Genomic DNA, 57,254 nt, shown 5'->3' with positions numbered 1-57,254 from the left:
AGGCCTATTATTATTTGAGGCTTCCAATTTGGTTAAATGATTTATTTTATTAGTTTAGATTAAGTGGACTTGAAGATCCTTGGCTCACATGTCTTATTTTTTATGAACTATGTTTTTGGGAAGGCCTTGTATTTTGGTCAAGGGCTAATTTGGAAAGTTACTTTTTAGGAACTAGGGTTTCATCAATTTATTGTAGGGGTTACTGTAGCCACGCGTACTGTAATCGGTACTATTCATCAAGGGTAATTTTGGATAAAAGGGACTTTATTTTGGCTAGGATTTTGATTAGGTTTGGGTTTAAAAACTCTTTGTAGCCTCATTTGAGGGGTAGACAATATTGAATTTTATTTGTGAGTTGAGTTTTCTCCTCTTGTTCTTAATTGAACTCTTGAACTTATCAAAGGTAAATCACAACCTTTATGGCGTTCCTCTTTTGTAATCTGGGTTCTTGAGACGAGTTTTTCAACGGGTCTAGATTTTAATATAATCTAGGTTCTTGAAACAAGTTCTCATCGGGTCTAGGTTCTCCATCCGTTAACTTGATTTTGGCTTTCTTAGGGAGTTTTCAAATTGATTGTGGGTTCAAAGGAATTCATTCCCGCGGGTTCATATCATTTGGTATCCAGAGCAATGTTTCCAATCAGGTCTTATTCTATATTTTATTTCTTGCATATTTAATTTTAGGACTTCATTGTTCTAGGATTGATTACAAAAAAAAAAAAAATAATAATGGTGGTGGCTAGCAGATTTCTTCACTATTGTTAGGGTTGCTGAAATTCATTGTTCTAGGATTTGTGTTGGCTGAAATCTCTTGTTCTGGGGGCTGCCGTATATCACTTGTCCAAGGGTTTTTGAGTTATTGTTAGGGTTTTCTCAACTGCTTATTCTTGATTGTGATCAAATCAGTTGGTGAAAAGAAAAGAAAAGAAAAGAAAAGAAAGAAAAATAAAAAAATAAAAATCCGAAATTTTTTTTTTTAAGCCTTATCATCAAAAGGGATGCATACATTATTCTAGTTGGTATCTTGTCTTATAGTTACTGTTTCATTCGTATAATTTCCTTGATTCACGTGCCATTTTTTTTCTTTCATTCATTCTGTGTTTCTTTTGTTCTTGTTTCTTGGACCTAATTACTAGTTGGGATAAAATAAGGTTGCTTTGTCTTGATTGAGTCAATTAGTTCTTAAAGAACTTGAGTGGGAAAACTCTTGAGGTAAAAGGCAAGAGAGTGTGAGACTATTATCGGGAAGAAAAAAAAAAGTCAATTAAGAGTGAAACACTAGTGGAGTGTCATTATTCGAGTGTAAACACGTAAGAGAGTGTGTGAGGTTTACTTTTTTTTGCCACTAACATTCTTTTGTGTAGCACTTGATAATGTCTCATTGGAGTAGCGCATCACCAAGGGGGAGAGCAGATAACTCATCTTTTGTGTTGCAAGCCATGCAACAACAGTTTGAGCGGTTGAACTTGGTGTTGGGTGAAGTGAGGGATATGATGGATCATCAAGAAGCAGCGATTAGAAATCTACAAGGTTGGAGGGACAGGAGGCGACGTGAGCATAAAGTTGAAAATCAGTATGAGAATGAAGGAGATGGTGAGGATGAGGAAGACTTAGCATCTGACGTTGGGTCGGGCAGAAATAGAAGAGTTAGGCATAAAAAAGGACTTGAGGGGAATCTAAGGGTTTGGGATGGTGTAGATAGAGACCTTGGTAGCATCAAAATGAAAATACCATATTTCCAAGGTAGAACTGACCCTGAGATTTATTTAGAGTGAGAGAAAAAAATAGAGTTGGTATTTGATTGCCATAATTACTCTGAGGAGAAGAAAGTGAAGTTGGCGATAATTGAGTTCACTGATTATGTTATTATTTGGTGGGATCAATTAGTGACCAATAGGATGAGGAATTATGAGAGGCCTATAGAGACATAGGGAGAGTTGAAAGCTCTCATGAGGCGGAGATTTGTTCCTAGCCATTACTATAGAGACTTTTACCAGAAATTACAAAATCTTACACAGGGGTCTAGGAGTGTGGAGGATTACCATAAGGAGATGGAGATGGCGATGATTCGGGCTAATGTAGAGGAGGACCGAGAGGCCACCATGGCTAGATTTTTGAGCGGTTTGAATGGGGACATAGCCAATGTAATTGAATTGCAGCATTATATGGAGATAGAGGACATGGTGCATATGAGTATGAAGGTGAAGAGGCAATTAAAGAGAAAAGGGACAGCAAGGTACGCTTCGGTTTCTAGCACTACTTGGAAATCAAAATGGGATATGAATGATCCAGCTGAAGCAAAGAGAAAGACCGAACCACCTAAGGGAAAAGATGAGGGAACTAGCAACAAACCCAAGGTAGAATCCCAACCTTCACAGAATAGAGATATTAAATGTTTTAAGTGTTTGGGTTCAGGGCACATTGCTTCTCAATGTCCAAATAGGAGGGTGATGATTATGCGAGACAATGGGGAGGTGATGACTGAGAGTGAAGATGATAGTGATGAGGTGCCCGAGTTGGTTGATGCTAGTGATGATGATGGAGTGGTATACCCTGTGACAGGTGAGTCTCTTGTTGCCAGGCGTGCTCTCAATGCACACATTAAGGTGGATGATGCAGAGCAACAGCGAGAGAACATTTTTCATACTAGATGCCATGTCAACAATAAGGTATGTAGTATGATCATTGATGGGAGGAGTTGTACTAATGTGGCTAGCATTACTTTGGTTGAGAAATTGAATTTACCAACCTTAAAATACTCTAGACCATACAAATTGCAGTGGTTGAATGATTGTTGAGTGGTTAGGGTGGATAAACAAGTGTTAGTTACTTTTTCTATTGGGAAGTATCAGGATGAGGTGCTTTGTAATGTTGTGCCTATGCATGCAGGCCATATTTTGTTGGGGAGGCCGTGGCAGTATGATAGGAGAGTGACACATGATGGGTTCAAGAACATGTACAGCTTTGAAAAGGAGGGCAAAACAGTTAAACTTGCTCCTTTAACTCCAAGCCAGGTCTATGAGGACCAACTGAAATTGAAAAGTGAGGTTGCTCAAAAAAGAAAGAGTGAAAATGAGAGTGATCAAAAGAGAAAGAGTGAAAATGAGAGTGATAAAAAAAGAAAGAGTGAAAAAGAGATTGAGCAAAAAAGAAAGAGTGAGAGTGAAAATGAGCATAAAAGAAAGTAGAGAGGTGGCTGAGAGTAGAGAAAAAAGAGTGGAGCCACGAGAGAAAAAAGAAAGAGAGTCTGCCGAGAGAAAAGGAAAGGCAAAAGTAAGTTTCTATGCAAGAGAGAGTGAGGTTAAGAGGGCTTTCTTCACAGATCGCCCTATGATTTTTCTTGTCTATAAAGAGTCTTATCTTACTCTTGATGAAACTAACTAGTCTTTTCCTAGTTTGGCTGTTTCTTTGTTGCAGGAGTTTGAGGATGTATTCCCGGAAGAGATGCCAAATGAGTTGCCACCCATTAGAGGCATTGAGCACCAGATTGATTTTGTGCTCGGGGCTGCTATTCCAAACCTACCAGCCTATAGGAGTAATCCAGAGGAGACAAAGGAGTTTCAGAGGCAAGTTGAGGATTTGATAAGCAAGGGGTACGTGAGGGAGAGCATGAGCCCTTGTGCAGTACCAGTGCTACTAGTCCCAAAGAAGGATGGGACGTGGAGGATGTGCATTGATTGCAGGGTGGTCAACAATATCACAGTAAAATATCGCCATCTCATTCCTAGATTGGATGATATGCTTGATGAATTGCATGGCTCATGTATTTTTAGTAAAATTGATCTTAAAAGTGGGTACCATCAAATTAGAATGAAAGAGGGTGATGATTGGAAAACTGCTTTTAAGACTAAGTATAGGCTTTATGAATGGTTGGTTATGCCATTTGGACTTACAAATGCGCCCAGTACTTTCATGATATTAATGAACCATGTCCTACGTGCATTCATAGGCAAGTTTGTGGTTGTGTACTTTGATGATATCTTAGTGTACAGCAAGAACTTAAATGAACATATTGAGCATTTGAGATATGTGTTTGATGTGTTGAGATGTGAAAAGTTATATGCTAATTTCAAGAAATGTGCCTTTTGCATGGAAAAAGTTGTTTTTCTTGGTTATGTTGTTAGTACAAAGGGTATTGAGGTGGATGAAGAGAAAGTCAAGGCCATCAAGGAGTGGCCAACGCCAAAAAGCATCACTGAGGTAAGAAGTTTTCATGGCTTATCTAGCTTTTATCGACGTTTTGTTAAAGACTTCAGCACCATTGCTGCACCTCTCACTGAGGTAATTAAAAAGAATGTTGGGTTTCATTGGGGGGCTAATCAAGAGAATGCTTTTGCCACTATTAAATAAAGGTTTTGCTTTGCACCTGTGTTAGCATTACCTGATTTTAACAAAACTTTTGAGATTGAATGTGATGTCTCAGGAATAGGGATTGGAGCCGTTTTGATGCAGGATAGGCGGCCCATAGCCTTCTTCAGTGAAAAGTTAAGTGGGGCATCCCTGAAGTACCCTACTTATGACAAAGAGCTTTATGCTCTTGTTCGTGCATTAGAGACTTGGCAGCACTACCTATGGTCAAGGGAATTTGTGATCCACACTGATCATGAATCATTGAAGCATCTCAAGGGTCAAGGTAAGTTGAATAAAAGGCATGCTAGATGGATGGAATACATTAAGACCTTTCCCTATGTCATCCGTTACAAGCAAGGTAAGGAGAACATTGTTACTGATGCTCTATCCCGGAGGTATGTACTTCTTACTTCTATGAGTGCTAAAATGCTTGGGCTTGAATATGTGAAAGACATGTATGCTGATGACGCTGATTTTTCTAATGTGTATGTGGCAAGTGATAAGGCGGCATTTGGTAAGTTTTACAAGCATGATGGTTATTTGTTTAAAGAAAGCAAACTTTGTCTGCCAAATTGTTCTATGCGTGAGTTATTGGTGCAGGAGGCACATGGTGGGGGATTAATGGGACACTTTAGTGTCAAGAAAACTTTAGACATTTTGCATGAACATTTCTTTTGGCTTAAGATGAAGAGAGATGTTAATCGTATTTGTAGAATGTGCATTACATGTAGAAAAGCTAAATCTAAGGTTTTGCCACATGGATTGTATACACCCGTACCCGTTCCTAGTGAGCCATGGGTAGACATATCTATGGACTTTGTTTTGGGGCTGCCTAGGACCAAAAGGGGTAGAGATTCTATTTTTGTGGTTGTGGATAGATTTAGTAAGATGGCACATTTCATTCCATGCCATAAAACAGATGATGCCACAAACATAGCTGACTTGTTTTTCCGGGAGATAGTGCAACTCCATGGTGTACCTAGGAGTATTGTTTATGATAGGGATGTTAAATTCTTTAGCTACTTTTGGAAGGTGTTGTGGGGGAAATTGGGTACTAAGCTCTTATTTTTCACTACTTGTCATCCGTAGACTGATGGTCAGACTGAAGTAGTTAATAGGACTTTAACTCAACTTTTACGCACTGTTGTTCATAAGAATTTAAAAACTTGGAAGGATTGTTTGCCATTTATAGAGTTTGCATATAATAGGACAATGCATACTACTACTTCATACTCTCATTTTGAAATTGTTTATGGATTTAATCCACTTACTCATTTGGATTTGATGCCTTTACCTGTTGATGGCAGGAGTAGTTTGGATGGACAAAAGAAGGCAGAGTTGGTGAAGTCACTTCATGAGAGGGTACAGCTTCAAATTGTCCAAAAGAATGAAAGGGTTGCTTCCCAAGCCAATAAAGGACGAAGGCGTGTCATCTTTGAACCAGGAGATTGGGTTTGGGTTCACATGCGCAAAGAAAGATTCCCAGCCCATAGAAGGATTAAGTTGCATCCTCGAGGAGATGGACCATTCTAAATTCTTGAGAAAATTAATGACAATGCATATAAAGTAGATCTTGCAGGTGAGTATAAAGTTTCTGCAACTTTCAATGTTTCTGATCTTTCTCATTTTGATGTAGGTGAAGATTCGAGGTCGAATCATTTTGAGGAGAGGGGGAATGATAGGAACCAAGGTGGGCCTACTCTTAAAGATCCTTTGCAAGTTCCAGATGAGCCAATTACAAGATCAAGGGCCAAGAAGATCAAGGAAGCAATGCAAGGATTGGTGCAATCCACTTGGGATGAAGCCAGTAAGAGCCCAACACTCAAGATGGGTCTGAAAAAAGAAGGACCAGTTTTGATCCACTTGATTCAAGCTGTGGGAGACATGATTTAGAGATACGACCTATTGTTATTGGAGGCTTCTAATTTGGTTAAATGATTTATTTTATTAGTTTAGAATAAGTGGGCTTGAAAATGCTTGGCTCACATGTCTTATTTTTTATGAACTATGTTTTTGAGAAGGCCTTGTATTTTGGCCAAGGGCTAATTTGGAAAGTTACTTTTTAGGAACTAGGGTTTCATCAATTTATTGTAGGGGTTACTGTAGCCGGTACTGTTCATCAAGGGTAATTTTGGGTAAAATGGGCTTTATTTTGGTTAAGGTTTTGATTAGGTTTGGGTTTAAAAACTCTTTGTAGCCTCATTTTAGGGGTAGACAATATTGAATTTTATTTGTGAGTTGAGTTTTCTCCTCTTGTTCTTGATTGAACTCTTGAACTTATCAAAGGTAAATCACAATTTTTGCGGCGTTGCTCCTTTATAATCTAGGTTCTTGAGACGGGTTCTTTAATGGGTCTAGATTTTAATATAATCTAGGTTCTTGAAACAAGTTCTCATCGGGTCTAGGTTCTCCATCCGTTGACTTGATTTTGGCTTTCTTAGGGAATTTTTAAATTGATTGTGGGTTCGAAAGAATTCATTCCCGCGAGTTCATATCAGTTAGCATTTAGAACTTTTAAAAAATATACAGCCAACATGCTACATCCGTGTGAACAATAAAAAGAAAAAAGAAAAATAGAAATAAATTGAAAAGTCAAATCAAGTTATAAAATAAACAAAATAAAAAATAAAAAAATAGAAAAAATATGAGTAATGCTACATACAGTCGTAGAGTGCGCAAACACCATGCAGTCGATTTGAAAAAGAGTGGGATCTATTGTTAAAAAATTAATTTATTTTCATGTGAGTTCTATATTTATTCACTTTTTTCAAAGTGATTGCATGGTGCTTGCACACTCACGACTGCAAGTATCATTTTTCAAAAAATATTACTTTTTTTTAAGAGTGACACTAGAGCCACCGCTCCCAACGGTAAGCTACCGTTGGGAGCTACCGTTAATGGTTTTGATATTTTTTTTTGTATTTTTTAACATATTTTAATATTTAAAAAAAATTCACAATATTATTAAAAAGTACTTTCTTAATCATTAAGTAAAAAATAATAATAAAAAAATTACAGCGGTAAAAACTATTGGTAGAAATCATTGGTAAGTAGTATTATTCTTTTTTTTTTAAAGAAACCACAAGATTAAAAACACCTATCAACTCATTTGAAAAATTAAATAAAATATTAAAAAATATAAAACAAAGAAAATTACAAAGTTTAAAACCCCAACTAAATTAGAAAAAAATATGAATAATGACATTAAATTTCTTTTTAACTCTTAAAATTATGAAAAAATTAAGGAAAAACATTATGTTAAAATCTTTATTAAGTATATAGACAAAACTAAAAAAAATTAATGTTAGATAAAATAATTCAAAAACTAACTAATTCTTCAAAATAAAGAAAAAAAAAATCAAACTGATGACCCACAAGGGATGATTGTGGGTGGCCACCAAAGTGGTAGCCTTTGGACAGCTAGCCCAGAGCATCTTCGTTAGCTCGACCAAAGTTGAAAGATATCTAAAATTTAGATAATCTGTGTCAAAAAGACTCTACATTAGATGAGTATCTCTAAAATAATTTAGATTTTTGTTACGGTGGTTGGTCAAAGATAGAGAACCACAATTTATTCATCAAATATTAAAATATTAATTTCTCACTCCAATAACTTGTAGGTATTTATATAGGTGTGGATTTTTTATTGACATTGAAATGGGTATGTTGTTAGATACTTAGTTAATGAATAAGAAATTTAGATAAAATTTTAGATAAGTTTAATCTCAAATTTTTGTTATTAGCATTAAATGACCTTTAAAAATATAATTTTTTAATATTAATTTAATTATAATATAACTATTATTAATATTAAATTGATAGAATTATAAAATTTGATACAAACAAATTAAATAAAAAATTATTAATTTAATAGTATTTTATTATTAAATAGAAATTGAATTTAAATAGAATAGATAAATATAAAAAAAGATGATATTTACTAAATTTTAAAATTCTACTTAACCAAGCCAACAAAGAATCTCTTAACGACTGTTCAAAGGGTAGCTCGACAATCACCCTCGGCTACGGCTCCCGCCATTCCCCCACAACTTACCAAGTAAATTATTTGCACCTTGGGAACACTCGTTAGTAAGTGCTCGCCCGGGCGTGCTTGTTAATAAGTGCCTGCCTAGGAGCGCTCGGTAATAAGTGCTTGCTAGAGACTGTCAACAACATTAGCCCACCACTCTTGAGGTTTGTAAAGTCACTCATGGCCAGAGGTGAGGATTCAATTAGGTTTGTCATTTTGATTCTCAGATTTATAACTTTTTTTAAATTGAGACCCTACCTCATATTTCTATAAAAAACTCAATGAAAATTTGATGTGGCATGCCAGGTATGGACAGATACGTAAGGCCAGTTTGGGGTTGCGTTAACAGTTTTTAAAAGTGGTTAAATAACCTTAAAAATTCTTTAATGAAAAAATTAGATTGTTTAAGTGTTATATATAAAATCACTTTTTAATCTCAAATAAGCTAAAAGGAATAACATCATTTTGATGATTTTTCTCAAAACGTACTTTTTCGAATAATTCGAAATGTAATTTAAATTTTAAAAAGATTGTCAATGGACAAAATATCCTTACAACTTTCAACTATTAAAGATATAGTCATAATTTTTAAAAAATCAAATGATTGTCATTTCTACTTCAGAGAAAGTTTCTTAATTTGTTTCCAAACAAATATAATATGTCTTAAAGTGCTTTAAGGATATGGTTATTAAACAGTAAATAGCTTTTTACAGTAGATTTTTTTTACATAAGTTATAAATTATAAGCTCTAAAACTATAAGTTATATTTTCCACCGTAACCCTAAGCATGCACATGATATTTCATGCCTCATAAACAATACAAAAATTTAAATTTATGTCAATATATAAGAGCAAAAAAAAAACCTATTTCTTGAATAATATTATTTCATAAATTTAGCTAAATGATACAATATGTAATCTTTATATGATAAGAACACAAATGGGGAGGGGATTGTGTTACTTTATACATCTATGTAATAACAATACTATCTATATATAGTGGGATAGTTGATGGTGTCGCTTTACAGATTGATTACAGATATTAATTTTCTCACGATTCTATATGTGAACGTCAAGATATATACGAGACTGATATCATTCACACAACTGCAGCCGTTGGATTATGGTTTCTATATACACGTGCACAGCTGCAAACTGCAAAGTGCTGTCTTGTTTCATCACCGAGTCCCACACTGGAAAGATGCAGTGGAATCCCTGCTAGTAGATTACTATAAAATGGAACCAACTCTCATCTACAAACCACGCAGCCGTGCGGTGAGCACAGAGCGAACTATTCTTTCGCCTTTTACTAAAGAATACCGTGTGCTCGCCGCAGATAGCGGCATACGCCAATTTTTGGAGGGTGTTCTTCCCTATGGAAGAGCCCCTTTAATCTCAGTCCCAAACTATTGTTGTTTCTAGTGTTGCAACAGAGTCCTGCTACAAGCAATCTTGAAATGGTGGCAGACTGGAACATTTTCTCAAATTTCTTGAATGCTGATGAGTTTCAGTTGAATCGTTCGAGTCCCTGATTTTCTTGCGGCTTGGTTGTTCTGTGCAGGTGTGTAACAGTCCTCTTTCATGATGTTAGTTAGGGTGTAATTGACCTGGTTTTTTTTTTTTTAATTTGAAGAACTGATACCACTTTTCCTCTTTAAACCAGTACTTCCGTTGTAATAGGATAAAATTCACCAAGCCCAAAATGGTTCTTAAAGCACAGCCCATCAAGGACCCATAACTAGAAGACAAAGGAAGAGATAGAAAAATGAAACATAGGAGGTGAGGGTGTTAGGAGACAAAGAATTATCAGGAGAAAGTAGGAAAGGAAAAGACGGTCAGACACGCAAAGCTGACATCCCTCACCACTACTGAAGCACACGTAAGAAGAGGGTCGGATAAAAGGGATGGGTCCCTACGGTTTCGAAAACTCTTTTTTTGAACGCTTGGAGGGATTTTTGGCGAGGCTTCTTCTTCGACTGCTGTGAGCTCCAGAAAAAACATCTTCTCTAGCAAGTAGATATCTAGTTCTCATTGTACAGTGAGAAATGAGAGGGTATGAGAGACTGTAAATAAGCATATTATAGTGGAATCTCCACTCTCCAAACTCTTGTAGACGTAGGCCTAGTGTCAAACCACACATCTCTCCTTATTTTCTCTGCATTTAAATATTGTTCACCTCTATGGACGTAAGCAAGGACACCGTGTAGCCGCACCGGATCACCATTGGGGCTCCACACCTCACCGATTGAAGCCAAGCAACTTACCTCAGAGCGTCCAGGATTGGATCTTTCTTTCCTTCAGGGCTGCTCTATTTTTGGGCGTTAACAGTAGCGCCGTCTGTGGGATAGAGATTTTTTTACACCGGAAGAGGAAGAATGACGATTTCTCGACGCACTAAATAATCTCTGAAGTAGCAAATGAAAATTTTCCAAATAAGTACTCCCAGTTTTTCTGCTCTTATTTTTATTAATGATGCCATTGAAAAAAACGGGCGAGTAAACTCTTCCTCACCCATGTAGTTGACAATGTTGTACATTTAAGTGCCTGCACATGCCATTTGCAGCTCATGTGACTGGGCCACTCATCTCCCCGACCCATCGGGTGTAGTTTATGCATGGGCCACATGCACGTAGCATATGCATTGGCGGGCAAATAATGTGCACTTAAATGCACAGTAGATACACACGTACACCAAAGGCAAGCAATGTACACTTAAGTGCCCATGCACGTTCAAACTGTGCATGGCACACACAATGCAAAACGAGTGCACGTCGCCGTGCACCTAGGAGCCTCGCGCCACGAGGTGCCCATTGACCAGCCGTAGGTCACCACATGGACCACCGGCAGTTTCTGTCTCCATGATGCCGGTCTCCAACCATGGATGCCATGCTCACGTAGACCCGCGGGTGCACATCTCCATGCACCCGAGGAGCCTCCAGCCCACTGTTCGTGGGCCTAGCTGCGGAGACCAGCAACCACCATGGCTCTCGCATTTTCTGCAACAGCCATAGTGGTCCCTTGCGAGGAAGTTGTGCACAGTGGGCAAAGGGTGCACACTCCCCCATGCACCCCGAAGGGAGCCCCACCTCTCATGGCTCTAGCAAGTTGGCAAGCAGCTACCTGCCACCACCATTTGTACCGCGGGTGAAGTTTGTCCCGGCCTAAGTGCCTCTGACACACCCCGACGATCAGCAAGCAACAGTGGCCTTCAGCCAAGTATTCCGTGCATGTAGCAAACTCACGACAGACCATCATGAGCCTCTTGATCTTGTTGCTTTCACCACTTGGATGCTGGCATCCTCTGCCTTCTAAGGGGTGGCCCCCGACAACCACGGCTAACCCCAGTGGCCCCTTGGTCATGCGCTAGACTCCTCGACCAGCTCACGATCGAGGTCTCCCTTGGCCCTCCAAAGGACCTCCACTCCTCGACCATGCTCCACGGCTAAGATCTCCCCTCATTCCATAACTTCCATGACCATGGTCACCACGACCAATACATTTGTCGCCAAGCAACTTATCGGCCAAAGACCTCCACTCCGCGGCTATGCACCACCACCCGAGGTCTTCTCGACATGCCATCCAACGGCCATGGATGCTCCTCGGTCAAGATGCTCCTCAGACATCTTCCTCGGCCAGAAAAGCTCCAACTTGTCACCCAAACTCAGCGACCATGCAAACTCGTCGCCCAACACACTTCTCGGCCATAAACCTCTCCTTCACTCCACAACAACAACATCAGCACATGACTCCACGACCATGGGCCACCCCTAAGGCATGTTACATGGCCCATGCAACATGCTCACCAGCCTTGTTCTCTTGACCGCCACGTGCACTGCTTCGGATGGCTTGCATGTCACACGCACACACCACCACTACCTTGCATGTCTCGTGCACACCTTGGACCATAGCAACCTCAACCAAGTGTAGGTGGGCGACCAACACCAGATGCCGGTCGCCATGCACGAACCAAAGATGAGCATGCACCTGAAAAATAAAAAAAGAGGAAATGGAAATAAAAATAAAGAGCAAGGAAGAGAAGAAATGACAAACAACAATGGCAAAAAAACAGCCATAGTGGCTAAATACTCTAGTTTGTCTCCTTCAAAACTTGTGTGGATTTTGTTTTCACTAACATAATTGATCTCTGTAGCACAAAATCTCCATCAGCAACTTACCTCCTCGCGAGACAAAAGGGACGAGTGTAATGCCTAAGGCTGCTCTATTCCTCTCGTAGAGGAGTGCAGGTCAACCTTCGGCTACCCGAAGATGGAATCTCCACCAATGAAATCTCTATCGGCAACTTACCTCCCCGCTAGGCAAATGGATGAGTGTAATGCCTAAGACTACTTTATCCCTCTCACGGAGGAGTGTAGGTCAGCCTTCGGCTACTCAAAGATGGAATCTCCACCAACGGAATCTTCATCAACAAAATCTCCACCAACAAAATCTCTATCAGCAACTTACCTCCCCGCGGGGCAAAGGGATGAGTGTAATGCCTAAGGCTGCTCTATCCCTCTCGCAGATGAGTGTGAGTCAGCTTCGGCTACCTGAAGAAGGAATCTCCACCAACAAAATCTCCACCAACGAAATCTCCATCAGTACCTTACATCCCTGCTAGGCAAAGGGATGAGTGTAATGCCTAAGGCTACTCTGTTCCTCTCGCAGAGGAGTGCGGGTCAGCCTTTGGCTACCCGAGGAGGGAATTTCCATGAATGAAATCTCCATCAACTACTTACCTCCCCACGAGGCAAAATGAATGAGTGTAATGCCTAAGGTTGCTCTATCTCTCTCGCGGAGGAGTGCAAGTCAGCCTTCGGCTACTCGAAAACAGAATCTCCACCAACAAAATCTCTATTAACGAGATCTCTACCAACGGAATCTCTTGCAACAGAATGCCATCTTTGGCAACGGAACGTCATCTCCAGCAACAGAATGCCAAACGGATAGCGGCTCAAACCTTCACCGCACCCCAGCAAGGTAGCTCAGGTTCACGAATGTCTCACTTGTGATTGGAAAATATTTACACTAAAAGGCTTGACTTTTACAGCATCTCCTACCTACCTTCCAGTGATGGTCAGCATGTAGGTCCAGCCAGGCGTCCCAGCATGCCCCACGGCAAACTGCAGGTTCAATCTTTCGACTACCCGACATTACTCCTGAGACAGCATCTCCACCAGCGAACGCTGAGTGTTCGCACTCTTGCCATAATTGCTGCTAGCAGGTTACCTTCGGGAATAAGCTTTTGGAGTTAACGTGCCTCCGAGCTCCATAACTTCCTGAAGTGGACCAAGAAGGTCAACGGGCTCTCTGACCACTTCACGCAGGTAATAACAAACATACCCTAACATTAACCGCAATTCACATCAGAAAATGAAAGTTCACCCACGTCATTGAAAATAAAAACGTCGGAAGAACATACACCTTTTGGCAAGACTTAAGGTGAGGCCAGTCTTATAAACTATTCAACCTTTTTATAAAAATTCAATGGGCAGGAAAGGTCAAGGACTGCCCGATCCCCAAGGTGCCCAAACAGGCGAGAAAGCTCAAGGACCGCCCTACATCCCAGGTGCCCGAATGGGCGGCAAAGCTTAGGGACTGCCCTACCTCTGAGGTGTCCAAATAAGTCATTTGACTTCCCGACCAACTTTCGTACGCATCTTACGCGGTTGGGCCGATCTCCCGACATAGCCAAGCTACGTGCTCGCACCCTAAGCATCTTACGTGGTCGAGCCCACCTCTTGCTTATCTCACTAGGACGGGTTTCGCGCTCGTGCTCCATGAATGGGCCATGTGGTCACATCCCTAGACTCTTTTGCTGGCCCATTCTTGAAGACCTGAGTTGTCAAAGCCTGATCCAAAGGCATGCGAAACATGACGTTAACACATCGTTTTGATGATTTTCCTCAAAATGTACTTTTTCAAATAATCCGAAATGTAATTCAAATTTTAAACAGACTAACAATTGGCAAAAATACCCTTACAACTTTCAAACTTTTAAAGATATGATTATAATTTTTAAAAAACCAAATGATTATCATTTCTACCTCGGATAAAGCTTTTTTAATTTGTTTCCAAACAAATGTAATATGTTTAAAAGTGTTTTAAGCATATGGTTATCAAAAAGTAAATAACTTTTTAACAGTAGAATTTTTTACTTAAGTTATAAGTTATAAGTTCTAAAATTATAAGTTATATTTTCCACCGCAATTCTAAACATACACAAAATATGTCATGCCTTTTTTTTTTTTTCTTTAAATAACAAGGTCTACACTTTGAACCTTAATTGATAAAAACCTTACTTTTAGTGGAGGAAAACCTTGTTTACAAAATAGCGACCAAAAGGACATGAACTATAAACTAATTACATAAACGTGTAAACTGTTTAAATCAAACTAAATCAGACCACCATTATTAAAACCAATTTCCTTAACACCTTAGAGCCGGCAAACCCACTTTGTCTATTTTCAGAATAATATTCAAACTTCGAAAAAAAAAACTATTTCTTGAATAATATTAATTCATAAATTTAGCTAAATGATACAATATGTAATCTTTATATGATAAGAACACAAATGGGGAGGGGATTGTGTTACTTTATACATCTATCTAACAACAATACTATCTATATATAGTGGGATAGTTGATGGTGTCGCTTTACAGATTGATTACAGATATTAATTTTCTCACGATTCTTTATGTGAACGTCAAGATATATACGAGACTGATATCATTCACACAACTGCAGCCGTTGGATTATGGTTTCTATATACACGTGCACAGCTGCAAACTGCAAAGTGCTGTCTTGTTTCATCACCGAGTCCCACACTGGAAAGATGCAGTGGAATCCCTGCTAGCAGATTACCATAAAATGGAACCAACTCTCATCTACAAACCACGCAGCCGTGCGGTGAGCACAGAGCGAACTATTCTTTCGCCTTTTACTAAAGAATACCGTGTGCTCGCCGCAGATAGCGGCATACGCCAATTTTTGGAGGGTGTTCTTCCCTATGGAAGAGCCCCTTTAATCTCAGTCCCAAACTATTATTGTTTTCTAGTCTTGCAAAGGAGTGTCATGGTACAAGCAATCTTGAAATGGTGACAGACTGGAACATTTAGTCAATTTTCTTGAATATTGATGAGTTTCAGATCGTTCGAGTCCCAGATTTTTCTTTCGGCTTGGTTGTTCCGTGCAGGTGTGTGTAACAGCCCTGTTTCTTGATATTAGTTTGGGGTGTAACCCGGTTTTGGAAATATTTTAGAAGGAAAATACTACTTGGAGATTTTTTATTTTAATTTGTTTTAGTTAGTGATTAAGAAAGTAATTTTTTAATAATATTGTAAATTTTTTTATTTTTTTTAAAAAATTTAAGTGTTAAAAAATTCACGAAAAAATAAGTAAAAAAAAAAGAAGCAAAATACACTAGTGGGAGGCGCCAACGGAAGCTCACAGTGGCTCCCAACGGCCATTTCAGAGCCGAATCGTCGTATACCGATTTTTAGATTTGAAGAACTGATACCATACTAGTTACACCCTTAAACCGATACTTCCGGTTTTATTAGTTTTGATTCAGTTTTTTCTATATATTATATAGTATATAATAATATAGTGATAATATATTGTAGTATATTATAATATATATAGTGATATAATATTAATATAACTACTAATACAATATACTATAGTGATAATATATAGTTATTTATATAGGATTTTAAAATTTAATATTATATTTTAATAATTTATCATATAATACAAAATTATTTTATATATAATTATATATAAAAATCTATATCATATAAAAAAATTATAGAAAAAATATTTTATACAAAATAAAAACTAATATATATATGAACCGGTCCGGTCCGGTGTTAGAAAAAAGAAAATTGGAACAAGACCGGTTTTGAGAAAAATGAAATCAGTACCAAACTAGAGCGAACTCTGTACCAGATCAAACCCACCAGTTCAATCCAATCCAGCTTACCAGTTTACCCTTTTTTTTTTACCCTTAATATTAATCATTTGTATTTGAATTAAAAGATGGAGGTAAGAAAATCAATTCCCTGACTGTTGGAGGTGGTGCTCAGAATCTCAAAGAAAACCATTACACTTTGTTACATTTCCTAATGGATATTTCATGCGGCTAACTGAGTTTTATGTACAGGTAAGTAGGCCAAATCCTTTGAAACTAACTCTGATAAGACTTCCTATAAACGCAGATTTTGGAAATAGAGTTAACCAATTAAACCCATAACAGAAACTAAACCTGTTTATACAAGAGAGTAATCGGTAATCCCAAGGGTACATTACAGGCAAGTAGAGAATACTTGGGTGGGGTTTGAATAGTGAGAAGAGATGAAATGGTTTTAGATGAAAATTGAAAGTTGAATAAAATATTATTAGAATATTTTTTTAATATTATTATTGTTTTGAGATTTGAAAAAATTGAATTGTTTATTATATTTTATGTGAGAATTTGTAAAAATTATAATGATGAAATGAGATGGATTGATATGGTTTTGGTATCCAATTTGAGCGATTGAGTACCGGTTGAGCCTGGTAGACTCCGTTCACAATGCAAGCCTAATAAGGCATATACATATAGCAAGGTGTTCAAACGATTCAAACTGTTCATCCAAATATATGCCTTCCAAGTTCATAATGCTACTTTGTTAACTCTATTTCTAGTTCCTACAACATCTTTGATGATGAGAAATCTCAAAAACTGTATAAACACGACATGTCTTTCATCCGATTAAACCCTGAATTCGTTTAGTGTATCTACATCACATGAAATAGATAAATGATCAGTTTCTCAAAATGATGCATGGTGCCTAAAATAGTTTGCACTCAAGGGTCAAGAAGACCAAGACCCTTACCCATACCACTCAATGAGTTCCTACAACTTAAGCAAAAAGAAAAAAAAATGAAGTTAAATCATGCACCAGATGGCACTGCTACGATAAAGAACACATTATAACATTTAAGAAAGGTAGTGTTCCTAAAATCAATAGTATCTTCACATTCCTTCACCACCCCACTCTCCCTCTCAAAAAACTAGAGAAAAGACACTTAAAAAGGTTATTACAAGAGAAGAAGCGAAGAGAAGCATAGGTTCCTATGTTGTTTCCAACGAATCAAAAACCATAGTGGAACTCCCATATCTTTAAAGTTCCACATGCTGCCTGAAAAACGGAATCTATGCCATGGAATGGATGAAGAAGGCAAGATGGCAGAGCCTAGCACCAGCCCAGTTTCTCACTTGAGTGAAATTGGTTATTCCACTAATAAAAATCATATAAACTAACTCAAAAATCATACTTTGTTCTCCCACTACTTAAGATGAGGCATAACATATCCGATAAGTTAGCGGACAAACGGAAGAAGTTCCAAGACTCGAACATTAGGCGTTTCCTTGATCCTTTAAAATGAACAACCTGAATCCAGGACATAAAAGACAGATAAAAGATGATAAAATCATGTTTAACTTCTCTTGTTATGGAACTGAAACCTTAAGTACAATGAATATTTAGCTGATGATCTTGGTCAAAGGTAGTTATATTACAATATATACCTTAACATCCAAGGGCATGCCGTGAAATTGTCCTGCACCTTCTGGTGGCGTCCAATTGTATACATCACATGGTAAAAATAGTACTGAGACACCACCAATTTTCTCTAGAAAAACTTGCTGTTTGGTAAATTTTGTTGTGTCAAAGGAAGGGTCAGACTTTACAATCCATGAAAGTGCTAACTGATCACTGAGCATTCAAGAGGCACTCATGTACTTTGAACTGTAAACTCTCAGTACTTCTCGTAGAAAAAGCTTTGCCCTGCATCCAACCTTACATCTTATTTTCTCCTTCTGTTTCCAAGAAAGGTAAGGAGAACAATAGAAGAAGAATGAAGATAAATAAAACAAAAGAGGAAATCAGTTGTTCACTGAAGGGTAAAAAACAATTAAATGAAAAAATAATAACAATTTCCATCAATGGTAACGATGAAGGCGGTACTGGCTATGATCTCCAAAGTAATGTTGCAGTTGCTATACACGAAATGCAAAAGGTAGTCCTCTCATATGAAGAGCACTACTGGACAATAATGAACAGATGTGTCATCAATCCTCTCCAAATCCTCTCTAAATCTTAGGTAGAAATTCGTCCACTTGACAGAAAAATTTGATTGAACCCTTCCTACCCCATAATTTCCCAGATTAATTCATTTATGCAACTGACTCATGCTGTTTAGCAAGGTCCAGATTTCAGCTTCCTATCTATACATTTTTCGCTGTTTAGTTGCAGCCAAACTATCATACAAGGAAAAAAAAGAAAGAAAGCAAAGAAAATTCCTTAGTGTACCTCACAATCTCATCAGCAGTACCCCTCACTGCTATGAATCCTGAATTTAAAGGTTGTGCTTTGTTGTTCCGGAAGGTGAGAGCCAGATGAAAACTTGAATAATCCTGAAATATCTGTCCTAGATCATCAACCACTGCTATATCTGAGTCGGTGAAGATCTAATGAGTGACATGCTCCGTATGAGAAAGCTCCTCAAGCCTTGTTTCTAGAAAAGCCTGAATAAAAAGAATGTATAACTAAAACCTTGGGTACAGTAAACATTAATCTCTTTTAATTTGACATTGTTTCGTATAAACACGGGCTTCCTTAATTGGGTCTCAAGTATAATAAAAACAGTTACAGCCAACAACAGAACGAGACTACAATAAACACGGACTTCCTTAATTGGGTTTCAAACACTCCCTACCCTTGTGGAAATGAGAGGGAAAAATTTACAAAACTTACAATAAAATTGGGACAGAAAGCAAAAACTCATTGGAGTCACAAAATGACGATTAATATGGATGTAGAGACAGAGCATATAGATCACTCAATCACAGGGTAAATAAACGTTGAAAGTTCAAGATTTTTTAAACTATTGGAACATTGCTCAAGAAGCATAGCCATTGACCAACAACAGAATTCTTCAACCTCTTGTAAATGCAATGTGTTCTTACAATGTAAGACCCGATTCTTTGAAGCATCAACTTGTCTCGCACATAGTCACCTGAAGATACAACACATACTAAGAGGAATTAAAAACAAATTTAAATACCAAGGCTTGAACGAAAATTTTGTAAAGTTTCTTGGCAGTGTCTACAATATGTGCATATCAAACAAATAGCTAAGGTTTTACCAGAAATTACCTGAATGAAGTTAATGAAGATGTTCAACAAGGCCATAGACCTCTCCACCTATTATATGAAGCATTCCCAACAGTAATCAAGTTTGATGATCTATCATCAGCAAGACTGTTCAGGGGAGGATTATAAATGGCAAAAACAGTGACAAAGGCAATAGTTTCTCTGCCTCCATATAGATGGGAGGTTGAAAAGTGGGTCTTGTTCAGAGCTTTAATGCCTGTAACATACATCATGTACGCAACATATAAGACATTATAACAGTAGAGAAATAACCTTCATAAAGGAATTGAAAGCAACATTTTCTAATGGTTAGAAATAGTATATTTTGACTTACACGGAAGTAGATGCTCTCTATATAGATTACTAAATTTTATCCCATGCAAAAAACAAACAACTAAAAAATAACGACATTACAAGGCCCATAAGTCATGTGTTCAAGATTATTAAGATTGAAAATAACCAAATGATAGCGCATAGGTTAGATAAAAGGTAGGATTCTCCCATGCTCTCAAGAATAGCCCAGAGTCTCACTCTCCCCTCGACCCTTTGGGTGTTCCCATTTCGAGAATCTCCCAGCCTCTTGTAACCCCTAAACGCAGGGAAAAAAAACATTGAAATTAACCACTTAGTGCTGTTTGCATGCCCAAAAGAACTTCCAAATGTAAGCTGAATAGTTAATGGTTATATGTCATTTAAACTTGCAACAAGGCAGATCAAAGTCCAAGCATTAGCAGGTTTATAAGACCTCAAGACAGTATTGTGGGCTATGAAGAGCATGTTCTAAAGAGGACTATCACCAACGAGCTGATTGAAAAATTTCAAAAAATAGTAGCTCAAGTGCAAATAAAAACCGATAGATATTCACTATCAGAACCATTCAAAAGATACTGCTTCACATTTATTCATATTAGTTAATGCAATTCTTTTCTTTTATTTTATAAGAAGAAGTTTATTAAATCATGTAATTAGGCATAGCCCAAATACACAGGAACTGTACAAGAGAAAGACACCTAATTACACGCTAACCTGAAAAACAGTACAAAAGTCGTTAGACTATTCCCATCCATTACAATAACCGAAGCCCAAAGCAACAAAGTATGAAAAAAGAAAGCTCTAATCCCTTCCACTGATCGTTCTCTATTCTCAAAATAGCACCCATTCCTCTCATTCCAAATACATCACATAAGACAGAGAGGTACCATCTTCCAAACGGTTGCTATTTGACCATTTCCTAGAATCCCTCTCCAACAAACCAAAAAGTTCACCACCCTCTTGGGCATCACCCAAGCAATTCCCACCTTAGCAAAGACCTCATCCCACAAAGCCTTCGACATTAATTAATGCAATTTATAAAAGCAAATCACAAACAACATATTATAAAGACGGACTGCAGGAACCTTCACATTGCAAGCGATTGGGCATGCCTTGTCCAGCAGCAGGTCCAAGAACCAGATGATCATATTTGTTGCTACTTTTCTTCTGATGCAATTCCACAACTGAAATATGCAGCCAAAATATTCACTCTTGAGCCTATGCTAACCAAAAAACCCAAAAAAAAAAAAAAAAAAAAGGATAAAAAAAGAGGCAGAAGTTAGTAGCAGGAACAATCACCAGAAAGCAAATGAGAAAGGAAGAAAATGAGAGAAAGACAGAAGAGAAAACGACACTACCCACTGCATATCCTCATGGCTAACAAACCTCTCTGGAGACCTGCTGTCTCAAAGATCTGTAATATAAGGTATCCGATTGCTACACCTATGACCCTGTGCTTTATTAAGAATTCACGATTAATGGAAAAATTAAAACAAAAGAAATGCTTATATTAATAACCCCCCTGATAATCAGAGCAATTTCATAACAACATAATATTAGAAATGAGAAAAAGAATGATATTGTTAAAGGTGAAGTGGAACAAGTTCTATGAGCAAATTATCTAAAAAAAAGTGGTATGAGCAAATTGCCAGGTTGTAAGTTTAAAAGAATCCCCCTCCATAAACTGCAACTTCTAATCTTTTTCCAGATAATCCCATAATGCAACCATGTGTATGAGGCTGTGAGCTCCACATTAACCCAGAAGCAAAAAGTTTGTTCCAAATCAAACGAAAGCCTCTGCTCAAAGAAGCCAAAACGGACTCATGGAGCATCAGATCAAGTTGATGGATATCGCCAACTAATAAGCCTAAATATTAACCAGCCTCTCCTCGATTTCTTAGCAAACGAAGAAGATGGCTCCAAAGTAGCACATTAGGATGAGATTACAATACGTTGAGACATGCACATTGGGTTTTTAATATTCCTTTTCTTCTTTTCTTTTTCTTTTTTTTTTTTTTTTTTGCACGGGTTTTTAATATTCAAGTGAAGAAAAGCATTTCTTTCTTCCTAGAAGTTTTCTTGAGCATATTGTTAAGAACCAGCTTCTGGGTGTAGAAATTATTCTCATAAGCCACTGTATCAAATCCCACACTCCACACTCTACGTCTCAATCAATTTTACAGTTTAAATTTTTCCCTCGTTGAATCAACCGACAGTTAGAAGTGAGAGAGGGCGCGCTTGAGGAGAGAGAGAGGTCAGAGAGAGATCTTGAGAAGAGTGCGAGCTTGATGAGAGAGAGAACACTTGAGGAGAGAGAGAGGTTTGATGAGAGAGAGCTTTAGGAGAGAGAGAGCTAAGGAGTGAGAGAGCTTATCTAAGATTTGAAGGGGATAGATTCATAGTATAATTGCAGAAATAGAAATCACTTTCAGGGTAGCCAAGTTTTTTTTTTTTTTGTTTTTTAAATTCAAACTTCATTTCAAACAACATCACTATGGCCTTCAGCCATTACATTACATTGTTAAGGTATGGAACAGACACTACATTACTATGGCCTACAACATTTACATTAGTATGAGTTATAGCTATTTTATTTGAACAAAAACTTGATCTATGTCCTTCAGCCATAACTTGAGCACTTATATTTGGGTTAATAAAATCAATATCAATGATCTCACAACTCTGGTAAAGTGCTTGTTATGCTAGCTGGTGAGCCACCTGATTTGTAGTCCTTTTAACATGTTTTATCTCTCAACTTATATCTGCCAAGATTGAATGAACATTTTGCACAAGGCATTGAAGCATACCCTTTTCCTGAACATGTTGTTTTATTGCATTTACAACCTGAAGTGAATCTCCCTCAAAAACCACTTTCTACAAACTGAGATCTTTACATAACTTTGCGCTGATATTAAACCTCTAGCTTCTGCCATAGTAGCTTGTGAGCAGAATTATAATGGTTGCATGCACGAAACCAGTAGATCCCCTTGAGAGTCTCTAACTACAATCTCAACTCCAATTCTATGACCTCTTTCTCTTACAACTACATCCCAATTTATCTTAATCAAATCTGTCTCAGGAGGATTCCAATGAGTATAGCCTATTTGATCCAATCTGCCATGATTTCTTGAAATATATTAGAAATGAGTCATTTCAAATGACTAAAAGGGAGTAATAAGAGAGAAGTGTGACGCAGACGGAGAGAGATAACAACATACCGAGAAAGATAGAGAGAGAAGAAATTCTCGTGTCCTGTAGATGCACAAGGATTTATTATATTTTGTTTTAATATAATAAAACAAAATATAATAAAAAAAGAAATTTTCATCTGTTTTATTATATTTTGTTGGGGTCCAATCTGTCATCCCTCGTCATGGGCAGGCGTGGTATTAGCACAATACCCTCTGATTTACCTAAGTCTCAGAATACTCTAGAATAGTTTTACATTCTGTTATTTGATTCCCTATAACTACTTTGATTCCTTTGTAAAGTGCCTCTGACATGGTATCAAAGTTGATCAACTAACAGTCTCCTTAATCCATGGCTACGCCTAATCCTTCTTCCTTCTCTCATGTAGTAAGCATTAAACTCACAATTGAGAATTTTCTCCTTTGGAAAGTTCAGATTTCTGCATACCTTAGAGGACAAGATCTCTATGGATATGTAAATGGAACAATCCCTTGCCCAAATAAGTGCCTACCCTCTACTACAGAGACTCCACCCAAAACCAATCCAGAATTTCTTACCTAGACAAGAACTGACCAGCTTGTTCTTAGTGTCCTCTTCTCCTCCCTTTCTGATTCCATTGTTGGTCATGTTCTCATAACAACTACTGCTTGAGCCCTCTGGAATTCCCTCCAAACCCTTTTCGTCTCACAGTCTCAAGCAAAGGATTTCCAAGTACACTTTCAGCTCACCAATCTGTCCAAAGGAGACCAATCCATCACAAACTATTTTGGCTAGATTCGTCACCTTGCTGATACTCTTGCAGCTACTGGAAACCCTCTTCCAGATAAGGAATTTGTTTCTTATTTACTCAATGGGTCTTGGACCAACCTATGAATCCTTTATCACTTCAGTCACAGCTAGATTAGATCCCATCTCCTAAAATGAACTTTATCAACTTCTCTTGATTCATGAAAGCCAATTCTCTCATTCACCCAAACCACCTTCTGAAATTTCTGCTCTTATGGTGGTAATGATCAGAGTGGTCATGGATCCTCTCATGGTGGACAACAGGGTCGAAGCATAGGAAGATTCTCTGGTCGAAGTGGTCGTCTTCCTTCTGGGACCTTTTCTCAAACACCTGGTACTCAATGCCCAACATGTCAAGTCTGCCAAAAACAAGGCCATGTCGCCCTCCAGTGTCGTCACCGCTTCAATTACTCCTACCAATTTGAACCACCTCAATCTTTCTCTGCCAATTTTGTTGTACCTAGCTCGTACTCTAATCCAACGTGTTATCCCAACTCTGGTGCCACATACCATCTTACCCATGATCTTCAAAACCTCAACCTCACAAGTGAACCTTACTCTGGTACTGACACAGTGCACGTAGGTGATGGATCGTACCTTCCCATACAGAATATTGGTGACTCCTCTCTTATCTCTAGCTCATATTTTTTTAAATTGTAAAATCTCCTTCATGTACCTGATATCCCCAAAAACTTTGTCTCTGTTCTTCAATTGTGTCTTCAAAATTCTTGTTTCTTTGAGTTTCATGGAACCTACTTTTGTGTGAAGGACACTCGGACATCGAAGTGCCTCCTCATCGTACCCAATCGTAACGGCCTTTACATGTTTCCTACTGCAATAAACTTGTCATCGTCTTCCTCTGCATCCATTCACTTGGGCGAACGCACTTCTCTTCTCACCTGGCATCAACATCTCGGCCACCCATCTTAGGAAATTGTTTCCAAAGTCGTGAACACCAACTATTTGCCAATTTTCCACAAACACTGTTTCCAAATGCTCATCTTGCCCCTCTTGCGAAGAGCCACCAGCTTCCGTATGTATCACATGGGCCTAACTCTACTCGGCCCTTAGAGATAGTTGGTGTTGATTTATGGGGCCCATCTCCTGTAATTTCAAACAATGGCTATCGATATTATGTCTCCTTTATAGATCCTTTTACTTGTTATACGTGGTTCTTCCCTTTGAAATTAAAATCGAATGTTCAACGTATTTTCACTATTTTTCTACCATTTATTGAACGCATTTTCAATGCCAAATTGCTTACTCTTGAAGCTGATGGTGGGGCTGAATTCAAGCCCATTACCTCACAATGTGTTAAACTTGGCATTAATCATCGTTTCTCATGTCCATATGCTCATCAACAGAATGGGCTAGTAGAACATAAGCATCAACATATTGTCGAAACTGGGCTTGCTCTACTAGCCCATTCCTCTCTTCCTCTCTCATTTTGGGTTGAAGCTTTTGAAACATCTACTTTATCTCATTAATTTGCTCCCTTCAGAAATTCTAAACAACAAATCTCCACATTTTAAGGTTTATAGTAAAGATCCGAACTACTCCTTTTTGAAAGTCTTTAGGTGTCAATGTTGGCCCAATCTTCATCCCTATAATAAACACAAATTACATTTTCAGTCAATTTCGTGTGTTTTGGGGTTATAATCCATCTCATAAAGGGTACAAATGTCTTAAGCCCATTTCCAAACGGGTCTATATTTCTCGGGATGTTCTCTTTGATGAGACATCTTTTCCCTATTCCTCTATGTCCACTAACACTCTCATGGTCCAAGCCCCACCCACATCTCTCTTCCCCTTTTTAGTTCATCCATCATTGGCCCAAGCCCACGGTCTACCCCTTTTACAACACCGAGCCCCATTTTGTCCTCAACTAATCCTAATTCTCCCTCGACTTCTCCCTCTGCCTCCCCAGAAAAACCTACCTCTCCCCTATTAGAAAACCCTAGAACTCCAGCCGTCACAACGTCTTTGCCTGTGTCTTCTTCCTCTCAACCAAATCTCGCACCCAACATACCTCTCTCCACCTCTCTAATTCCTCCTCGATCACCTATCATTACTCGGAGTCACACTGACTCTCTACGACCTCGTCAAAACATCAATGGCATTGTTCCTTACCCACGGCACTACTGTCTCAACACCACAGTGATGGTTCCAGATGAATCCTCCAGCTTCTTTGTTGCCTCAAATTTTCCCGATTGGTATGATGTTATGTCTCATGAGTTTAATGCTTTAATCCACACGAATACATGGACTCTGGAACCCCTTCATCCCTCCTATAATGTTGTTAGCTGTCGTTGGGTATATAAAACAAAGTTGAACTCTTATGGGTCATTTGCTAGACAAAAAGCCCGATTAGTAGCCAAGGGCTACCATCAACAGTCTAGTTTAGAGTGTGGTGAAACATTTAGTCCAGTCGTTAAATCAACTACTATTAGTTTAATTTTGTCTATTGCTGTTACACGAGGCTGGTCGTTGCGCCAAATCGATATTCAAAATGCATTCGTACACGATTCTTTGACTGACATAATTTTTATGCAGCAGCCACAAGTCTTCATAGATCCGAAATTTCCACATTATGTGTGCAAACTCAATAAGGCCATCTATGGTCTTAAACAGGCTCTCCGAGCCTGGTTTGCACAATTGAGCACATGGCTTATTGGGTATGGCTTCTCTGCCTCTGGAGCAAATCCCTCTTTGTTCATTTTGAATAATGGTGACTTACATATTTTTCTGTTGATCTATGTTGATGATATGGTTATTACATTATCCAAATCTAAAACCATTAACTCCCTTATATCTGAACTTTCCAATGCTTTTCCTGTCAAAGATCTTGGAAGGTTGTCTTATTTTCTTGGGATTGAAATAGATTACTCTGCTTCTGGTATTTTCTTATCCCAAAGAAAATATATTACTGATTGACTGCTTCGAAGCAATATGCTTCATGTCAAACCTATGTCATCTCCCACGGCAGCTTCTCTTAAGCTGTCAAAATTTGATGCCTCTAAATTCAACGATCCTACATTATTCAAAAGTATTGTAAGAGGATTACAATACTTGTCCATGACTAGACCTGACATAGCCTTTGCTATAAACAAAATATGTCAGTTTCTGCACTGTCCCTCATTGGCCTGCTGTTAAAACGATCCTTCAGTACCTTAAGTCTACACTAAACTATGGATAGTTTTTTAAATCATCATCCAAGTTCACTCTTCAAGCCCATACAAATGCTGATTGGGCAGGCTGTCCTGATGACGGACGATCTGTTGGTGGTTTCTGCATTTTCGTTGGTCAGCACCTCATTGCTTGTAGCTCTAAGAAACAAAAGATGGATGCATGATCCAACAATGAAGCAGAATACAAATCTCTTGCCTCTACAGCTGCTGAGTTGATTTGGCTCCAGACTATACTTCGAGAACTTGGCATATTTTATCATAGCTCCCGAATATGTAGTGTGACAACATTGGGGCAACGTGTCTTTCAGCAAATCCAGTCTATCACTCTCGAACCAAACACATAGATATCGACTATCATTTTGTATGTGATAGAGTAGCTGCAAATACTCTAAAAGTCTCTTTTTGTTCATCCAAGGATCAGTTAGCTGATGTATTTACTAAACCACTCGTTTCAGATAGATTTGCTAGTCTTAGAACGAGTCTCACTGTTGTAGATACCCCACTAGACTCGAGGGGGCGTATTAGCACAATACTCTCTTATTTACCTAAGTCTTGGAATACTCTAGAATAGTTTTACATTCTATTATTTTACATTCTGCTATTTGATTCCCTGTAACTACTTTGATTCCTTTGTAAAATGTATAAATATATATTGACCCTACATATCAATATACACTGAATATTCAGAAATGAAGTGCCTCTGACACGAGGGATATCAATGTCTTCAATCCAAGTTCTATTTTTTTAGCATAAATAAATCAAGAGTTAACATTAGTTCATTAGTTTTCTGTCTTCATCTTAGATTGTCACGTAGAAAATTTATTTATTTAATATAGAAAATTAGAAATAAAATTAATTTTAAAATTATAATTTATTATAGATGTTGATTCCAAAAATTGCACAACAGGCTGGAATGAGAGAAAGAGTTATGCCCAGCCCACTGTGACGATCTGGACCTTGATCGGTGTGGTCTGGAGCGCCTGGCATGGACCGGTGCAGCTGTGCGTACGTCTATGGCAGTGAATGGATAATAAATATTGAGAATGTAAAAAATAGGAAGACACATAGATTTACGTAGCTCGACATAAAGCATACGTCTACGGAGTGAGAATATATACTATAATAAGCTTATTTACAGTCCCTCATAGTCTCTCATTCTCATTAAACAATGGATATTGGAGGTTTATCTTTTGATGGAGAGATCGTCGCCAGAGTTCATCTCCTCCCCTTCAAGAAGCCAAAGTTGAGATTTCAAAAGAAGTCAAAGTCCCTTGGGAGTCGTCTGGCCGTTTCCTTTTATTTGTCCCATCTTTTCGAGTGCCCCTAGGGAGTCATGAAGATTGACAGCATTTCCTTTGCGTTTCTGACTATATCTCTTTTCTCTACTTTCTTATTTACCTTCCCGTCCTTCCCTCCTATCACCTTCTCTCCCTTGTTCCCTCTCCCTCTCTCTTCTTTTGTCTTCTAATGAGGGCCCTTTGGTGGGCTGAGCCTATTTATATGGGCTTGGGATATTTTATCCCCTTCAATAGGAAACTGATAGGAATACAAATGCATCTTACAAAAACAAAAGGATTCCAACACAAACACTACGTCCATTACATATTAATAAGCTAAACATATCCCACATGTTAATATGATTGACTTGAGGGTCATTCACTTTAGTGAGAGAAATAGGCCTAATGCCCTATAGGAAAGGATTGTCAAAAAGGAAAAAAAAAATCACAACAACCATTTTTAAGAAAAGCAAGAATGAGACATACTGCAGGTAGTTGCCAACTTACAGAGGTGACCTTGTATATTTGAGCTGGATTTTTGCATTCACTATATGGATATTCACATGTAACCATTTCTAGCATGCACATGCCAAAAGAATATATGTCCACAAGATCATTGTATTCCTCTTCATAAAGCTTGGGAGCCATAAATTCGAGAGTGCCTGTGCATAAAAGAAAAAATGGATAACAAACGACAATTTACACAATTAGGCCAAAGTCATAATACTTTCAAAGAAAGGGATGTCCATACCAATAACACTTCCGGCATTAGGCTGCTACAAGACAGTTGTCATTGCCAATCCAAGATCTCCAATTTTAACTTTTCCATTGAACCATTAACAAATATGTTGTCACATCTCATGCATCTATGGATAATTGGAGGATTGTGGCCATGCAAATAGCTTAAACCTTGACGAACCTGCCTAGCCCAATTATTAATGGCCTTTATATCAACATTCTTATGCTTCTTTCGATGTCTAGAACACAATGAAACCATGTATGCTATAAATTATCATTGAACCCTGGAGGGGACGTTTAGACCTCTGGGCTTCGAGCCCATCTTTAAGGCTAAGCCCATCCATACGTCTAGGAAGACCTGTTGATGGCTTAAGGCTAAGAACCCTACAGATAAAGGACTCATAACCATAACTACGGATGAGATAACCCCGAAGAATTAGGGATGAGGCCTAAGACTGGATATAAATATCCTGAGTGAGATAACTCCTACAAAACAGGAGACATCTTCTCCAGTTAAATAAAGGATCACGAAAGATAAGCACACAGGACTGGTGATTAAAGTCAATCGCCATCACGCCATGTCCTTCTGTAAATAACTTGGTAAAGGTAACATCATCTTCATCTTTTATTTTTATATACTTATTATCATATTGTCACCGACTTAAGCATTGGAGTTTACACAGGGCGACCAGCGCCATCTCTTCATTGCTGTAGGTGTCATCCATGTGATTGGTAGTGGGAAACACATCCTTAACAAATCCAAAACAAAAAAAAAAAAAGTGAAAGAAAATATGGCTAACAGTACAAAAAAAAAAAAAAAAACTCACTGTCTCAAACTCACAAAAGTGAATAACTCTGTTATTAGGTTGATGTCTTGCTCTTATCATCAACCCAAGAATTATAGAACTTGATAATATTTTCGTGTTTCAAAGATTTCAGTTGTTGAACCTCTGAATATAATCTTTCCAGTTGTTTTGGTGACTGCAACACATCATCAATGTTCACCTGGCTCCAAGCAACTTCTATTCCATCAACTTTACGAAATGCCTTATATCTACAAATAACAAGCGAACCACAGGACAATATTTGTTTAAAAATAAATAAATTTTCTAGTTCGGAAAACCACTGACTTTAGAAACTACCTACTACAATTTTATCTGATCCCGCTTAGATGATCCCATTTCATTTTTATCCCTTTTCTGCCCAATATTCACTCACAGCTGAAATAAGGCAAAACGAACCGTTTAATTTAACAAGCCAAGTGGATTGTGCCCCAGTTCGTCTCCCAAATCGATTGCATTCAGATTTTTCCTTTATTTATTTAATATAAAGATAAAATTAATTTTAAAATGTTAACATCATAATTTTTTATAAGAAGAATTCAAAAACCCAATCTTCCAAAAAAAATAATGATTAAGAAAAGTTTACACTTTCACACCACCGCTGTAGGGCAGCTAGATCAAATCATCTTGTGATAACCTAAGATATAATCATTCACTTAATAGTTTGATCTGGAAAACTATCTTAGTATCTTCTAAAAACTTATCTTTTAAGTGTCGTTTGGATAGTGAAATGAGATAATTTTATATAAAAATTGATAGTTGAATAAAATATTATTTTTTAATATTATTATTATTATAGACTTTAACTAAATTAAATTTTTATTATATTTTGTATGAAAATTTGATAAAGTTGTAATGATGAGATGAAATATTTTCACTTTCCAACAAAAATTTGATACTATATCAGCTGACTAAACAGTCGTAGGCCTTGCTTAGCAACCAAATTGTCTCTAAAGTTGGAAATTTTTCAAGTAAAAAATTACTCCATTCCCAAATATTTAACATATGGTGTAAAAACTTTTCAAAATTCTCTCGAAGATCCCAAACTCAAAAAAACCATCTCTAAAATAAATATTCTTAACAAAATAATAATAATAATAATAATAATAATAAAAAAAGACATTTCGTCCCTAGGAGGCCAGCTGGGCCCGCCGTGTGGCAGCCTGGCAGAGTGGCAGGTTTATAGTACTCCGTGGCCCCACCAGAAGGCGGCTGTACAAGCTTGTCTTTCTTCAAAACAAAGTAAGCAAAATTTTAAAATTATTAAATCATTTTTTTTTTTTTTTAAATTCTATCTAAAAATTACTCACATCCAAACATATTGTTATAATCAGTCCCACCACTTTTTTATACTCAATCAAACCATCGTCTTAAAAAGATTTCGTTTGGTTTGCTTTCCCCCAGAAGAAAAGGACTGCACAAGAGCGTGGACCCTGGCTTAAGCAGAAATTACAAGGGTCACCTTAAATCCTTCATTCGATTTCTGTCTTTATGTTTCAGCCAGCGATATTTAGTTTGAGGCCTTTCAGGAAAGGAATGTTCGACCAAACTCTTGTGTTGGTTTAAACCTGATTCGATCAAACTGAGCCTGCATCAACATGTTGAGATTCCCACGTCCTATCCTTGAATCTTTGTCACACCAATATAACCAAGCAATTTTAAACGCAACATAAGCAGCAACAAAGAGATACCCAAACAACAACCCGCACTCATCCTTTCGACAAACAAAGATTTTTATTGATAAAGTAATTGACCAAATGAAAACCACTACATATCTCATTGAATGGACACGAGTGAAGGAAAATAGACTCCTAATCTGATACAGGTTCAAAAGAGGATGGGTTTCCTGTCTGGCCATGATTCTATCTTTTCAAAGTACTTGACCGGCACAACCCCATCGAAACCTTCAGTTAAAATAACATTGTTGTCTGAAATGTAAAGCTTCATTCCCTCTGTAATAAAAGTTGTAAAGCACCACATTAGAAACAAGAGTAGAAAATATATACATACATATATATATATATCATAGATGCTTGGATGATGATGAACAAAATTCAAGACACTTTCTGTAAGGGGAAAAAATTTGCCAAACTTGCCTTCCAAAGCTTTTCTGGCATCAAGGAAGATCAACACATTAACATCCTGTCTCATACCTGGAAAAATTACGAATCAGGAAAATTATCGAAGTCAGCATAATATTGTATTCAGATGAATGCATTGTTGGATACTGTATGATCATGAAATACTGTAGTTCTAGATGACAGCCAACACAACCCCCTAAAAGAGTTATCTCGGGTCCTGCTCGAAATTAGTGCTCCAACAATGTTGAAGTCTGGTAGAACAAGGCATTAATGCCAAAAGGGTCCAAAAAGAATGCCAAGTTAGATGCATGGGTGTAAACGTAAATAATGGGCTGCACTGCCATAGATTTCTGATGATGAGAAGTTCACTTGGTGGACAAGTACATATATTTGCCGCAAAAGATGCATAAGGCTCCATGATGGCCACAACCGTCCGGTGATTCGAGAGCAACCTTGTATTTTGGCAGACACTCCCAACACATCTCAAGGAGCATGAAAAATCCAGAACACAAATGATGTTGCTAACACAAGCCTAAATTACATTTGATGAGCATATCCAATAATTGGTGAGTACCTAAATAAACACCTGAACCTCTGACATTATTTTGGCTTAGTCACTGGCCAATTTGTTGTAGAGTAATGCTACAAGGCACACTCCTATCCCACTTTTATCCAACTATGTAAAATGTGGCACTTTTATCACCATTGGATCTTCCTGTATATATTTTTTTAAAATTCAAAGGTTGATGGGCTATGCCACATCAACATGGTGGGATCGGAGTAGGATGGGGGTGTAGTTTCTAGAAATTCTCTTGTATGAAATACACTTACCAAAAAAAAAATTGTTGCATGAAATGCAATGAAACTTTTCAGGTCCAAGGACTTTCACATTGACCATATGCACATATCAAAATAAAAAATCTTTCATCTTCCCCCTGACTGGTGCTTGGGGCCAAATTATTGTATGACCCATCTATCAGACCTAGAGGGAGAAGGTCTTGGAGTGCACAAGATATATTGGAGTCTTTATCATAGGATTTTTGCAGGCGGGCTTGGGGGGTTTGGGGGGGACAATGTCATGCATCATAAATTCTAGATCGAAAAAAAACTAAAACTGACACATTACCACTTATTACTTCCCCATCTGTTGGCAAGCCACATGAAAAGTGAACATGCAATCTTTTCATGCGTTTCAGACCAGACTCCAGAATCAATTCCAAATTCTTCACATAGGTTCCATGTACGCACACTGCATATTGTCAGGAAAAAAAAAAGGCAGTGAAGCAAACAAAAATGGCAGAATAGGATAAGAAAAGGTTATGACTTTTGTTTTAAAATCACACACATATATTTACCTGGAACTTCTTCAGCTAGAAGGATTGGTTTTAACAAGCTTTCTGACTCAACTGTCTGCCAATTACACCAAAAAAGAATTATTTTAAAAAATATATGCATGATCAGTTGACACTCAAATGATTGCAAAATCATAAATGATGGGAAAGGATCATTAGGAGGCACTCATAGGCTGGTACTACAATAAAATGAAAAACAGATAGCATTTGAAACATCTGGTAGAAAACAAAATCCAATAACAGTATCAGTATCAAGCATTGTAAAAAGTGATACAAACAATCTATAAAAAGAGTCATGACGATTTTGATTTAAGAGTTGACGATTAAACAAACTTTGAGAAACATATCCGCTTAAGGGAAACAGCTGCAACTTAATACTACGGTTGGTGCGATAGAAGTAATAGAGAAGTGATAGGCTGAAAAGTAATGAGAGTTAACCTCCCCCTCGTCTTTTTGAGTAGGAAGAAAATTAGTGAGAGTGAACACATAGTTTAGTGTATGCAATTATTTATGGTTTCACTCAAGACAGTGGAACTTTCATAAAATTTTGCAGTGGAGCTAAATCTCCCTCCTCCAATCATCCCACTTTTGGGCTTTTGGTGGGCCATGGGCTGGGAGGGTTATCTGCCCTTCTCCATCCATACAATAACATACAGATCCTCCCTCCTCCTATCCATACGTCATCCAATCCCTCAAAATAAAAAGTATAAAAATTCAAGCATTTATGTTCCTTGCGACATGAAAGTGTGTATAAGAAACCTACGTACATATTCCAAAAAAAAAAACACCATTCACAATTTTAGCAAATGCAAGTAATCAAAAACCTTGCAATAAATCATAGCTTTGTAAAATGATATACCAGTTGAGCAATGGCAAACAATTTGTACCACAGATCTCCATAGTTTAAAGAGAATTCTATTGGAGTTAGCATCTGTTTACATACAAGGGTCTCAATCATTCAGAGAGAATTCCCAAAGGTGATACATTTATTCAACAATTTTGACCACATACTGAAGGAACACAAGCAGACATTCGAGACAACATAATCCCAGTGAGTTATTAAACTCTGAAAGGAGCATTTAGAGGTTATATTCAGCCAGATACAATGATTCTCACTGAATGGTAAATAGAATTAGAACATGGGCACATCTTCATTGAAGAAAAAAACTGATACTTCACTGTTATTGTGTGGCCTTGGTTTGCACGTATCCAAAGCTCCCCATTTTCTTCCATGAGGCTGAAACGCTGCTTATTATCCTTTCTGACAGCCTAAACAATGCAATCTTCAGAGAAATAAGTGTTTGTTGAAGAATTTTCAGCACTAGCATTTTTAAGGAAAAGATATAAGACAGAATCCGGTACCATGTATGCAATGCACGGGAAATATGATAAAATGATTAATAAAAAGTGTTAACATCATTTGTTCTATATATTGAACATGTTACAAGGACGTAACATTTTAAAGTAAGTGTGTAGAGGTAATCTTTGCAAGCAAAACAGTGATTATTTTTTGTGGTTCGATCTGGTCTTGAAATAAAGCAACCTTAACAGCACTGGACCGATGTAACTACATGATGTTTAGGCAATGTCTCTGAGAAAGAGTCAATAGACCGAGGTTTCGAGGAAGAATAGACCTTTAAAAATCTGCATCGGTAACGTTTCCATGATCAACTATACATTAACATAGAAACTTCACACTTAATCAAGTGAGATTAATCCGTGGTAGCCACAACTGCCTAAACCCCAACCACTTCAACATTGATTGTAAGGGCCAATTCATGGTGTACATAATCTATGGTTTTGAAAAAGATTATCTTTCCGCAAACATATCCCACATTAATTCAAGTAGAAAATAGTTTTACATGAAAAAAGCACTTCACCATACAATTAGCCCCTAGCAAGTTGCACGCCATATTTCACCAGTACAGCCAGAGAACGGTTTCTGGTATCTTCCATAATAGTTATAGAAAGAAATTAGCATTTTGAACAGGCGGTGAAAGTGCTTTAGTACTCAGTATCATGGTACTCTGGGCCAACAGTGAAGCAGAAAGTTTAACAGGACGAAGTAAAAAAAAAGTAACATATGAAAATGAGAATGATATTCAGAAACAGACCTCCCTAATATCATCAATGGTGTGTGATTTTAACTGAATATTAGCGAAAGTCTTAATATTCAGCTTTAAAAGATCTTGAACCTTCACGTAACCATCACTCCGCAAATTCAAATTCAACTCAGAGGCCATATGGCGTAAAATACGTGTCCTGTACACAAGAAGAAAAAAGCAATGAAAGCCTTGAATGGAGGACTAGTTCTAGTTTTGGACAAGCATTCGGTGTTTCATCCTCAAATTTACAGAAAAATTATAAAGCTGCGTCTTTTAAAGATAGCATGATGAGAACACAAGCATTACAAGCAATGGGTCAAGAAGTAGTGCTTACAATAGCCTTCCAAGAGCATCAATCTTATCTTTGCCAGAGCCACCACCCCCACGCCCTCTTGATTTCTCTCTATCATTTCTCGTCTCCATACCCTTTCCTCTTCCACCGCTGCCCAATTTTTAGTTGAAGAAATCAAATTCATAGCAGCAAAATCGTAAGCAAATCAATTACACACATATAAACTCTGATGATTATCAGTTTGGCTGCCCGTAAAGATTTTTTCACTTGATTATTAGTTATCCATCATTTTAAAAGCAATACAAAATAAATAAAGAGAAAAAATAGTAATATGTCTTGACTTTGTCTAATAAGTTTTCCATTCTAGAATTCATTTTTCCTTCTCTTTCTCTAGGTCTTCTCGGAAACCAAACAGACGGGGATAGAGGGAAACAATCACCTTCTACTGGAATGGGCAAAAGAAGCGAAATTAGAGCTGGTGGCATTTGCCTTTTCCATGAAACCTAGGGCAGGAGGAGGACTCCGAGGGTGCAGAGAGAAAGGAGTTACGGGTACAGGTGGCAGGAAAATACGGCAGTAGCGTATAAATCGGATGCTGCTGGCAGTGGTCAGAGAAGCCCACATGAATCCTTGGACGATGCTGGAGGAGGTTTGCAGGTGGGCAACAAGGAAAAGAGTGGTGGCAGTCGTGGTGCAAGTTATACGCTGCGCCGCAGTGTAACAATGTAATCATAGAGTCATGGGAATATTGAATAGAAAAAGTTATAAATTAAACTTGCGAATCTTTAATCACTATTTACAATTCTATTTCAAATAAAACATAGTCCAAATGAAGGTAATTATGAATATATTCATAAAATATACTCTACTCTTAATCAATCCATAAAATATGTTCATAATTATTTTGATAGTTTAATTTCTAATTCCAGTCTTTTTTATTTTTAATTGATATTTTACTCAAATAATTTGTATAAAACTTCATTTGAAATATAGTGTACTAGTTTTTTGTTGTGTATATATAGATGAATGGGTTGGAAGACTCCCATGCTCCTCCATATCCATTAGAATAGACGAGGAGTCACCACCAACTCTCTGAGTTGTACCGACATTATAACTCACAGAATCTTCTTCCATCTGTTATTGAGTAATGAAGCACAGTAGAATAAAAAATCAGGCACAGCACACCAGATGTGAATATAAAAAGAAGACTCAGAATATATCTAAAGAAAATTTAATCATGTGTGTATATATATATATATATATATATATATAAACTAACTAACAAGTTATTTGTAATTAATGAGATATTGGCAAACTGTTTTACAGATCACCCTATTAAAGAAAGAAAACATGAAAAAGACTAAAGAGTAATGAAAAAATCGAAAGCATGCAGCCCCCCATTCTTTTGCTCTTACTAACTTTAAAATCAAAATATTGTTGTTTCTAATTTGGTAATTTCAAGATACAAGTTGTAAAATGGCATGTTAAGTTCGAGAGCTTACCAAGTAATATTTCATCAACTTTAGACAGAATTATTTCTCATGCATCATGTAGGTCCACTGACGAGGCCGGAAAAGACATTAATATATAATGTCTCAAGAGCAAAAGAATAGAGAGTATAGATAAAAAGAATAATGTGATTAGACTTTGCTAATTTGAAGTTTCACATACTATAGCTATAGGCCTCTGGCTGATCAAGTTATCCAATGAATCATATATAGTCATAGCTAGAAATTATGAAGCTTTGGCTTCAAGTTTTTAACCATATTATATATATATATATATATATATATAATATTCAAACCTTAAATGATGGTATGTATGAGTGTAATTTATCATGGTGATCATGCATGTGGATTTCAGACCAGGGCAATATATATATATATATATATATATATATATATATATATTAAGTGCCAGGGCAATATGTATTATTATTAAGTTATGATCCGTGGCGCTAGACATCCTAATTTTCACAAGAATCTTGTATCCTAACATGATCATCATGAACTAGTAGATATGCATCAAACCATGACATATGATTTGATAGATACATTTAACCTGCAAGATTAATATGCAGAACCAGTCAGATCTACCAATCAAACTCCAACAGACAGAAATTCTTTGTGAGTATTTATTTTTATTAAGACCACAAGCAGCTGTCTCTAGATTTTGCATAACTCTGAACAAGTTTCTAAGGTAGCAGACAATAGAGTGAAAGAAAAAGTGCTAAAAATGGGACCAACTGATCCCCTCTGTATTTTGGCCTACAAGCACGGTTTTTTTTCCTCGGCTTTAAAGGGCACGGTGTACAGTCATTAAATGTGGACCTTAAATAGTTTAAAGGATCCACTTCTCCCCAAAGAAGCAGGTTTCTTGTTTTTTCCTTTTTTTTTTGGACTTTGAGGTCAGCGGCAAAATATTCTTTCTAGCTGGTTTTCACTTTTTCTATTCTAATTTGGTTGGAACTGTAATTAAGAGTGAACTGATTCTATCTCAAAGTTGGAGAGAATTAACCATTCTTTTCATACATATAGAGCTGGTTGACATGAATCTGTGCAAGATTTTGCATGTGAAACAATAGTCATGCACTATCTAAGGTACTAAATTCTACAAAGAAAGAGTTTGAACACGACATAAAACAGGCAAGTAATCTCTTCTTTTAACAAAGTTTGTAGGTTTACATTCAAAATTTCAATAGGAAAGTTTGTGTTTTTTTCCAATTTTTCTTATTTTTTGGCTTAACCTCATAAATCGCATAATTCGTGAATTAAATAACATGAATCAACTTGGGCTTTTTTCCTTCAACATTTTCCCAACAACCAAACAGATTCATTAAAAAAGGCAAAATAGAGAATCAGCGAATCCATAAACAAGTCGATACTCAATACAGATTACAGATTACAGAATCCATAAACAACCCAAACCATTATCAAATTAAAAAAAAAAAGTTTCCAAATAAAAGTCGTAGCCAACTCTTTTCCCAACACATTTCAAACGTAAAACATTCCAAAAAGCACACAGCCACTACCAAACAGATGGTCAAAGCATCCATCCACCACCGTACGATCCATCTCAACGGCAAATAGTTCACATACTCAATGACCTTGTACTCACGCACAGAAACATAGTTACAAGGAGGGAGAGAGAGAGAGAGAGAGAGAGAGAGAGAGTACCCGAATGTTATGGTTCAAGGAATTTGATGAAGTTTACAATGTAAACTCTGTAGGCACTTCGAGGGGCCTAGCCTCCAGTTTGTACTTGTAATGTATTTGAGAAATCTGAATACCTCTTCATTACTCTTCAACATATAAATAATGCTAACAATGAGACTAAGTCAACTAACCCACGAAATAACAGACTCAATAAAGGAACTTAGCTGGCACGTAAAATACTGACTCACGTGGCCCACTTACTACAATCTGAAACCACTCAAACGAACTCATTCAATAACTTAAATACTGGACTCAACTCAAAATAAAATATGCTAATGGACTTGTGGCCCATTCAGGCCCATACTTGACACAACCCGATCCACTCACGTTTTCAGACAATAACCCTAAGGATTAGGGTTCCTCTTTGTCGGCTCATAACATACTTCCCTTCTTCAGAAGACCTTGCCCTCGAGGTCTGGGAAACGACACTGCAACTCTTCTCGATCCACCCACGTAGCATCTTCTCCTGCCATGCCTTTCCATTGTACCAGCATCTCAACCCCTGCCTTCCTTCCTTTCTTGAGTAGACGTCTATTGAGGATAATTTCAGGTTCGGGTTCTATTGCTCCTTCTGCCGTAACTCTTGGTAACTTTGCTAATGGTTGAATATGTTCTTCGAGTATCTTTTTGAGACACGAAACGTGAAATATCGGATAGATCTGCGATTCTTTGGGTAGATCTAACCGATATGCCACCTTGCCTATTTTTTTCAACACTGTGTAAGGCCCATAGTATCTCGAAGATAGCTTGAGATTTCTTCGAATTGCGACTAACATCTGTCGGTAAGGCCTTCGCCGAAGGTAAACTCTGTCTCCTTGCTGGAATTCTCGATCTGTTCTCTTTCGATCTGCATAAAGTTTCATTTTTTCTTGAGTCTCCTTCAAGTTTTCTCGGACTAACTTGTTAATGAGCTCCCGGTTTCTAAGTTCTTCGTCTATTGCTTGAACTTTTGTTGACCCCGTTTCGTATGGCATCATCCTTGGGGTGGTTGTCCATACACGACTTCATATGGCGAGATCTTGGTAGAGGTATGTTCTGATGTGTTGTATGCATATTCTGTGAGAGCCAACCACCGTGCCCAATCACGGGGTCTGTCTCCCGAAAAACTCCTCAGGTAGCCTTCAAGTCCTTTGTTTACTATCTCTGTTTGGCCGTCTATTTGGAGATGGTAGGCTGAACTGAGTAGTAACTTAGTACCACTGATCTTGAATAGTTCTCTCCAGAACTGACTAGTAAACACTGGATCCCTGTCACTCACAATTGTTAGTGGAAAACCATGTAATTTGAAGATATTATCAAGAAATACCCTTGCTACCGTGGCTGCTGTGTAAGGGTGAGAGAGAGCTATGAAGTGAGCATATTTGCTCAACCTGTCCACTACCACCATTATCACTGTACGCCCTCCTGATGGTGGTAGACCTTCAATGAAGTCCATACTTATATCATTCCAATTCCTTGTAGGTATTGGTAAAGGCTGGAGCAGGCCTGCTGGGTGAATGTTTTCTACTTTGTTTCTCTGGCATACATCACATTCATGGATGAAAGTCCTGACATCCTTTCTTAATCCAGGCTAGAAAAACTCTTTTTTGACTCTTGCATATGTTTTATACACTCTCGTGTGGCCCCCTAATGGACTACTGTGGAACTGTTGCAGGATCTCACGCTGGAAGGCCACCAAATTTCCAAGGTGTAACCTGCCTTTGTAAAAAAGCAGGCCATCTCTGGTTTGGTACTGGGATTGGTCCAAGAGACGCTGATGGCAGTTGCTTAAAAGCTCCTGCAACTGGGAATCTTGGGAGTAAGCTTTCTTTGACTCGTCTATCCAGTAAGTTTGTAGAAGGCTTATAGCTTGGATATTGGCTTGTTGGGTTTGTGTTTGGTGGTTGGTGGATTGAGTTTCTTTTTCTAGTTTTTCTATGATGGGTAATCTGGAAAGAGCATCAGCTACTTTCTTGGTTTTACCACTCTTGTATTCGACTGAAAAATCATACCCCAACAGTTTTGAAACCCATTTTTGCTGAGCTGGAGTGTCTACTCTTTGCTTGAGTAGATACTTTAGTGCTTGTTGATCTATTCTGACTTTGAAGTGGTGCCCTAATAAATAATGTCTCCATTTTCTGATTGCCATCGCCAATGCCAAAAGCTCATTTTCATAAGTGGACAACATTAGAGTTCTTCCCTTTAACCCTTGACTTAAGAAAGCTATGGGTTTTCCTTCCTGCATAAGCATAGCTCCCAACCCTTCTCCTGAAGCATCACATTCAATCACAAACACTTTAGTGAAATCTGGTAAACATAGTACGGGGGGGCTTACCATCGCTGCTTTAAGCTTCTCAAATGCCTCTTGTGCTTTGTTTGTCCATATGAAAGCATTTTTTTTTTCAATAGGGCAGTTAATGGAGAAGCAATGGCTCCATAGTCTTTTACAAACTTCCTGTAATACCCTGTTAACCCCAAGAATCCTCTTAGGGCCTTCAAACTTTTGGGTAGGGGCCATTCTTGCATAGCCGAAATTTTATGGGGTTCGACTTTCACTCCTTCTTTGGAGATTAAGTGACCTAAATACTCCACCTCATGACAACCAAACACACATTTGGACTTCTTTGCATAAAACTGATGGGATCTCAAAGTTTCTAAGACCATATGCAAATGTTGTAAGTGTTCCTCCAAAGATTTGCTGTAAATCAGAATATCATCAAAAAAGACCAAAACAAACTTTCTTAAATAAGGTTTGAAGACCTCATTCATAAGCCCTTGGAAAGTTGATGGGGCATTAGTAAGCCCAAAATGCATCACCATAAATTCATAGTGACCCTCATGGGTTCTAAATGCTGTTTTATGTATGTCTTCTTCATGCATTCTAATTTGATGATAACCTGAACGCAAATCCAGTTTAGAAAAGATTTCCGCCCCATAAAGTTCATCAAGTAACTCATCAATATTTGGTATAGGGTACTTATCTTTCACTGTATTTTTGTTTAATGCACGGTAGTCCACACACATCCTCCAACTTCCATCTGCCTTCCTGACCAACAATACCGGTGATGAGTAGGGGCCTTGGCTTCCCTTGATTATCCCACTTTTCTGCATCTCAGCCACCAACTTTTCTATCTCTGTTTTCTGATAGTATGGATACTTGTATGGGCGTACACAAGCTAGTTTTGATCCCTCCAACAGCTCAATTTTATGGTCATGACTCCGAGGTGGAGGCAGGCCACAAGGTTCAGCAAATACATCTTCAAAACTGTTAATAACCTGCTTAAGAACAGGTTCCTTTTCCCCTTCCACCTTCGTCTTTTCTCCACCAATCAAGTGCAGCCATAGTCCTTTCACAGACCCTTTATTTAAATTTGGAACATGTTCCTCCTCCTCCAATGCATTAAATGGTGGTTGTAATCCCTGTAATTTAACCTTAGCACCCTGAAATCAAACTGCATAGTGAGATCAGAAAAATTCCATAAAATTGATCCCAAATTCCTCAACCAATCCACTCCCAAAACCACATCACAACCCCCTAAGGTTAATAAATAAAGATTAGCCATAACCCTCAAATTCTGTAGGTTTATAGGAACTACCCTATAGTAACCTTGGCAAGGTAGGCTATCTCCATTAGCCACTTTAACTGTTAGCTAGTTTTCTCCCACTGGCAGTTTTGACTTCCTTGCTACATATGAATCCATAAAGCTGTGCGTGCTACTTGTATCAATAAGAATCAAAACTTTTTGATGATTAATAATGCCTTCAACCCTCATGGTTTTAGGAGATAATGAGCCTGCAATGGCATGTAATGATATACTCAACAATTCACCCAACTCTTCTTCTTCTTCTTCAACTCCTTGATATTCTATGGCTGTTAACTTCCCTTCATTAGATTCGGTTTCCTCTTTTTCCTCTCCTTCTATCCCTTCCAACAAGAACAGCTTGAGTCTACTACATTTGTGGCCAAGGTGAAACTTCTCATCACAATAATAACAAAGTCTCTTCTCCTTTCTTTCCTACATTTGGGCTGGGGTGATTCTTTTTATGGGAATGGTGGGCCTTCTATTTGGATTGTAAGTATTGATAAGGATTCTGTTTTCAGGCCTTGGTGGTGGTGGAGGTAATCTGAGTATGGGGGGTGGTCCCGGTATCTTGGGAATATATGGGTGGTTGGTTAAATTCTGGTTTTGGTTTCTGTTTGGCATCCCTTTGTTTCTCCTAGTCACTTCTTCCTCCTGTAACTTAGCCAAACCAAAAGCAACTGAGATTGTATCAGGTTTAAGCATTGTTACCATAATTTTTAAATCATCCCTTAGGCCACTGATAAATGTACTAATGCGAAATGCTTCTGTCAGCCCTTTAATCTTATTAGATAGAGTCTCAAACTCAGTTTGATACTCTTCTACCGTGGCTGTTTGTCTTAGTTTGGTGAATGCTCCAATTGGATCCTCATAGGTGGAGGGTCCAAAGCGCACCCTAAGTGCTGCAATTAAATCTTCCCATCCTCCTATAGGACCCGAATCCCTTAACCAAGAATACCAAGACAATGCATTCCCTTCCATGTGGAAGTAGGCAACCTGTAATTTTTGCTCATTAGGTATTTCAAAATACTCAAAAAAAATTTTAGCCTTAAGAATCCATTCCATGGGTTCTGACCCATCAAACTTGGGGAAATCCAATCTAAGAGTTCTAGCATGTATACCCCCATTCCCTTCAAACAATGGATTATTTTTGAACTGACCTTTTGGATTGGATGATCCTTCTCCCCTGTGTGTATTACCAGACTGCATTGCTAATCGTTCATAGCTGGCTACTAAGTTGTTGAGTTGCTGCAACACAGCTTCCAGAAATATGTTTCTGTTTGCTTTGTTCTTCATGCAAGTGCACCGTCTCCTCCTTTAATGCGACGACAGCTTCTGCCAATTGAGCGTGGCGTGTACCTTCAGCCATGGCGCAGGAACGCGGCTCTGAGACCACTGTTATGGTTCAAGGAATTTGATGAAGTTTACAATGTAAACTCTGTAGGCACTTCGAGAGGCCTAGCCTCCAGTTTGTACTTGTAATGTATTTGAGAAATTGAATACCTCTTCATTACTCTTCAACATATAAATAATGCTAACAATGAGACTAAGTCAACTAACCCACGAACTCCACAATCTAAGACCCACTAACACATAACTAACCCATGAAATAACAGACTCAATAAGGGGACTTAGCTGGCACGTAAAATACTGACTCACGTGGCCCACTTACTACAATCTAGAACCACTCAAACGGACTCATTCAATAACTTAAATACTGGACTCAACTCAAAATAAAATATGCTAATGGACTTGTGGCCCATTCAGGCCCGTACTTGACACAACCCGATCCACTCACGTTTTCAGACAATAACCCTAAGGATTAGGGTTCCTCTTTGTCGGCTCATAACATACTTCCCTTCTTCAGAAGACCTTGCCCTCGAGGTCTGGGAAACGACACTGCAACTCTTCTCGATCCACCCACGTAGCATCTTCTCCTGCCATGCCTTTCCATTGTACCAGCATCTCAACCCCTGCCTTCCTTCCTTTCTTGAGTAGACGTCTATTGAGGATAATTTCAGGTTCGGGTTCTATTGCTCCTTCTGCCGTAACTCTTGGTAACTTTGCTAATGGTTGAATATGTTCTTCGAGTATCTTTTTGAGACACGAAACGTGAAATATCGGATAGATCTGCGATTCTTTGGGTAGATCTAACCGATATGCCACCTTGCCTATTTTTTTCAACACTGTGTAAGGCCCATAGTATCTCGAAGATAGCTTGAGATTTCTTCGAATTGCGACTAACATCTGTCGGTAAGGCCTTCGCCGAAGGTAAACTCTGTCTCCTTGCTGGAATTCTCGATCTGTTCTCTTTCGATCTGCATAAAGTTTCATTTTTTCTTGAGTCTCCTTCAAGTTTTCTCGGACTAACTTGTTAATGAGCTCCCGGTTTCTAAGTTCTTCGTCTATTGCTTGAACTTTTGTTGACCCCGTTTCGTATGGCATCATCCTTGGGGTGGTTGTCCATACACGACTTCATATGGCGAGATCTTGGTAGAGGTATGTTCTGATGTGTTGTATGCATATTCTGTGAGAGCCAACCACCGTGCCCAATCACGGGGTCTGTCTCCCGAAAAACTCCTCAGGTAGCCTTCAAGTCCTTTGTTTACTATCTCTGTTTGGCCGTCTATTTGGAGATGGTAGGCTGAACTGAGTAGTAACTTAGTACCACTGATCTTGAATAGTTCTCTCCAGAACTGACTAGTAAACACTGGATCCCTGTCACTCACAATTGTTAGTGGAAAACCATGTAATTTGAAGATATTATCAAGAAATACCCTTGCTACCGTGGCTGCTGTGTAAGGGTGAGAGAGAGCTATGAAGTGAGCATATTTGCTCAACCTGTCCACTACCACCATTATCACTGTACGCCCTCCTGATGGTGGTAGACCTTCAATGAAGTCCATACTTATATCATTCCAATTCCTTGTAGGTATTGGTAAAGGCTGGAGCAGGCCTGCTGGGTGAATGTTTTCTACTTTGTTTCTCTGGCATACATCACATTCATGGATGAAAGTCCTGACATCCTTTCTTAATCCAGGCTAGAAAAACTCTTTTTTGACTCTTGCATATGTTTTATACACTCTCGTGTGGCCCCCTAATGGACTACTGTGGAACTGTTGCAGGATCTCACGCTGGAAGGCCACCAAATTTCCAAGGTGTAACCTGCCTTTGTAAAAAAGCAGGCCATCTCTGGTTTGGTACTGGGATTGGTCCAAGAGACGCTGATGGCAGTTGCTTAAAAGCTCCTGCAACTGGGAATCTTGGGAGTAAGCTTTCTTTGACTCGTCTATCCAGTAAGTTTGTAGAAGGCTTATAGCTTGGATATTGGCTTGTTGGGTTTGTGTTTGGTGGTTGGTGGATTGAGTTTCTTTTTCTAGTTTTTCTATGATGGGTAATCTGGAAAGAGCATCAGCTACTTTCTTGGTTTTACCACTCTTGTATTCGACTGAAAAATCATACCCCAACAGTTTTGAAACCCATTTTTGCTGAGCTGGAGTGTCTACTCTTTGCTTGAGTAGATACTTTAGTGCTTGTTGATCTATTCTGACTTTGAAGTGGTGCCCTAATAAATAATGTCTCCATTTTCTGATTGCCATCGCCAATGCCAAAAGCTCATTTTCATAAGTGGACAACATTAGAGTTCTTCCCTTTAACCCTTGACTTAAGAAAGCTATGGGTTTTCCTTCCTGCATAAGCATAGCTCCCAACCCTTCTCCTGAAGCATCACATTCAATCACAAACACTTTAGTGAAATCTGGTAAACATAGTACGGGGGGGCTTACCATCGCTGCTTTAAGCTTCTCAAATGCCTCTTGTGCTTTGTTTGTCCATATGAAAGCATTTTTTTTTTCAATAGGGCAGTTAATGGAGAAGCAATGGCTCCATAGTCTTTTACAAACTTCCTGTAATACCCTGTTAACCCCAAGAATCCTCTTAGGGCCTTCAAACTTTTGGGTAGGGGCCATTCTTGCATAGCCGAAATTTTATGGGGTTCGACTTTCACTCCTTCTTTGGAGATTAAGTGACCTAAATACTCCACCTCATGACAACCAAACACACATTTGGACTTCTTTGCATAAAACTGATGGGATCTCAAAGTTTCTAAGACCATATGCAAATGTTGTAAGTGTTCCTCCAAAGATTTGCTGTAAATCAGAATATCATCAAAAAAGACCAAAACAAACTTTCTTAAATAAGGTTTGAAGACCTCATTCATAAGCCCTTGGAAAGTTGATGGGGCATTAGTAAGCCCAAAATGCATCACCATAAATTCATAGTGACCCTCATGGGTTCTAAATGCTGTTTTATGTATGTCTTCTTCATGCATTCTAATTTGATGATAACCTGAACGCAAATCCAGTTTAGAAAAGATTTCCGCCCCATAAAGTTCATCAAGTAACTCATCAATATTTGGTATAGGGTACTTATCTTTCACTGTATTTTTGTTTAATGCACGGTAGTCCACACACATCCTCCAACTTCCATCTGCCTTCCTGACCAACAATACCGGTGATGAGTAGGGGCCTTGGCTTCCCTTGATTATCCCACTTTTCTGCATCTCAGCCACCAACTTTTCTATCTCTGTTTTCTGATAGTATGGATACTTGTATGGGCGTACACAAGCTAGTTTTGATCCCTCCAACAGCTCAATTTTATGGTCATGACTCCGAGGTGGAGGCAGGCCACAAGGTTCAGCAAATACATCTTCAAAACTGTTAATAACCTGCTTAAGAACAGGTTCCTTTTCCCCTTCCACCTTCGTCTTTTCTCCACCAATCAAGTGCAACCATAGTCCTTTCACAGACCCTTTATTTAAATTTGGAACATGTTCCTCCTCCTCCAATGCATTAAATGGTGGTTGTAATCCCTGTAATTTAACCTTAGCACCCTGAAATCAAACTGCATAGTGAGATCAGAAAAATTCCATAAAATTGATCCCAAATTCCTCAACCAATCCACTCCCAAAACCACATCACAACCCCCTAAGGTTAATAAATAAAGATTAGCCATAACCCTCAAATTCTGTAGGTTTATAGGAACTACCCTATAGTAACCTTGGCAAGGTAGGCTATCTCCATTAGCCACTTTAACTGTTAGCTAGTTTTCTCCCACTGGCAGTTTTGACTTCCTTGCTACATATGAATCCATAAAGCTGTGCGTGCTACTTGTATCAATAAGAATCAAAACTTTTTGATGATTAATAATGCCTTCAACCCTCATGGTTTTAGGAGATAATGAGCCTGCAATGGCATGTAATGATATACTCAACAATTCACCCAACTCTTCTTCTTCTTCTTCAACTCCTTGATATTCTATGGCTGTTAACTTCCCTTCATTAGATTCGGTTTCCTCTTTTTCCTCTCCTTCTATCCCTTCCAACAAGAACAGCTTGAGTCTACTACATTTGTGGCCAAGGTGAAACTTCTCATCACAATAATAACAAAGTCTCTTCTCCTTTCTTTCCTGCATTTGGGCTGGGGTGATTCTTTTTATGGGAATGGTGGGCCTTCTATTTGGATTGTAAGTATTGATAAGGATTCTGTTTTCAGGCCTTGGTGGTGGTGGAGGTAATCTGAGTATGGGGGGTGGTCCCGGTATCTTGGGAATATATGGGTGGTTGGTTAAATTCTGGTTTTGGTTTCTGTTTGGCATCCCTTTGTTTCTCCTAGTCACTTCTTCCTCCTGTAACTTAGCCAAACCAAAAGCAACTGAGATTGTATCAGGTTTAAGCATTGTTACCATAATTTTTAAATCATCCCTTAGGCCACTGATAAATGTACTAATGCGAAATGCTTCTGTCAGCCCTTTAATCTTATTAGATAGAGTCTCAAACTCAGTTTGATACTCTTCTACCGTGGCTGTTTGTCTTAGTTTGGTGAATGCTCCAATTGGATCCTCATAGGTGGAGGGTCCAAAGCGCACCCTAAGTGCTGCAATTAAATCTTCCCATCCTCCTATAGGACCCGAATCCCTTAACCAAGAATACCAAGACAATGCATTCCCTTCCATGTGGAAGTAGGCAACCTGTAATTTTTGCTCATTAGGTATTTCAAAATACTCAAAAAAAATTTTAGCCTTAAGAATCCATTCCATGGGTTCTGACCCATCAAACTTGGGGAAATCCAATCTAAGAGTTCTAGCATGTATACCCCCATTCCCTTCAAACAATGGATTATTTTTGAACTGACCTTTTGGATTGGATGATCCTTCTCCCCTGTGTGTATTACCAGACTGCATTGCTAATCGTTCATAGCTGGCTACTAAGTTGTTGAGTTGCTGCAACACAGCTTCCAGAAATATGTTTCTGTTTGCTTTGTTCTTCATGCAAGTGCACCGTCTCCTCCTTTAATGCGACGACAGCTTCTGCCAATTGAGCGTGGCGTGTACCTTCAGCCATGGCGCAGGAACGCGGCTCTGAGACCACTGTTATGGTTCAAGGAATTTGATGAAGTTTACAATGTAAACTCTGTAGGCACTTCGAGGGGCCTAGCCTCCAGTTTGTACTTGTAATGTATTTGAGAAATTGAATACCTCTTCATTACTCTTCAACATATAAATAATGCTAACAATGAGACTAAGTCAACTAACCCACGAACTCCACAATCTAAGACCCACTAACACATAACTAACCCATGAAATAACAGACTCAATAAGGGGACTTAGCTGGCACGTAAAATACTGACTCACGTGGCCCACTTACTACAATCTAGAACCACTCAAACGGACTCATTCAATAACTTAAATACTGGACTCAACTCAAAATAAAATATGCTAATGGACTTGTGGCCCATTCAGGCCCATACTTGACACAACCCGATCCACTCACGTTTTCAGACAATAACCCTAAGGATTAGGGTTCCTCTTTGTCGGCTCATAACATACAACGTCCTAGAGGCAAAGGTTGACAGCCAGCGACGGAGATGCGGCGACGACAATGGGGTCACGGGGTCACGGGGTCACGATGATGGCGGCTAGGGACGGTTTCTGCTGCTGCAGCGTAACGAGAGAGAGAGAGCGAGAGAGAGAGAGAGTCGGTGGCGGGGGGCAGGGGGCGGGGGAGTTTTTATCCATCAGACGCAAAAACCTAAAACTGCGTCATTTTGATAACGATATTTGGAAAAAAAAAAAAAAAAAGACCTGCGTAACCCGAGTCTTTTTGGTCCGGATTTTGTAATTTAGGTTTTGATTCGAATTTGATCCAAACCGATAGGGGTGAAATTTTAAATCGGAAAATCAGACCGGTTCAGTTGGTTTGGTTTTAAATCGGTCCGGTCTGAGACCGATTCCTATATTATAAAAACCAGTCAGATTCGATTCGGTTTCAGTTTCATAATTTTCGAGACCGAATTGGACTGGATGAGAAAAACATATATATAAAAATTAATTTTATATATTATACAAAATATTTTTTATATATAAGTTTTATATATAATATATAGTTATATATGAAATTCTTATATATAATTATATATTATATATGAAATAATTTTATATTATAATTTATAAATTATAACATAAAATGTTAATTTTAAATATAAGCATTTGTAATTTGTTTAATTATATGTTATTAATATAATTATATACAAGATAATGTTATTATAATTTATAAAATAAAATTTTAATCTTAAAGATGAAAATTTAATTGATCATATGCTTTAAACATAAAATATATATTAAATTATTAATAACATTTTATCATAAGAAGTAAGAACCAAAAAAGAAATAAAATCACTCAAATATTTTTAAAAAGTCACAAAACTGGACCGGACCAGACCGAAAACCGGTAAAACCAGAGGTATCAGTTTAGGAGGGTAACCGGTGCTTAATCGGTTTTGAAAAATACAAAACCGGTACATACTGATTCGATCATAAATTTTGTCCAAAACCGAACCGGACTGGACCGGTTACACCCCTATAGACCGGAACCTAAAATTGTAATCTGATTTCCAGAGTTCCAGGCCGGATCAGGAAAAAATCCGACCCAAATGAACAGTGCTAAAATGAATATATTCATAAAATATACTCTACTCTTAATCTATCCATAAAATATATTCATAATTATTTTGTTAGTTTAAATTCTAGTTCTTGTACTAGTCTTTTTTATTTTTACTTGATATTTTACTCAAATAATTTGTATAAAACTTCATTTGAAATACAGTGTATCAATCCTTGAGAGCTAATCTAGAAATTATAAATTTATAATGAAAAATTATTACTATTTAAAATTTAATAATATTGAAATCAAGTTCGAAAAATTGAAATCAGCTTCCAAATTGGAGAATGACCGATTCATTGAACCGAAAATTCATGACAGATTTTAGTGGGTTATTACAATATTAATTAGAAAAAAATTAAAAAATATACATAATGCATTATAAGCATTTAAAATTATGTAAAAAGGATTTTACAATATGAACTGATTGACTAGTTTCAATAAGAATATGATACGAATCTAAATAGTTTCAATAAACATGTAATTCTTTTATTTAAACTCAATTATCAACATTTTTGTCTCAAACATTCCGGTCTATGACGAAGATAAATAATATAACATTTTTTATACAATTACAACTTTGAATATAAAATATTAATGTCTCTCCTAATGTCTTATATTTGAATAAATAGAGTAAATAATTTCATGTTTTATGTTCTAAATTTTTGTATCCTTTCTTAGCACTAGAATCCAAGTCCACTCCAAACTCTGAACTTTTAAGAGTTCGAATCTAAACTCCGATTCCAATTCGGTACAAAGTACAAACATTATCTCAATGATGCATAGGAGGAAATACACAAAAAAGATCAGCAAATGATATTTGGCTTGGACTCTGGAGTATAATAGATCTAAGAAACTAAAAAAAAAATCTAACATTTTGAAAAAATACTGAGAGGGAAGACGTCGAGGATGCCTGGAGGAGAAGAAACCAGCGGGGAGGGACAGTGGTGGCCGACAACGAGGGGCAGTGACAGCAGCCTGACGGGAGGAAAAAGAGAGAAAAATGTGTTATGTATATGCTTCTCCACCAGCCAAGTAACCAGAATTGTGATCAAGAACAATTAAGAAAACTCAAGAACAAATCAAGAACCCTTTCAAAAATTCAAGATGAAAACCAAGAAACCATTATCATTTCTTGGAAGAGATTTTCAAGTAATCTCTCAAACTCCAAAACAATTCACACTTAACATCCAAAAACCAACTTCAGAATACCCTACAAGTATCTTTTATACCTACGGCTAATTATCATTACAACGCATCATTTTATTGCAAAAATACATTCAATACGATGCTGTATGTAGTGAAAACCACTGCTGCCCGTGTCAAGCTTCCACGCACCGTTTCATTAAAGCTCTTTCACGCACCGTTTCAATGTGCCAATAGCAGTTATTTCTGTTACATTCTTCTTCTTCATGCCTTACAACCAAGAGCCTCTTACATTCTCCCCTCTTAAAGGACTTGCCCACAAGGCCTTAACATACTTCTCCCCCTTCAGAGGACCTTGTGGTGTGGGTAAAGTTGCCTCAATTTCCATACGCATTCCCATGAGCTAACCTCCACTGGAGCACCCACCCACCTAATCAAAACTTCTATCATTGCACGGTTCCACCCTCTTCCTCATTCTTCTGTCTAAAACCTCTTGAGGTTCTGGTTGAATTTTTCCTTGTAAGTCTGTTGGAGGTAAAATTGGCAAGGAAGTGAAATTCTGGCCAATCTTTTTCTTTAAACAGGATACAAGAAAAACTAAGTGTATCCTCGAAGAGATGGGAAAGTTGAGCTTATATGCCACTGAACCAATTTTTTTGTACAATCTGAAAAGGTCCATAGAACCTAGGAGCCAACTCCATATTTTGCCTCATCACCACAGTCTTCTGTCTATAAGATTGGAGTCTTAGGAAAACCCAATCTTCCACCTCGAAGCTCCTCTCAGTTTTGTTTCTATTAGCATAAAATTTCATCATGTGTTGGGCTTTATGCATGTCCTTCAACAAAGATAGTAGCTCTTCTCTTGATCTTAGTTGACTATCAACTGCATCATTAGTGGAGGTGACTAGAATGTATGCTAGCAATTTAGGAGGGTCATACCCATAAAGAGTCTCAAAAGGGGTAATTCTGATAGACGAATGTGTTGTGGTGTTATAACACCACTCAACCTAACACATGAAAAGGCATTGAAAACTTGGACCCTGGGATTCTAATTATTTCTTCACCTTTCCCTTGGCTCAAGATCTTATCCCCTTTAGCAACCCTGACCTACAAGTAAGAATCTCTTTCAAACTTCAGTTTAGCTTCTTGAATCACTAAAGGATCCAAGAAATTGTGTGTACTCCACGAGTCTACCAAAATTTCCACAACACATGTCCCAATTCTACCATGCAATCTCATAACATTATTATTAGAACAACTAGAATTGCATTGATAGAAACCTCTAAACCCCCAGCCTCATCTTCCTGCAATTCTTCAACACTAGTCGGCCCCTCACTCTTTTCTAATACCAGCTGCTGCAAATCATCATACTCAACTTGCAATAAGTACACTTAGGACTTTTACACAAGTGAGCTGGACTCTACTTCTCATCACAATGATAACAGAGACCCTTCCTCCTTTTCTCATCTATTTGAGATGAGAAAATCTTCTTTATAGGCACATTACTCGTCTTTATCTTAGTACTGTCCTTTCCAACTTTAGAATGATTTTTATTCGCATACACTATATCGTTCCTCCAAGACTTCCTTGAAGCCAACAAATATTCCGCCTGAGTCTTAGCAAGGCAAAAGGCAACATTCAAATTAATGGGATTGATCATTCGAATAGGCAATCAAATCTCATCTTTTAACCCACCCATAAAACAACTCAACTTATGTTTTCTAGACATCCCCTTCTTCATGATTCTCTTCTCTACCCCCACCAGAACCACTAGGAAGAGAATTAACTTGTTGATGTTCTACTAAAGTTCGAAGCATATCGGTAAGTTGGTTTAATGTGCCCGTAATGCCATTGATAGCATGATGGTGTTCTTCCAATTGTTTCATAACTCCTTCTTGCTGCCTCAAAATACCTTCTTGTTGTTGTGCCTTTAGAATTGATGCACACGTGTTCTCTGCCATGGGAGGATCATCATCTCTGATACCAATTGTTATGTATATGCTTCTCCACCAGCCAAGTAACTAGAATTGTGATCAAGAACAATTAAGAAAACTCAAGAACAAATCAAAACCCTTTCAAGAACTTGAGATGAAAACCAAGAAACCATTATCATTTCTTAGAAAGGATTTTCTAGTAATCTCTCAAACTCCAAAACAATTCACACTTAACATCCAAAAACTAACTTCAGAATACACTACTAGTATCTTTTATACATACGACTAATTCTTATTACAACTCATCATTTTATTGCAAAAATACATTCAATATGATGCCATATTTAGTGCAAATCACTGTTGCCCGTGTCAAGCTTCTATGCACCATTTCATTAAAGCTCTTCCACGCACTGTTTCGATGTGCGAATAGCAGTTATTTCTATTACATTCTTCTTCCTCCCGCCTTACAACCAAGAGCCTCTTACAAAATGATGGTCGGACAGAGGGAGAAGAGGGAGAAGAGGGAGGGGGAGAGAGAGAGAGAGAGAAGTGACAGCCCATGAGTTTATTTTTCTTCGTGCCCACAGGTTTGAGAGAGTGAGATTGATAGTGAGTGGCTAATGAGGTCGTTGGGGCCCGGGACAGGGGGTAGGAACCCTCAGTTCTAACCAATCTTAACGGCATCCTTTTTTTCCTATAAATTTGTGTCGTTTTACTTGAAGTTTAGCTGTGTTGAGATTTTTGATCAAACAATGTCGTTTTGTCCCTTTTGGCTTCTAAACCCATTTTTTTATTCACCCTAAACCCTCTTTTAGGCTTTTTTCATAAACCCTAAACCACCCTTTTTTATAAACCACAAATTTAATCATAAGCTTTATTTTAGCCATAATGTTTTTATTTTTAATTTTTACAATTATTTTCAACATTAAATTTAATTACTAGTATTGACTATTAAGGATTACTAATTCACTAGTGTCTAATTACATATAATTTTACTGTAGTATCATGTGTTATTAATTTGTTATACTAGACTTATTTTTAACTTAAGCTTATACTATATTTTGTTTTAATTACATGTTATTATACTAGTATTTAACTTATTTCTATCTTAGACGTATACTACATGCTATTGTACTACTATTTAGCTTTTTTCTATACTTGCTTGTGTATGTTAAACTGTAGTAATATTATGATGTTTACATGTTCTAAACTTAGTCTATTTATATTATAGTATACGCATATTATTTTATAATAATTAACACATACTATTATATTGCTGAATTTAACTATATAAGTTTTAAACTTTTTATATGAGTATATATGATCAATATATAAATAATACATATTTTTATAACATATGTATAAATCATAGTCGAAGTCGAATCGGAGCAAAGTCAATCAGAACACAGCTCCAACTCCGACTCTAACTAAAAAAAAAAAAAAATCAACTCCAACTTCATTTTATTGGAGCTCCGGCTCCAACGATGGATAGTCAGATTTTCAAGTTTTTGTACAGCCGTATAGACCTTTTGTATAAAGTAATGTTATATACAGTTATGAAGTGCACAATCATCTTGCAATCGTTTCGAAAAAGAGTGGAGTCTATTATTAAAAAATTAATTTTTTTTTCATGTGAATCTTGTATTAACTCACTTTTTCTTAAAAAGATTACTCACTACTTGAATATTCTACGCCTTCAAATATCATTTCTGTTTTGAAGGGAATTGATCGGGGCAAGGGCCGAAAGGGAAAAAAATTGGTCTGATCCGTGTATGGTTCCATTATATGCCCCAGCATATAGCACCACTCTTTTTATAAGGATAAGAAAAATTAATATATATTTAGTTATATCATACGTTCAAGAAGGGAAAAAAAAAGTCATTTTTAAATACAATCCAAAAAATAAACAATATCTTGAATCGATCTGAATCAACCATTGAAACGATTCGATAAATGATTAAAAAAACACACTAGAATTACTTCAATTTATGATAAATGCCTTCAGAAATTGGTTCGACGCTATCATTAAGGAAAGGTCAAGAATATCCTTTTATTTATCATTATCTTTATATATATATATATATATTTATATAAAAACTGTAAAATAACCCTGAGAGAATTTTTAATAGAAAAATATTAAAACGTAGCTTTTGTATAATTTTTCATAAATCTATTAAATTGAAGATATTTCTTTATAACATAAATTGTAAATATTTTTTTTCTTATTTTATAAACTTTTCTCCAATTAGAATTTAATTGTAAAAGGAGCTTTTTGTTTTATAATTCCGTGTCATCTTTTCAACTATAATCTTCTCATGTAATTTGAAAAAAAAATACTCATAATGTTATAAAATAAATTGTAAAATAATTATATCGTTTTTGTAAAATATTCTCCACTAAAAATATAAAAAGGAGCTGTCTATGTTATAAATCAACATCATCTTTTCAACTATCATCTTACAATATGTCAAAAAAAAAAACTATCATCTTAAAATTATAGTGAGGGTAGAATATTTTATAAAACAATGATATAATGATTTTACAATTTACTTGATATTTACATAAAAAGATCATGAAAAAGGCCAAAGCTATTTATGATGATGGGATGAAAATGATTACAAGGCTAGTGGATGACATTTATCTAAAATGTAAAGCAATTTCAAACTTCTGTTCAGGGGCATCAGGAAAGTTACTACAGAAGGGTGCTCGTTATTTGCCAAATTGAGTGCACTATACCATACATAGATCAACACAACAAGCATGATTATAAACGCACGCCACACAACGAGCTTCTTCTGCAGCAATTACCTAAGAATACCCGGACAATGTTCTCTATTGCGTACAAAACTCCAACTGAGAATATAACTAGGACATGCAAAAAGCAACCCATTTAACATGACCAAATTCACAAAATACGTTAGCTCCAAATTGCTTAGCAACCAAAAGATTGTAGAGATTTGAGTTGCCAATGACATGGTGAATGCACAATATTTCCAAGGAATATCATTAATGCGACTGCTCGGGACTCTACAATCAGCAAACATGCCCATTACTTTCTTCACAATGCTCCTTAGAACTTTTAAGTCTGAGAAAATGGATATGTATCTATGCATGCAACAAATGCTAGGAATCCAGCATAAACGCCCAATATAATTACAAATCAAGCTATAACTTTAAACAAACGCAATTGACACCAGACAAATACCCCCAATACCGGACGGTTCCCTCTGTTTCTAAGGCACCAAGTGAAACAAGGTTGCCAACATAGCAGCTCCCAGCTCAACTCATAACCTAAGCAGATGGAAAAGCAAGGTTTCCTCCAGATCAAAATCAACAACAAAAGCACCACATATTTAACCGAACTGAATATATTTTTTTCAGTGCATCACTCAATTCTAGATTCTCACAAGGGTAAATTTACTATGGATAGACATAATTACATTTAACCTCCATGAACTTTAAAAAGTACAATAAAGTAGTTTGAAATAAATTAATGAATTCTTATCATGAATTGGGTGATACAGTATCATCTATGATACCCTAGGTACACAATCCTCTTCCCATTTTTAATCAATTGTCGAGTGGTCTTTATGTAACAGATTAAATTGATACATTCAGAAAGAAGGGTTTGAGATAAAAGAATGAGGAAAGATTGAGAAGTTC

The 57,254-nt window shown here is 37.5% G+C and overlaps 2 protein-coding genes, 2 non-coding genes and 2 pseudogenes across 4 annotated transcripts; 2 read left to right on the top strand and 4 right to left on the bottom strand.

The window, feature by feature from the left end:
• The first annotated feature begins 9,646 nt into the window (after positions 1 to 9,646).
• LOC118348083 lies at positions 9,647 to 9,765 on the top strand. Its single transcript, XR_004801229.1, has one exon. It is a non-coding gene; the product is annotated as a U5 spliceosomal RNA (small nuclear RNA).
• Positions 9,766 to 15,278: 5,513 nt separating this feature from the next.
• Positions 15,279 to 15,397, top strand: LOC118348082. The gene has a single exon (XR_004801228.1). It is a non-coding gene; the product is annotated as a U5 spliceosomal RNA (small nuclear RNA).
• Positions 15,398 to 17,374: 1,977 nt separating this feature from the next.
• Positions 17,375 to 24,646, bottom strand: LOC108985809 (annotated as a pseudogene).
• Positions 24,647 to 28,517: 3,871 nt separating this feature from the next.
• Positions 28,518 to 31,690, bottom strand: LOC118348027 (annotated as a pseudogene).
• Positions 31,626 to 36,456, bottom strand: LOC108985810 (tRNA 2'-phosphotransferase 1-like). Its single transcript, XM_018958243.2, has 8 exons — positions 36,180 to 36,456; positions 35,783 to 35,890; positions 35,458 to 35,605; positions 34,523 to 34,612; positions 33,347 to 33,401; positions 33,118 to 33,240; positions 32,007 to 32,063; positions 31,626 to 31,862 (listed from the first exon to the last, which is right to left on the bottom strand). Exons 1-8 carry the CDS (start codon positions 36,362 to 36,364, stop codon positions 31,738 to 31,740), a joined length of 891 nt encoding a protein of 296 aa, XP_018813788.2. The 5' UTR covers positions 36,365 to 36,456; the 3' UTR covers positions 31,626 to 31,737.
• Positions 36,457 to 46,136: 9,680 nt separating this feature from the next.
• Positions 46,137 to 48,842, bottom strand: LOC118348026. The gene is made up of 3 exons (XM_035688752.1): positions 47,631 to 48,842; positions 46,301 to 47,406; positions 46,137 to 46,233 (listed from the first exon to the last, which is right to left on the bottom strand). Exons 1-3 carry the CDS (start codon positions 48,840 to 48,842, stop codon positions 46,137 to 46,139), a joined length of 2,415 nt encoding a protein of 804 aa, XP_035544645.1.
• Positions 48,843 to 57,254: the final 8,412 nt, after the last annotated feature.

Source organism: Juglans regia, chromosome 3 (assembly GCF_001411555.2).
Source record: "Juglans regia cultivar Chandler chromosome 3, Walnut 2.0, whole genome shotgun sequence".
In the NCBI taxonomy this organism is placed as follows: domain Eukaryota; kingdom Viridiplantae; phylum Streptophyta; class Magnoliopsida; order Fagales; family Juglandaceae; genus Juglans; species Juglans regia.
Note: the sequence above shows the minus strand (reverse complement) of the source record. Positions and strands in the feature narration are given on the sequence as shown.

Coding starts and splice junctions, on each gene's coding strand:
- LOC108985810 (XM_018958243.2), bottom strand. CDS start 36,364: ATGTGGGCTTCTCTGACCACTGCCAGCAGCATCCGATTTATACGCTAC. Junction 34,613..35,457: donor CCATTGATGATATTAGGGAG/GTCTGTTTCTGA, acceptor TGCATTGTTTAG/GCTGTCAGAAAGGATAATAA. Junction 33,402..34,522: donor ACCAAGGCCACACAATAACA/GTGAAGTATCAG, acceptor TGTAATTGGCAG/ACAGTTGAGTCAGAAAGCTT.
- LOC118348026 (XM_035688752.1), bottom strand. CDS start 48,842: ATGAAGAACAAAGCAAACAGAAACATATTTCTGGAAGCTGTGTTGCAG. Junction 47,407..47,630: donor CAAGGAAGTCAAAACTGCCA/GTGGGAGAAAAC, acceptor GTTTGATTTCAG/GGTGCTAAGGTTAAATTACA. Junction 46,234..46,300: donor AGAAGCTTAAAGCAGCGATG/GTAAGCCCCCCC, acceptor GTGATGCTTCAG/GAGAAGGGTTGGGAGCTATG.